General features: G+C 33.7%; 1 protein-coding gene across 2 annotated transcripts; it reads right to left on the reverse strand.

The window, feature by feature from the left end:
- Nucleotides 1-3,184: 3,184 nt before the first annotated feature.
- LOC140447598 (C-type lectin mosGCTL-7-like) lies at nt 3,185-57,383 on the reverse strand. Of its 2 annotated transcripts, XM_072540347.1 has the most exons (4): nt 31,797-32,080; nt 29,273-29,291; nt 26,190-26,298; nt 3,185-3,530 (listed from the first exon to the last, which is right to left on the reverse strand). In XM_072540347.1, the coding sequence occupies exons 1-4, from the start codon at nt 31,937-31,939 to the stop codon at nt 3,262-3,264; spliced, it is 540 nt and encodes a 179-aa protein (XP_072396448.1). In that variant the 5' UTR covers nt 31,940-32,080; the 3' UTR covers nt 3,185-3,261. The 2 variants fall into 2 exon arrangements, with proteins under 2 accessions (XP_072396448.1, XP_072396447.1); XM_072540346.1 differs by lacking the exons at nt 29,273-29,291; nt 31,797-32,080 and adding an exon at nt 57,153-57,383.
- Between the last annotated feature and the right edge of the window lie 14,706 nt (nt 57,384-72,089).

Here is a 72,089-nt window from a genome sequence, read left to right on the forward strand (position 1 = left end):
GCTGAAACTTAGACCTTATCTTAAAATGATGAAAGACTTCTTTGTATTTTTGAGAGACAAATTCTTGGAAAGATTTTTGGGGTCGTAAATGAAAATGGGCTATGGCGTCGAATATACAACTTTGAACTATATCAGTTATACACCGATCCAGATATTGTGAAATTAGTTAAAGTGCAGAGACTTAGATGGACTGGACACATTGCTAGGATGTCAGATCACGAATACACGAAAAGATTAACATTTTCAAAACGAGAGGGCACAACAAGCAGAGAACGACCACGAAGGAGATGGATTAATGATGTGAAAGAAGACCTACAGATTCTAAGGGTCTGAAAATGGAGGGAAGTTGCCAGGAATCGACAGAAGTGGCGACTTCTTTGTGAGCAGGCCTAGATCCACTATGGATTGTCGAGCCACTTAGTCGATGAAAGTTAGAAAAATCGTTGTGACATGCTGCCATTTGCACAACTGATTGTGCTCAAAAAACAGAGTAAACTATTTACCCCTCATGAGATTGACAGTTCCGACATTACTGGAACTGTGGAACATGGGTCTTGGAGGCAAGACACTCCACAGATGGCTTCCCTTCAAAGGGCTAAAGGTAATTCAACAGTAGAGGCAAAAAGAATAAGGGAGGACTTCTGTCAATTCTTCAGCAGCTCTGGGCCAGTTCAGTGGTAAAACAAGTGCAAGAGTGAATAAGTGATGAATAAGTAATAAGCTTCGTGAAAACATATGAATAATGTTATAATGAAATAGAAACTTACCTCAGAAGTTTCGGTCACTACGATTTCCATCTAATCTTTTATAAAGTAAAGGTCATGGTAATACCAAAGCGAAGGTTTAGGGATGTAGACATTCCTGACACTTTTTTTTTCTAGATGGCCTTGAACTCTCTGTTGAAGTTTGTTCGGAAAACATTAATTTTTGCTTTTAATAGCTTCACAGTATAATCAGATTTCAGCACTTTCAACGCCTTCATGATTTGCTCTAGCTCCGCACTTTTTTTATTTCTATTAAAATGGTATTTGCTCTTCACTTTCCATAATTGCGGACAATCGTGATATAAATCAATTAATAAAATAATAAACTCCCTCTCCGAGTTTTCGGGAAGTTGGGTTGTAGTGGACTTCATGGTTTCAACCAATTGACTGACGATTGACGCAATGTTTGACGAAAATTGCCCTAGAGGATCAAGCGCTCTCTACAACTGCTTGAGTCATTCGAACTGTCTAACAATCACTGTCAATTAGCGTTATTAGCTGTTATTTATTTAAGCGTCAAACGGGTTTCTAAACGGTCAATCACGCTTTATTCAGTGGATTGACTTAAGGTTTTAATTAAAACGAATGGCCGTTGAGAATCTTCTTTAGACGGACCAACAGTTTAAATAGAAAACTACAATCGGATGTGAGTGCAATCGTCAATCGATAAGACAGCTCTATTTTCGATAAGCGATATCAAAGTACAAGCATCAACGTCTATTTTGCACAAGCAAAGAAACCGAAATGATGTTTGCTGAGTAATCCGCGGAGAAAGCGCGTTAGGAGGAAAACACATTGATGCTGTCTCAAAGGCAGATTCGTTTACACTATATCCGATCCGGGTATTTAGATGTCTCTTCGTAGTGGTAAAATATCCGGCTAAAAACCCTGATCCGTTCTTTTTTTGAATTCGTTTAAATATAACCAGTATTATATAAATTGTACTGCTATTAGCGTATATGTCTCAGTGAGAACAAACCCTTAGATGCCGTGTCTATTTGAGACTGTAAGTGTAAGCTGCGAGGCTCCGTGTAGGACAGACTAGGTAAGGATGGACTATATCTACAAATCTATAACTCAAAATTGTAGCATTTTCATTTCACCCCGTATCTAATAAAATACCGAAAATTATTCTCAGTATTTTTGCGTCGCTAAGATTGATAATATAAGCATTTTTGAGTCTGTTTATAATAATTTTAATTGCTATTTTGTTTGATCTTGATTCCGCCTAGATATTTGCGCGTCAAATAAATATGAATATTTCCACTTAGATTGGTGGAAAAATGTATGCTGACAAGAGAATGATTTTGGGAGAATGATAATACTCTTTGATGAACCGGCCGGGAAAGCAGTCGGTTTCATTGTTGAAGTCATGAAGAATTTTGTAATATTGGGAATTTAAGAGTGGGAAGTATAGTAGTCGGAACAGATCGGGTTCTGAACGAAAAAATATGGTTGTCGCCAGAGAGTTTTAAAAATCGGAAAATTTTCATTTTAATTTTATGAGTTTTGGTTAGAAAAAAAGGTGAAGCGAGATAATCACCGATTTGTTGCTGTATTCCGTGTCACGGGATTTGATGAAAAATGTGTCTGAGGGCTAAGTGAGGCCTACATGGTTTCAAGTGAAAATTAAGCAGTTGAGTTTTGAAGAATACATATTGTTATCATCAGGATAAACTAAAGTTCAAACATTCTTCGTTAATATACTAAGATTTGCTTTCACAACAAATTAAAAAAATTATAAATAAATATACATAAGTTTTATGGATCAGCTAACTGTCATGTTTTAGTTTTCTTTTAAATAAAGTTAACCTTGATAATTAATTAATAATTCATAAAAGTTTGATATTTCATTTCGACATATGACAGTCAGTATTATCCTTTTCTGTCAATTGGTACATAACCAAAATTTTAAATTCTGTTTTGTTAAAATGTTAAACTCAATGTAAGGTTTGTTAATTATGTGAAATAATAAATATGTGATGTTTCTCTTTAAACCAAGAGTTTAAAAATTATTTCTTTTAAAAAGACTTTCACCCTTAAAAGCTTTTTTAAACGGCGTCCATTTTAAAAAGTTTAGAAATCTTCTTGTGTATTGTTGTCCAGGAAATCTCTGTAAGTATTTTTTTGATTTCTTTTTTTGTAGTTAGTTTCTCCAGTCCCAAAAATAAAGAAACCTTTATCCACGACTTAGTTCTCCAATCAATATACGAGTAGCAGTTCGCAAATTTTTCAATTTATTAGCTTACCCCATCTCGAGCCCAATAATTGTTCAGATCCCCCTTTCAACCCCCTATAAGCAATTATATATTGTTAAAACTGGCACCCAACGTGGTAGGCTGATAAAAATTGTTACAAAATATAAAAGGAACAAGTAGAGAGAATACCCCAGTCGCAGACTCACAAATATAAAACAATAGTTTCAAATTGGCTGACTTTATTGTATCTAATTTGTTATAAATTGAACAATTAATTACATAAAATATTGACGATTATATTAACTATGTTGAACTTTATCACATTCTGATACAGATTCACAAATAAAATACTGATCGGAATCGCAACTCATATCGTTCCAAGCGTTGTTTCCTTTATAGTAATCAAAGATCAAACAGTTTTCATCCACCATTTTATCAGGAGTTTTACCGGAAGGTTCACCAGCACCCCAATTTGTGTATGATATACGTTGGCCTGTTGATAACCAAACCCATTGATCCTCTCCAACCAGTTTTGTACCTGACGTCCAGTATAATCCTGTTAAAACACCTAAAATAATAAAAAATATATAGTAAATTTATTAAAAAAAAAATAGAAATTTAATTCCAATTAGTTTTATTAACCTCGTAAATATACTGGGTGTGCCAAAAGAAGCGGAACCATCGAATATTTCGCGAAATTTACATTGGATCGAAAACGTGTGAAAATATTTTCAATATTTTTCAGAATGTATAATATGACACTAAGAGCAACCCCTAGATCCTCCCCCTGGGGGTGAAGCGGGGTGCAACTTTAAAATCTTAAATAGCATCTCTCTTTTTATTGCAGATTCGGATTTCTTATGTAAAGATAAGTAACTTTTATTCGAGACATGTTCTTGAATTGGTGATAGATGGCGCTGTAAACATAAAAACACGACAGGTTTTTAATATTTTTCAAAAATTTCTCGAATAACATCTAACACGACTACACGACCCCAATAGCCCTTAGGGATGGGGCAGGGGCAACTTTGAAATCCTAAATAGAAACCCCAATTGAATAGCAACCCCCTATAGCGTAATTTAAAAAATTCAAATAATACTTGTTTACTTTTTCACATAGAATCTGAAAGCAATTAAATGGAATTTTTTATTTAGGATTTTAAACTTGCTTCTCGCCACACCCCTAGTGGTTGGGGATGGAAGGTCGTATTTGATGTTATTCGATACATTTTTGAAAAATAATAAACACCTGTTTTCTGGTTTGCCATTTAGAAATGCATTTCTCGAGATATTAGACCGTTTCCATAATTTTCCTAGGTATTAGGATAAATCATTTTATTCTAATACCTAGGTACCCCATTTTATCAATTATTATAGGTTCTATACTGCTATCTTTTATATGATCAAGCTCCCATATATTTTTCTTAATATCCATAACGTAATTAATACATTTTTGCCAATGTTTAGTCGTTACTTCGGGTATTGATTTATGAAAAAGAATAGTAACATCTGACAATTTAAAAGTTATACTATTTCGAGCAACGTTACCTTTAACTTCGGCCCATACTAATTCAATCCGATTTAGCTCGAAATGATACAGTGGTAGGCGAAGTATTTCAATTCCTCGTTTCTGGCTATCTCCTCAATGACATATTATTTATAATTTTGTTTATTAATTTTATCAAGCTCTAATAATTCATTGTATTGTCAAAGATTAAATTCTTAGAAGTTAACCACATTGCAATTTAAGCTTTCCTCCATTGAGTAGCTGGTAAACGTTCAACTAATCTAGAGTGGTAACTTGCATTGTCCATCACAATAACTGAATTTTTTGGTATGAATTCAATCATCTGTTCGAAATATTCTTCAAACACGTCTCCGTTCATCTCTTCGTGATAATCATAGGTCTTTTTTGATTCAAACAAAAGTAAACCCTTCTTAAGAAATCCATGCATACTACCTATATTGGTAACAATTAATCGTCGACCTTTACCTGTTGGTTCCTTGAAACCAGTTGAATATCCTTCCAGAAATGCTTGTCGACATGTTTTTATAGTTTTGTCTTTCCAAACTCTCCCTACAGTATGCCCTTTATTAACCCACGTTTCGTCGAAATAATAAATGTTCTTATTTTCTGTCCTTATTTTTTTTTATTTTTCTAAGGTAGTCTCGTCTCCAACACACAATTTCTTCGGAATCGATAAGCATTGACTGTCTGCCAACTTTTTCATACTTAAGGTTTTAACTCATGCAAAACTTTCCAAAGTTTGTCTCTACTTATTGTGGGTAAATCGGGATCATCGGTAATGGCTTGTAGAACTTTATCCAAAGTTGGTATTTGTTTGTTAAAAAAAATGAGTGGACCATTCTACAAATTACATTTTTGAAAAATTCATCTATATTCACTTTCGACTTTTGGTCTTCCTGTCCTCGGTTTGGGTGGGGTTATACCAGCTGATTTTTCCTCTTTTAAAATCTTATATACAGTTGATTTTGATTATCCCATTACTTTAGACGAAATTTCAACTATACTATCAACAGTATTGGAAGGATTGTGTTGCTTAAAATAATTGTAGACATTGAGGATAACACTCTTTTCGTTAAGTAATAAATAACCATTTTATTAATCATTGGTTTTTCAGACAAAATCGAAATTTATACTATTTAAAATAGCGTTCACATTTATCGGAAACCATCTTTCGCTAATCGACTTTTTCTATCTAAACTATGAAAAGACCATTAACTAAATACCTATTTATTTTAAGAGTTTTTTTTTATTTCTTGTTATTAAATGGGTCATTATCATAACGACAAAAATAATCATAAATAAGGTTACTAAAATAAACAGATTTATATAAATATAATATGATTTGAAAATGTTTTAAATATCTAATAAACCGAACAAATAATGTAATTCCCTTAAAGGACGTCTATGACCAGCTGAATAATCCCTAGCCTACTATTCTAACAATAGCAGGTAACTAAATTTTACGATAGTCCATGCGATGTGGAAAAATTTCTTAATAGTCAAACCCAACGTAAAATAAGCTAAAATATTGACGTTGTGCGAAAAGCACACGTACTACAATATACTTAACAATTTAGTTTTTTGATATAAGGTTGAATGCTCGAATAAATGAACTTTGATCAAATAAAAGGCAGATATCGAGCACAGTTTTATTAATTTAATCTTGCCCAAGTACTTCCGCTCCCTAAAGCATCTTCAGGGGCATTTCGTCAATTGCGGCCTATCCAACAAGAATAAAATGTTATAAACATAAAATTAAACATCACACTACACTACACAAGGACAAACACTTTAAAATTTTTTTAAAAATAGGCGAAGCTATATTATGTATGGAAACCAGAGACAGAATGATGTTATTTTGTTTGTCGTGATTCGTGTGTTGATCGAAAATTAGTTCTTTTGCCTCCTATTCACATAAAGTTAGAAATAATGAAGCAGTTTGTCAAAGCTTTAGATAAACAAGGTAACTACTTTAAATATTTACGCGACATATGCGACAAATTTCCTATACTTTCTGAAGCTAAACTTAAAAAAGAAATTTTTGTAGGCACTCAAATTCGAACCTTAAAATCGGACAGATTGTTCCAGAATACAAGGACCCAGGATGAATCTGAAGCATGGAGTTCTTTCGTAGAAGTCATAGATGGTTTTCTTGGAAACAAGAAGTCTTCAAATTATAAAGAAATTGTAGCCAACATGGTTGAAAATTATTAAAAAACTGGGATAAAATATGAGCGTCAAACTTCATTTTCTGGACTACCCACGTTGACTATTTTCCCGAAAATCTTGGAGCTGTCGGGGAGAAGTAGGAAGTGAAGTTTCATCAAGATATAAAGAAGATCGAGAGACGTTACCAAGGTAGATGGGATATTAAAATGATGGCTGATTACTACTGGACCTTGAAGAGAAATTCGATCACAAAAATCCATAAAAAAAAGACCACAAAACGCAGTTTCCATGGAAAAAGAGAACGGTTTTCTTCAAAAAACCAAGTATTGTCTAACGTAGGATATACTGAATTCTTTTTTTAAGAACAACTCAATTTTGCAGTGTAATTTTGTATTAAATAAAATTTCAATAAATATTTTCTCAGTATTTACGGTAATGAAAAATTTTAAACACACTTTTCTTGAACACCTAACGTGCTGGAAAAAAGTACAGATAGTAGTACAGAAGTAGTACAGAAGTACAGAAAGTGCAGAAAGAAATAAGTATAGATTACTGTAGGACACCTATTAAACTTAAAACACGTTTTCATAAAAAAAATGTAGGCCTTGTAATTTAATTTTATCTGACTCATTCATATTGACAATTCAGACATATATTATGCATTTTAAAGTAGATGACTTTAAAAAGATACTGTCAGTATTTTTGAGTTACGTTCCTGGGATGACTTTATTGGAAGATAGTACATTCTAGCGAGCGAATTTATATTCGATCAATTTTGATGAAATATGCGCAACATATGCACAAAAATTAAAAATATGCGCATTTCGAGAAATCATATATTTGCTGGTCTATTGTAGTACTTTTTATAGATACTATCTTTAAAATAAAAACATTATTTTTTATACATACGCAATTTATTCACCTTTTTTACAAAAACTGATATCAATAGTGAAGTATGTACCCATTTAGAATAAAATAACAATATGACTACATATATCTTCGATTATAATTAACTACAATGTGTTTTTCCAAATTATTTATGAGAAAACATTTTCTTTGATCTGACAAAATATTTTTATAACTTGAAAAACTCCTTTCAAAATTAACAAAGGTAATTGGGGCCTAACTTGTAAGCCAAAAATTCTACACCAAAATCAATTTCAAAATTTTTATTAAAAATTTCATAAATGTCCTCCAAAGTTTTAAAGCCGATATATTTTTCTAGAACGAATAATAATTTATTTTTAACTGAATTACCCATTTCACTGGGAACTTTTGAAATGTTTGCTTGAAAGTTTGTAACCATTTCGATGGATTCTGTTAAAGACATATTTCGCCTTTCTAAGTTATATTTGGTTTTTACTATAAAACTATAATACGTCTTAATAAAAGTTAGCTGATTTGCCAATGAAGCTGTTTTAATAATATTTTATGCCTTTATTATAGCAACACTGTCTTGGGTGTTAAATTCTAAAAATAATTCACTAATGGCGACGAAATGTTCAGCATAAAAAATTTCAGCTTCCAACCAAGTGCTCCACCTAGTCAATACTGGTTCGCGAGGTAAAGGTACATTCGCTAATTTGTTTCTGTACAACTGGACCCGTAAAAGACTTATGACAAATACTTTTTTTAAGCTACTTATTAGTACATTTACATCAGGAAATTCACATCTAATATGTTTAGCTGCTCTGTTCCATCCATACACTAAACAAGTTACGTGAACTAAATTTGCATTAATTAATTTAAAATGTTGACCAGCTTTAACTATGTTAGGGGTAGCAAAAAAATTTACAAAACCATCATTAACAAATCTTATAATACTTAGACGGTTGGTTTTGTCTAATGCATGTCTGTCGACAAGCTATTTAAGAAGATTCACTAGGTTCATCTTCACGCATAGATCCTACTAATAAATTTTTAATGTAATGTTCACAAGAACCTGTATTTTCATCTACACTAAAATAAATGTATCGACTTTCCACTATCTTCTTTATTTTTGATGGTATAGTTGTAGATTTGAGGTACGTAATTTTTTCTAACGCTTTTCTTGGAATATGTTTTCAAAAAACTTTTAAAAATGGGATTTTCCAGTTTTACCAAAGGTATGTTTGCACAAATCATCGCCTGGCATAAATCATAATTAAATTTATGTTGTTCATTTTATAAAGTCATCAACGATTGCCTACTGTCAATGAGTAACTAAACAACTTTCGATTCGCTAATCTTGCATTTTGACTTATGTACAGCTCGTCAAGAATACCAATGTCTCTGAGTTTTAACGAGAATATAAATTTGGAGGGGAGGAACCGTCAGTAGCCCGCGTATACTCAGTTCCATTTTGTTAGCAGAAGCAAACAGATCAGACGCATATCACTGGTGTAGGACTTATTAATCCGTTACAAGTTTTGAGTGGTCAATCTCGTGAAATTATAGCAAATGTGATATATTTTATGAAACGAGAAGCGGAGGATAAACATCCGATAATAGAACTAACGAAAATTCAAGAACGTGTTTCGCGCGCAACTGGTGTTAGTGTTGGTTCTGTAAAGCACATTTAAAAGGAAACGAGATCAGTTGAAGATGGTGAAAGTGATTCGTTCCATACATCTAATATTAAAAGACAAAAAAGTGCGACCAAAACTAAGTTGGATAATATGGATAAGGAAATTCTTCGGTGATTTGTAATAAATTTTCACGTCTACGAAAAAAAAGTTCCTACGTTGAGAGGCATACACAGGAAATTTGTCAATGAAATTAATTACAAAGAATCGTATGAAAGTTTATACGAAAAATGTATTACATAAAATTGGTTTCCGTTGGCAAAAAACCCAAACAAAGAAAAAATTGCTAATGGAAAAACCTGACATCCAATAAAAAAGGATAGTTTTTTGCGAAGTATTAAGAGGTACAGAAACGAAAATCGTCCTATAGTATACATGGACGAAACATACATCCACTCTTATCACACATTCAATAAAAGTTGGAATGATAATTCTCACGATGGTTTGCGTAAGCCTATCTCTAAAGGCCAGAGGTTAATAATAATTCATGCAAAAGGAGAAGTGGGGTTCATAAAAAATTCCTACTTAAAATTTAAATCAAATTTAAAAACTGGTGATTACCATAGTCAAATGAACTTTCAAAATTATAAAAAGTGGCTAGTGGAAATGTTGATTCCGAACTTACCGCCACAAAGTGTATTAGTGATTGATAATGCCCCATGCCACAATGTTCAAAGTGAAAAAAAAAATAACGACTCCATCAAAAAAAGATGAAATAAAAGAGTGGCTGAGAAAGAGAAATATACCATTTACAGATGTAATGTTAAGAGCCGAGCTATACAATTCAGCAAAATTTTATTAACCTCGTCATAAATCATATGAAATAGATAAACTTCTAGAGGAAAATAGACATTCAGTATTAAGACTACCACCTTACCATCTCGAGTTAAACCCCATTGAGTTAGTTTGGGCATCCATGAAAAACTATGTTGCACAACGGAATGTAAGTTTTAACTTAAAAGATGTGGAGGTTTTATGTGATCAATTTTTTGATACATTTTCAGAGGATGAATGGATATCACGATGTGAAAATGCCAAACAGGCAGAACAGTTTTTTATAAAAATCGCACCGGCAGCGGACTTAGTTACGGAGAAAGTGATATTTAACTTGGATGATGATGATGACGACGACGATGGCGCTGATAGTGATAGCGAAGATGATCTAGAAGATACAGATTCGAGTTCCGATCCAGATATTTGAGGCATTGAACTATTGTAACGTTATTTTGTAAGTATACTGTCAGAATACGGACGGTATAGAGGAAAAAGTAAATAATTAAACAATTTATTTTATTTTTATATTTCAATATGATGTATACAATGCTAAAATGATCATATAAAGAAAAGATGATGGTCTACGGAGAAGTAGTGATTTTAGAGGCGGAGCTAAATAAGCTCAAAAAGAATGAAATAATTGATCTATTTTTATCATTCAAACTTTCGACAAGTTTCACTAATATTCATCTACGAAATTATGTAAAAAAAAGTGGCTGTAAATGTAGCACAGTGCAGTAAAAGTGAAAAATTACATGGTTCCAACAACATAATCTGTAATCAATATGTTAACCATTAATTTTGATGGCTACGTAGCTGCATCATCCTTTTCTAGAACTCACTCAAAAAATTCACGGCGATGTAGCAATATTTACCAATAAATATGTAAATTTTCATTCAATGGCTTTAGAAGCTTTCAATTTGAAGCAAACGAGTGAATTTTGCGTGATCGAGATTTCTAGGCTACAACTTATTATTATAACAGTTTATAGGTCGGCTAAAAGTAATATAAAAATATTTCTTAAAATTTTTGAAAAGAACAGGAAAAAATATAAGCAATTTCTAAAACTTTTTTTAAAGATACTGTTCTGAAGCTATTTCTTTGTGGCCTCTTATGCAGTTTACTATTCTACTTGGGAAATTAGCCACAATAATTTAAGTTGGAAATAAAATTTATTTGACGTTTCGATTTCCACTTCGGAAATCGTTACCAAATTATGATTTTTGTTAACGATTTGCAATGATTTCCCATGTAAAATAGTAAATTTGTTTAAAGAGATGTTCAATATTTCTTTATTTTACAGAAAGAATCTTCTGTATTATTTTGTTGGATTAGCAGTAATATTTAAATTGCACTTTAGCTATCGTTATTCTTTTCTTTGTCCTTTTTCGATTTGTTATCCAACTTGGTAGTTTCAAAAGTAATCACTAGACCTCGGTTTTTTCAGCACGCTTATTCTAAAATATACCTGTTCTCTTTGTATTATACTGAAATAGTAATTAATATATTTATTAATCAAGGATAACGTAAACATTATTACGACTGTTTGCCATTTTTCGAGTGACACACGTGCATGGTTAATCCGACGTCTTCGTGTCTCATTGAGAAACTGATGTAAATCAAAATTTCATGTTAAGTACCTACCCATTTTGATATTTTCTTATCTACAGCTAATTATAAAATCTCATCTATAATCGTCAAAAAATCTCGTCAAAAAATAATTTGTTGTGTATTGGAAGCTAAACTGGTTTTTAAATTCAAAAATGAACTAGTTATGTTATTAATAAAATTCTGGTTTTGGAAGATTAACTTGATTATAAAATTAAATGACCATAAAAAAGTTCCTGGAACTTCCAAATTTTTATATTACGTAACTACTTTTTCTTGTTTTGTCAAGGCCATACCTGGAATCCCCAATAAGATTCCCATCTTTAATAATTTATACTCTATACAGTTTGGTAAAAGTTAATTTCTAATTTCGTATCAGTTACCTTAAAACCGTAATTATAAAGTCACTATTAATGACTCCTTAACGACACGTTAAGAACATACAAAGAACTGATAAGAATTATTTGCGAGAATTCCTAGTCACTGAATTTCAAACGAGTTCGTAATTTAGTCTCATTATATTGCTGAGCCTCAACAAGAAAGGTGCTCCCATGCGTATTAGAACCAATTTGTAGAAAGGAGATGGTTAAGTGTAGTACGAGTAAATAGATCAGATTGACACCAGAATCCAAAGGAATCATTTACAATGTATTTAAATATATGCAAATACTATTTCCTGAAGAAAATCGAACTAGTATTAAACAACGTGTGAGTGAAGCTACTGGGGTATCTTTACGTACAGTAGAAAGGATCATTCAACAAGCGAGTATGTTAACAAACGCAGAGTCAAACAATACACTAAAATTTCCAGCTACAACACTTCCTAAAAGGAAAGCAACCGTGACAGACTTAAGGAAGTATGATAAACAGTTCATTAGAAATACCATTCACCGTTTTTATGAGACTGAACGTTGTCGTGTATCATTAAAGCTTTTGCAGAAAAGGCTTGAAGAGGTGTACGAGTGGATTGGAAGTGTGAGTTCCCTCTACAGAATTGTGAAAGATTTGGGATTTAAATGGAAGGAAACAAAAGATAATCGACGTTTATTAATTGAACGGAATGATATTCGTGCTCTACGCATTAAATATTTGGACAAAATTAAATATTACAGAAGCGAAGGTAAGTCAATTGTATACGTTGATGAAACCTATGTACATGCAGGACACACTGCGCCAAATAGCTGGACAGATGACGGTGGCAAAGGATTGTTCAAAACATTTCAAAAGGAAGCAGGTTGGTTATCGTATATTGTGTGTGGAGATGGGTTTCATACAGAATGCCCTTTTGATTTTTAAGTCAGGAGCTAAGGCAGGAGATTATCATGATGATATGAATTCAGAAAATTATGAAAAAATGGATGAAAGAACAGTTAACAGAATGGATCTGTTGTTGTTACTGATAATGCGTCATATCATAATGTACAAATTAATAAAGCACCCACCAGTAATTCTAAAAAAAAATGGATATGATATCTTGGTTGACAAAAAAAATTTACCTTTTGTAATGTCAATGTTAAAACCGCAATTGTATGAAATCATCAAACGACACAAACAAGATCATATTCAATACAAATTTGACAAAGTGCTGCAAGAATGTGGACATGTTTCTTTACAACTGCCGCCATATCATCCAGACTTGAACCCTATAGAAATGGTTTGAGCGCAAATAAAAAATGAAGTTGCAAAACAAAACGTTTATTTTAATTTAGAAGACGTAAAAGTGTTGGTGGAAGAGGAATTTGCTAGAGTAACTGTAGATAACTGGAAGAAATTGTGTGAACATATTGTCAATATTGAAGATAAGTATTTGCAAAGTGAACGTCGCATAGATATAATTACTGAAGAATTAAGGATTTATTTAAATAATTCTAGTGACGACGACAGTGCATCTGATTATGAAAGTGAATAATATAATTTAACATTACGATGTACCTATGTAGCCTATGTGAATATAAATTTTCCAAATTGTCCTGTATGTATGTATTATTTTTCTACTTTATTACAATCATTTCGTATATTCTTCTATTTAACTTTGTGACGTTTAAGTGAGTAATAATATAAATAATAAATGTTTTAAAGTTAAAACAATATTTGTAATTAATATTTATTAATACTGTAATCTGTAATACGTATCTATGGTTTCACATACAGACAATATATGTACGTGATATAATAATATGTATTAAAATGTAGTACAATATTGCCAAAAATATAATCTAATACCATTGTTTAATAAATTGTGTGTACCTATCTTTAACAATTTGATTTAAATCATAAGTATTTTTTGGAAAGCCACTACTTTGTTTGGTGCGCCTTTACTGTTCCTAGAAATTTCCGCCACTACAGTTGAAACATACTCTATCTTCTTTCTATTGATTTCCTCATTTAATTTGGGTAACCAGATCCTACTGCATGCTACTGAGTTTGGTTTCGTTTAACTTAATTAGAGACATTTCTTTAATTTTTTCTTTTTACTATCTGTTTCGTTCATTAAAAATAGAAAAAGCAATTAGAGATATGAGAAGAAATGGGGGTCCGGGAGACGATGAAATTCTAATTGAAATGTTAAAAGAAGGAAGGGAAAAAAAAGACTACCTAAAGATACTTTTCAATAAATGTTTGTTTGAAGGACAAATACCGCACGAGTGGAACAAGGCAAATACAAAGAAAGGAAATAGATCAAAATTAGCTAACTATAGACCAATATCTCTCTTGTCACAAATCTATAAAACTTTCACTAAGGTGATCACAACTAGACTAAACAACAAATTTGATGCATACCAACCAGTTGAACCCCGATTTAGAAAAGGGGAAAAGCACAACCGACCACCTTCACACCCTTAAAATATTGATAGAAAAGACCAATGAATACAACCTTCTAATATACCTAGCGTTTGTTGACTATGAAAAAGCGTTTGACAGCATAGAACTATGGGCAGTAAAAGAAGCGCTAGTTAATTGCCGAATAGATTCACGGTACAGAATGTTAATCCACAATATATACCAAAACGCCACTATAAGAATTCTCCATTAATTAGAATTTGTAGAGGTGTCAGACAAGGGGATACAATCTCACCCAAACTATTTACTCTGGAAGACTTGAAAGATATTTTTAAATCTATAGACTGGGACAATAAAGGGATTTGTATAAACGGGAAATATTTAAATCATCTAAGATTCGCCGATGATGTACTCCTGATAGCAACAACTATGGAAAAACTACGAATAATGATTTCAGACCTAGAAAAAACATCTCTTGAGAAAGGACTAAAAATGAGTCTAAAGAAAACTAAAATAATGACTAATACAGAAGACAGATCAGTAATTACCATAGGTGGAACAAACATAGAACACGTCCAAGAATATATTTACTTAGGACAAGTTATCAGAGCAGACAAAAGTAACCAGACTAAAGAAATAACCAGAAGAATAAGAATGGGGTGGGGCTGCATTCGGAAAACTCTCATATACTATCAAAAACCAAAAAATACCTTTAAAATTAAGAACGAAGGTATTTAATGCATGCGTCCTACCTCTTCTGACATATGGTGCCCAGACGTGGACGTGTACCAAGAGCAACTTAGATAGTATAAAAAAAACTCAAAAAGCTATGGAAAGACAAATGTTGGGAATATCGTTGAGAGATCAAAAAAGGGGAACGAGTGGATAAAATGCAAAACCGAAACAACAGACGCTGTCGAACATCATTGAAATTAAAATGGAAATGGGCTGGGCATAACGAAAGATGTCAGGATGGAAGATGGAATAAAGAAATTGGCCGCTGGAGATCATATACTGCAAAAAGGTCAAAAGGTCGACCGCAAATGAGATGGAAAGATGACATTGAGCAAAGCGCAGGTCCAATGTGGAAAAGACAAACAGAAGACAGAGACAAATGGAGACAAATGGGAGAGGCCTATATTCAACACATGAATAGATTTTGGGCTATAGATAGATAGATTCGTTCAGGACTATACTTGAATCTTTCCCTTGAACCTTATGTTCATTTTTCCATGCGTGTTTACATACTTGAGATCTATCAAATTCTCCATTTTTGATATAAGATTGATGTTTACTTATTCTAACATTTAATGGTCCTGATTTTTCATCTAAATAAAAATGTTCGTATTTACAAGGTATTTTATAAATATATTCTTTGTTCTTTCTTGATCATTGTTAGGTTTAGTTTTAGATAAAATATATCTCAATGTGTTTGATGTTTTGAGTTAAAACTGTTGAATTCATGTAATATCGTTTTGTTTTTTCAATAATCCTTTTATGTATGGTATTGTTATTTTCATCGTATTATTTCTTGTGAATACTGTAGGATCCCGTTTTGTTTCATTCCATTAACATTCCTTATCTATAAACGACAAAGGATTATCATTTTTTAATAAAACAGATTTTAACAAATATTTTTCCTCTAAGAAAGAATTTTCGTAAGAACAAGTAATTTTGGCTCTATCGTATAAGGAGTTAATGATTTTCTTTTGATATTAATGTTGTGATTTGATTTGTAACTTAGATATCTGTTGGTGTGTGTTTGTTTTCTATACATCTGAGTCTCATATCCAGTATCCATCTTTGAGATTAAAACATTCAGGAAAGCTACTGTAATATTATATTTTCTTTTTCATGGCAAATGTTATTGTTATAAATAGCTTTAGAACAATATTAAGTGCTGCAAGAATGGCAATAACTCCTTTAGAATATTGAAGTTACATTATGGATGACGAAATAATGGGTATAATTTTACAACAGTTCAACCAATATACTGAAAGTATTAAATCACTCTTCAAATACGATAGAGATACAAACCCACTGATATTATTGAGTTGAAAACATTTATAGGTATCTTATATTTAACTGGTGTTTACAGAGGTAACAGACAAAGTTTGGAAGACATGTGGGGAACCGACGAGGATGGCAAAATTTCGACTGGTCATGAACATCAAAAGATTTTTATTCATTATGCGTTCTATGCAACTTGACAATCGGATCAAAGAGTGAAAGAAGAAAAATAGATAAAATTACAGCAATTCGAGACATTTTAAAAATATCGGTAAACAGTTCACAGAGTTCCTACAATTTGGTATAAAATGTAACGATTGATGAGAAACCCGAAGAATTCGGTTTTGTAAAATACATACCGAATGAACCTAATAAATATGGAATTGAAATCTATGCACTTGTTGATTCTTAATTATACTATGAATTGATTTAGAAATATATGCTGGATTATAACCTAAAGGCCCATTCGGATTGAGTAATTCATCGTTGGACGTAGTTCTGCGACATTGCCAATCTATTTATTTCGATCGGCTGAAATGTCAAATAAGCTGGCCGAAACCGTGGTGCAAACATCGAAAAATATGTTAAGAAAAGATTTGAACATTGCAGTTTTCGAATACGGAAACAGGCCAGTATCAAGAAAAGGTTAATTACCGTCTCAGCTGTTGCAAAGTGAAGGATAAAAAACAAAGATTCCAATCAAGAAAAACTGTTGTCACCAGAAAGCATTGATTATGATAATGAACGAAATAAGTTTGAAGAAAAAAGAAAATTGTATAAGCAGTATAATGACCGAACAACATCGAGCAGAAATGAATTTTTAAATAATGATAATAAGGAACCAATAAGAAAGGAACCATCCTGGTGACAATATTGACTAGTCACCAGAACAACACAAAAAAAGTAAAAGCAGAGGAAGAACTAACTGACCCAATTGAAGCTAGCAAGGGATAAGACAGGAGGATTCCTTGAGCCCTCTTTAAGCTGCACCAATTTCATATAAACGCCAGAATATTTAACAATATGCATGGTTATATCAGTAAATTTACTAAGATGTAAATTGTAGCGGAAGGATCAACTAATAGAACAATTCATGTAGTTTTAATATCTAGACATCCCACTATTTAGATACGGAAAGCTCGAAACGGAAGTGAAAAATCAAGTGAATAGAGCAAACAGAGCCACATGATGCCTGAATCAAACAATATAGATACATAAAAATATCGGGTAAGAAATGAAAGGTAGAATTTACAAAACAGTCATCAGACTAATAATCACATACTCAGCAGAAATACGACCCGACACAGACAGAACAAAAGAATGCCAGAAACACTAGAGATAAAAAATCGACGGTAAGTTACTATGGTACAGAGCTAGAAGTACAGATATACGACGGGGATGCAAAGTGAAGAACGTCAACGACTGGGTAAGAAGAAGAAGATTAGAATGGAACGATCATATTAGCCAAATGACAACAAATATAGGAGTAAAGGCGGCGAGAAACATTTGTTAATAGAAAGATAGATGGAACGACAACTTGGTTATAGTAGATCGGGACAGCCCCCATTTGTGCGTTCTTTCAGACACTTAGTAGACCTCCTACGACGGGTCCATTGTATCACCCCTTTCATATGGACTAGGCCATAAAGGACATAGTCTTCAACGTTTCTGCGACCCACGGTACTCCGGGCTCCCATATCTGCTATAATCAGCAGGTGCTCCGAATCTGATCGCTTCCTGTCGTTCCGAGCGTCTAATTTTTTAGTCTGTTTAAGTATAACTCCCTAATTTGGCTAGCTTGCTCAAAGGCCGAACTCAAGATGTGCCACTTCTGTCAGGGCAGTAGCCAGGAACTTTCAAAGGACATATGAGGAGGTTTACTTTTCCTCATTCTAAATACGGCACCGTGGTCCATCCACCAATCCAAGCAGATGAAGGTGCGGCCTGAGTCTACAGTGGCCGATAAGCATACTGACTACCAGAGAACATATTCTACGGTCTAACAGAAGAACGACAACTTAATGGAGGTACATTTAAAAACAGACAGTGTCTAATCTACACAAAAAGAATTATAAGAAGAAGAAGAAAGATTATGGATTTTACATACTATAATGACCTTTCTCTGAAGCATATTCTTGTTGATTGCACATTATTACATGCATTTTGGTACGAATGACAGTTTTGGTGGTTTTGTGAATTTGTTTATCAATTAAGAGCGTAGGCGCAAAATTTCGGGCCAATGCTTTTTAAATGCATTCTTTTTTTTCGAATCCTGAGAAAACTAATAAATATTTTTGAAAAATTTAAACGCAGAATGAAAGAATACATTATTACCGAGAGCCGAAAGTCCCTGAAAACTTCTATAATGTTTATTTTAACAAGTTACAGGGTTGAAAAAAAAAAAGAGAAAATTTAGTGTGATTTTTAATTTCAAATATCTCATTCAAAAAAAAATTTTTGTCTATTCTTAGGGACTTTCGGCCCTCGGTAATAATGTAAACTTTCATTCTGCGTTTAAATTTTTCAAAAATATTTGTTAGGTTTCTCAGGATTCGAAAAAAATGAATGCATTTAAATATACTTAACTTCTTAAACGACTGTTAATTGTATTACAAACTTAAATATAATTGTGTATTAGTATTTACGAAAACAGTATGTTATCAGAGATAAATTTCTATTTTAATAATTGTATATACCAATGTCACTTATTTTTAAAGTGTTATTGATTCGAGTTATTGGTCTGCATTTATAAGAAATTATTTATACATAACAATATCATATTATATTAGATAATGTACTTGAGAGCGGCCGAGCTTGATAGTTTTTCGATATGAAAATTACTTGCCATAAAACTATTGATTTTAAATAATATCTTCTTTTGTACGCCATGCTTGATTTCAGGCTTTGGTGATCCTTATGTTAACAAGCCGTTGAATGTTTCTCGGTCGGCAGCTACATGAAATCTTTCTTCGACCGTTCGACCTGTCCATTGTCTAATTTTATGCAGCCAGTGTCTAATGTTTTCCTTCTATTTTGCCCTGAAGGTAGCCAGAGTAAGCGATATTTAGGTCTTCTCATTATATGACCGAAATATTGGGCCTTTGTCATTTTGATAGTGTTGATCTATTCTCGCTCTTTGCACATGGTTTCTTGAACATATTCATTTGATATGTGTGCTGTCCTCGGGATTTTAAGGATTCGACAGTATCACCACAACTTCAACGCTTCTAATCATTTAAGATTTTTGACTTCTATTCCTCAGGTTTTACATCCATAAAGCAAAGTGGGCCAAATACTTTAGCACTCTTAGACGCAAGTTCAACGAGAGACTTTTGTCGTTGTCCCGACGTGTTGTGTGATGGAAAATTTTCGCTAAGATGTTATCTATGACAATAACACGTACTTTTAAAAACTGTTTAAACTTTAAAGGAAGAAAGTAATGTTAAAACTCACCATTTTACTACATACTTTGCAGAATAATTTTCCATTGGTGTAAAGAAGCTGGAGATAGGTTATGATCCAGGAATAAACCAGGCTAGAGTTTTTCGGCATGGACAGATTCGAATGTAGTTATGAGGATCGAATCCTTTGTAATGCCCCTTTGTCCGCTTCTTCTCGATCGACAATGGTAAATACAATAAAACGTTGAAGTTGAGGAGTAAAAATTATGGTTTTATTGACAGCTACTAATAATTATACTAAAGATGATGGTTAGGTCACTTTCTACAATAGACTGCGCTCGAATGAGCTCAAATCCCAATTTATAATCTCACAAATAATGTATACCTCAGCACAGAGGTTATTGCTTCTATCATACTAATAAACTTTGAACTATGAGCTTACAATGCAATTTAATCTAGGCCGTAATTGCAACACTTAGGAAGTTCGATTGGAAAATATATTATTCGGCAATTACTTTGTAGGTAAATGAACTAATTATTAAAATATTACACGATATGTTTTCACAATGTTTCAATTATACACGGTGAAACTATAAAATATTAAGAAGTTAAGAATAATGTGAGATTACAAATTAAGGGATTAATTTGTGATTGAACATATTTTTCACTATATAAAAGAAGCAGACGACCAATAGAAAATATCTAAATACATATCACTAATTCACTCGGTTTTTGAATTATTATCTCACCCGAGCAGTGCTACCTATACCTTGAATATTTAGAATTTATAATTCAGCTAGACTATCTAATTCAAATCTAAGCTCATTAAGTGAAGCTGATCTAGGAGGGGCTTTATTTAAAGTTTTACTTAAATTTTGTTGTGATACCGTGTTTTCTGGCTCTCTTGGAGTTTCGAATATATCTGATTACCTTCCATATAATGACAATCAACATAACAATGGATATAGTAACTAGTCCCGTGGTTAAATGAGGAATCCACTGATGGTCAGCAATGGTTTTCCACGTTTGTTCGGATATATCTTGGTCAAACTGCTCTGCTTCAAGTACAATATTTGGCAACTCATCTCCCCAAATATCTATATTATTTCTGGGAATGTTGTTCTGCTTTGTGATTGGCCTCTGCATAAGCTCTTTAATGGGACTGACGGAAGTCTTTAAATAACTTCCAATTGCTGTTTCCAATCCATTACTGGATGTGAGTAATGTTATGTTTCGAGTCTGAGCAACGCATTTTGGTGACAGTTTTATAAAACTTGTTTGATTGATTATATGTTCAGATCGAGAAACATCGGACTTCTTCATGTGCCTTGTCCATTCCGAACGTTGGCAATCAACATGGCCACTCTGACTTTGTTTACGGCAGATCTGAATATCATCACATCGCACATTATAGCTAAATTTATAGCGTATGGTGGAATGACTAGCCAGAGGTTCGGTGTGCTCATTTTTAACCAACTGACTTTCTTTATTGTGTATTCTATTATATTGCAAGTGGCGTTGGTAGTTCTATCATATAATTCATTTAAGAGTTTGGCTGAGTATCCATAATAATGATTCCCATTGGTGAACATGCTAACTCTCCTTTGTTTAATTCTATACACCTTCCTTTATCTTCATATGTCACTTCAAAATAATGTAAGTTATTGTAATCTACTGAAAGTAGATTCCTTGGGAGCAACAACGAACGCACAACACTACCTCTCACCGACAACGGAAGAGCTGTGACTCTCAGTAGGTTGTATCTAGTGTATCTAGGGTTTTATCAATTATTAGGAAATAACCAATAATGACGATGTCTCCTTCTTCATTTTGTACGACCATATCTATTATTGGCTGCCTTCTTATATCTACTCCTTGTGGAAGGAACCTTGTAGCATTTGAAATGATTGACTCTATTTGTCCGGGTTTTATATTATCTATGAAGTGTCCATGATTGTAATCAAGATTTAATATTTTTTCGTATGTGTTCGAATATTCTTTTGCATATTTCATGGCACGGTTATAAGTCGTTTCCACTTTAAGTCATATGTACTCTTTCTCTAACGTGTCAGCTCTATATGAGACATCACTTAGGCCCTTAGACATTTCCTTAGTTCCCTTTATCAGTGCTTCTCGGAACCTATTTAAATGTTCGTTTATTCTTTCTTCTGTAGAGTTAATCGAGGCTATTGTTTGTAACATCAGCTTCGTCTAATGTTTTGAATTTTTTATTGGATCCTTCTGATTTTCATCCAAGGAATCTATGTCCCTGTATACTTCATCATTTACCCCAAATATTGATGTGAGGACTGTTCCTAGAAGACTCCTCTTCGGCCTTCTTTTAACTTCCAGATCTAATGCTCGACTTATCATTTTTGCTCGTTCTTGTTCCTCTTTTAGCTGGCTCGACAGTGAATCACAATTTATTATATTGCTTGTCTTACACATATCTTCCAGCGTTTTTACCATTGAATCTATCGTTCGTTTACCATCTAAATTTTTTTTCTTTTCTAGATGGGTTTTTATTCTAAATATCCCTAGATCTATATATACATCGCTTAGATGCTCTGAATATAATCCGGGGGATAGGGTATAAATTTTGTAAAAATCTGCATTTGATGGCTTCAAAAATACTAAAAATAGGATGCAAAACATAAATTTTCTTCACATACTACGTGCTCTATTTGTCTTTCGTGAGGTGGGCTCTTGTATTATTGGTATGAACTTGTGTATAGGATGAGTAGTTACTTTTCCGTTCGCTTTTTGAACTGTTGCGACTCTTGTCAAACCTTCAGCTCCGGGATGTGTTTCATTTGTGGGAAATGTGTGTTTCCGGGATGTGGTCATTTCCCCGGCGGGGTGTCATCCTCCTTTATTATCACCACTTCTTCTTTTTCTAAGTTTGTAACGGGTTTTTGCCACTTATATCGCTGTTGTAGATTTGACAAGTAGTCATGTCTCCAACTGTTCCAAAAATCTCTTTTTACTTTTTCTAACTGCCTCCACCTTTGTGGCATATTCGTGTATGTACTCAAATCTTCCTTCCTATTTAGTGAAATTAGTTCTCTCCCAATTAGGAAGTATCCTGGGGATATTATTATTCTGTTCTCAGTATCTTCCGTATCAGCGCATAAAGGCCGGGAATTCATGCATGCCTCTATTTGAGCTAGCACTGTGCTTAGCTCTTCATATGTTAACGAACTATCCCCAATTACTCTCTTCAAGTGATATTTCATAATTTTAACAGCACCTTCCCATAAACCTCCAAAATGTGGCCCATACACTGGTGTGAAGTGCCAATGTGTTCCTAATGTTGTTAAAGTGTCTGTTAATGATGACTTCACTTTCTCACTATTTTGGAATAACAGGTTTGCTCCTCCTACAAAGTTTGTTCCATTGTCACTGTATATATGACTGCACTGTCCCCTTCTTGAAGTAAATCTCTTAAATGCAGCTACAAATGCATCCGTTGTCATATCGCTTACTACTTCGAGATGTACAGCTTTTGTGGCTAGGCATACAAATACTGCTATATATCCTTTATAGCTCTTGTACTCTCTTCCTTTGGTTGCTCTTATTTTGATTGGTCCGGTGTAGTCTACACCAGTATTTGCAAATGGATGAGCTTGGTTTACTACCTAGTTTTTCTAATTTGACTAATTTTACTGGTTTTCTTTCCCCTTAGCTAAATCAACGGGTGTTAAGTCCGTTCATACATCGTCCGTTTATCGACTTAAAAGGAATTTGCAGTAGTAATTAGCCATACGCTCAGCTGGTAGTCAATACTAATTATTTGAGGAACAAAACAGGATCTGATTTAAATCATATTTAAATTTCCGTTAGAGAATCTTAAAACGATGGTTAGAGGTGTAAATGTTCTCTTACCAGTAGGGTGTTAAAAAAATCACCCAAATTATACCTACTAAATGGAATAAAATTAAATAAAATCGGAATTTCCCAGTAAACCAACCTTACAATCATTTTATGACGGCGTACTATGCGCACTTTGTGGGTAAAGATCGGGTGTTTTCTAAGAAAAACTTAAAGGCTTTTGCCTGAATAGCCCTGAAAGGCTTTTCCTTCTATTTTACCCTAAATGATCGACCCGAGTAAGCAATATTTAGGACCCCTCCTTATACGACCGAAGTATTGGACTTTTGTCATTTTGATAGTGTTGATCAATTCTCGCTCTTTGTGGATGGTTTCTAGCACACGTTCATGGGTATGTGTGCTGTCTACGGGATTTAAGCATGCGATAGTATCATCAGAATTTTCAAAGTTTTTAATCAATTTAGATTTTTTTCTCTCGTTATAATCAAATTTGCCTCGCTATAGAGGGTTATAGTTCAATAGAAATTTCACGGGACATCTAATGTATCTCGTTATAAGCGAAACCTCGTAATAACCGTGTTCGTTATAGAGGTTCGTAATATATATATATATATATATATATATATATATATATATATATATATATAATATACATATTCACTTTATAATATGGATAATACTGTCATAATAATTGTTTATTTTAACTTATTCACTAGAAATTGTACAATGGGAATTCACTCTATAAAATATTGCGGTTACCATAACTCCTAAATAAAAATCAAACAAAAATGTCATTTATCTAGATATGTTCATAGATAAATAATATAGTGATATGTTCATAGATAAATATTATAGTATATAGAAATATATATATGTTAAAAAAATATGTTATAAATATATAGATATGTTAAAAAAATTTAAATTTTTACTCTTATAGTTGTATTGTATTTCAAGTATTGAAATATTCACTTTGTTTATATATTGAGACATAGAACAAATAGAGTTTTATTTCCTACAGACTGATATTGCAAGAGCATTTGCCAAACTCAAAGAGGGTTGGTCACTAAGGCAAGTTGTTGTAGATTTGAACGTGATATGATTTTGCATATGGAAAATCAAACAAGGATTGAATCATTTTCACTCTGTAATACGGTTGGGTGGTTCAAGAGGGCAGAAGATCTCCTCAGATCGCAATAAGAGGAGGTATTAGTAGATTATCTGAGAGAGGCTCCTTTTGCCACAGCTCGTAAAGCTAGCGAAAAGACAGCATTTTCGGACATCATTCGCATTGCACGTAGAAGGACTAACGCAAGGGAATTGATCAATTGTGCAGTTGCAAGGAAACCTTTTTTGTTTAACGATCACAAGAAGGAACAAGTTGCATTTTGTAATAAATTTATAAACCGTGTAAATAAAGTTTGGTCTAACGTTGCATTTCCCGATGAAAAAGTATTTCAATCATATAGCAATGGTTGAATAAGAGTTTATATGCCACAAAATCATAGATTTGATGAACTGTATACTCAACATTTTAGAAATAGTGGAGGATTCTCGGTCATCGGTATGGGGATGGATAAGTACTGAGGGCCCAGGTGTTTTTTATCATATAGAAGAAAATTTAACAGGATTATGTTACAAACATATTCTTGACAACATAATATTCTCATCAATGATCCAAAGATTCTCCAATAACAACTTCATCTTCCAACATGACTATTGTCCTGTGCATACGAGTAGAATTGTTTCAGAATGATTGAAGGAAACTTATAAAAATATTTTCCGTGGCCTTCTCGGAGTACAGACCTTAGGCCACGGAATAGAATTAAACTATGGGAAACAATTCAATAGGCATGGGAGGTGCTTGTGCAATATAACATGAGGAGATTAGTGCTATCTATAAACAGAAGATTGCAAAGTTGTATTAACAAAAATGAGGATTTCACCAAATATTACTTGTCTTACTGTTTATCATAATAATATAACCTAGATTTAAAATAAAATGGATATCTTTAACCCATACTTACTTATTTTCGTTATTAAGAAAACAATCCATTTTATTCAAAATAACTTCTTTCTATAAGTTCCATTTTGTTTCATTTTGTAAAATAGATTTATTTAATTTTGATTTTTTAATTCGAATCAACCTACTCTCGGTCCACCACTGGTAATTAACGTCATTTTGACGTAAAATCTGCGTTTAAACGAAGTAAAAATTAAAAAAAAAATTGGCTGCTAGATATGACAAATGGCAGCAGCTGGACTAACTCCGAATCAGAGAATTAAATTGTAACACACAGAGTAAAAATTTAATGTTAAAAATTTACTCTTAAGTAAAATTATAATGTTAAACTTTTATTCTAGAGTAAAAATTTAATGTTATAATAATTGTATCCTACCTAAATGATATAATATTCCTTTGGTTTTATAATTCGACATGTTTATTGAGAAGTATTATAGATCACACATGAGAGTTAAAATTATAAAATCTAAAACATCTACTCGTATTTTATTATTTCTTAAGCTTTTAATAAACTAGACCTAATTAAAAAAAATGCCTTACCTGTATCAAGTATAAATTGTCCAATTCGTTGGTTTTCTATATGGCTATTAATACTTAACAATTGCATGCCTTGTTGTCGACAAAATTGTGTAGCTTTAAAATAGTTTCCCTGAAATATAAGAATTAAAAGTGTTTTTATTGTTATACTAATTATTGTTGCATATGAGCATTGCGCTTACTGATGGTTTGAAATTTACTGGCGAAATATCTGATTTACTATACCTAAATTACACATTATTATGTCAGCTCACGAGCTTCGCTACTGATCCCCATTCTAACGGTGATGTATTGACGTCACCAAACGTTCGAAGACAGTACCTGTCTAGTCTAGATAATTCCACACTGTTTCAATCAAGCTATGCGAACGATACAGCTGGTGTTTTAGATTACCAAGTAACGGTGCTCTGACGTCTCGATGGGGCTTAGAAACGTGTTGAACGGGTCGATGGTCCGTTGAGAGACTTCGACAGAATTCCAGAACGTTCGAAGAAATTACCTGTCTAGTCTAGATAATTCCACACTGTTCCAATCAAGCTATGCGAACGATACGGTTGGTGTTTGAGATTACCAAGTAACGGCGCTCTGACGTCTCGATGGGACTTAGAAACGTGTCGAACGGATCGATGGTCCGTTGAGAGACTTTGATAGAATTCCAGAATAAGAGGACAAACATATTTATATGAGAGAAATTAAATTGTAAAGAGTTAGTCTAATAAATATATATTTGAAGTAAATAAATTAATTGTGTTTTTAGTGTTAGTATAAAAGACTGTAAATAAATTAAAATATTTGTTAGAAGACTATAAATAAAATAACATCACAATATAGTCTGTTAAGCTATTTTTATAATTATCTGCTTGTATTATTTTATAGAAGATAAAGTCTCTAACGACAAAATCTTTGACTAAAAGACGAAAATACATTTCATGAGTGAAAACATGTCAGGAATAATGAACGATATATCAAGGGAAGGCGATCTGCAAGCGAAGCACAATAAGGGAGCTACGGTTGAACTTAAGAAAGATTGATGCAGCTTTGATACAAAAACCCGGGATATACCTAGTCTAATAAAAGGTCTATCGGGTAATGGTCGAGAGTTTATATTCGTATAGCTAATCTACAAAAGTCCCAAGGACGGGATGTATCCTTACAATAGTCAGAGGGTTGTTAGACGGTAATTTTTGGTCATTTAACGACTGTAAATAAAGATCCCAGTTGCAGGAACGATGAATTCTTTGGAATTAGCACAGTCTCCATATACAATTATCCCTCTCAACCACCACCAATGGAGAGTTAAGAACTAATGGAAGATTGTAGGATAAATGGACTGCAACTGATCATCGGCTATGATGTGAATGCGCACTATGACCTGAGGCAGTACAAACACCAATGAAAGAGGTGTCATTACTACTAGATACTACAGTTTGTTATGGAATATGATTTAGACATACTGCATCTAGAAGAAGGTAATTGATATAACAATGACCACGATTAGCGTGGCGAAAACTGTTAAAAAATGACATGTGTCAGATGAGATGTCTTGTTTAGCCCATCGATACAACTGTTTTAAAATAATAAGTAATTGGCATATCAAGGAAACTTGTCGTCATTATCATCATCACGCAGCCGGTAGTATCGACTGCTGGACATAAGAACTCTCAGTCATTTTTACTACTGCCGATACTGTGCTGTATTATACTAGTTTGTTGTGACTCTCTTAATGTTATCTCTACATCGTTTTGAAGGTCTACATCTACTTCTATTTGCATCAAACCTGTATTGCTTAATTCCACTTCATTTATGCTATCTTTTCTACAATATATTTGATGGAGAACTTGTAATCTTGGTAAAGTAGACTATAAAGTATGTCGAAAAGACCTGGAATGTTGTTCAGGCAGGGTTAAACGGACGATGAGGCGTACATTGGATATATACATGGCTGCTGAATAATTTAACAAGGCTGGTATGTGTGCGTTTGAAGAGAATTGTCCGAAGATAGTGAAAAATTTCAGTAGGAAACCAATCAGTAGATAACCAAATGGAATAATTACCTTGTAAATTAAATAACAGCAGTCGGACGAAAATTTCTCTTCGCCAAAAAGATCAGGCGAGTGGTGTAATTATCGCAAAGCTCTGACTTAATGTAATAAGGAACTGAGAAAAGCCAAGAGATAATCGTGAAGAAGGTCTTTTGAGGAGAGTTAATCAAAACTGCATGACTTAATTCCGAGACTACTTGGTTTAATGATTGTGGAGATAGAAGAGACTGCAGAAATGTCAAGACTTTATAAGGGTCTCTCTAACGAGTTTCAGATAAGTATAATCTCACTCCAAAACGAGTTAAAAATGGTGAAGTGAAGAGACCCTGACAGAATTTTTCACTGGTGCACTGTCCTGAGTCAAAAAAACTAGTACCCCTAGTTATATTGCAGTACACTGAACTGGAGACCATAACTTATGAGCAATATATTTATTTGCACTATGCAAGAGAAATTAACATAAGAGCTTCAGAACTGAAGCCGACCCATATATAGACCACACACAGATAGTCAATCCCTCATGTCGCTCTTAGTGTTAGCTAAACATCACAGTGTTACACTGGTATGGTTTCTAGGTCAGTGACCTAGTCAGGAACCAGCTAACATGTGACAGAGCTAATAAACTTGCCAGAAGAAGATCGGTACAAAGTATTTAGGTACAGAGCTTAGTAACAGTAATCAGTAACACTAACTTAAAGTTGATTAACTTAAACAAAATGAACTAAATTTATGGACTTTGTAATCCATGAACAATTTACTCATTAGTTGTCCTTAATTAATTAAATGTTCTAAATTTAACTTCGTCGAATTCGTCAACTTCCATACAATTGTAGTCTTTTCATTGTACCTATTCATAAAAAATGGATGCATGAATACTCCCTCGAACCTACCTCATTGACTAATGATATGAGGTCCATCTACTGGTATAAAAAAAAACTTGAGATTAAGCAAGGAAAAAAATAAAGAAGTTTTATTCAGTTAATAAGCGTACTGAATATTAAAAATTCAGGATCCAAAACAAACTGAAAGTATTTTTCTGCTCACCTTGAAAACTATTTGTTTGTATACTCCGTCTACCCAACAGACGGAGTTATCACGTGAATACCATGTGAACTCATGAAATATTATAATCATTCCTACAAACAGTCAAACTAGTCAGAATTCGTGGCAAACAGTTGATCAGTGAGAGAACAAGAATACTGTCATTAGTGCTATCCTCCCTACTCGCGCTGGTCGACTATTCGTTCATAGTTTAGGACGGTTTGGCCGCTCGTTCGTAGAAACCTATTGATACTGCCATGTTCGCATTAAACCAGTGACGTACCAGAAAAATAAAATAAAAAGTTATTATACAGACAAAAATTCAAATGAACGATTATTTTATAAAAACATGTTATGTACATCGTAATAAAAAAAACGTAAATTTCAATAGGATTAATTGGGAGCGTTATAAAAGCTTAAGATACCGCTAAAATGTAAGTAACGCAAGCTTGACTGTACGGGAAATATATATAGCGTTAATTTTAAATAATTTTTAACATTTGGCGTAGAAGTGGACAATTCAATTTTAAAATATAACTTTAAAATATAACTCAATCTGACACTATAACTTAAAAATTTTTAATGCAATACAAAAATAAAAGAAGTTCCTTAAAAAGTAAACAATAAAACCTGGAAGTGTCTTTAACAAATGGGGAGAAATGGGAATCAAAATACTATAGGCTAACTTTAGGCAATGTGGACATTATACACATGTAAATGTAAATGTGTAGGTGATGGTAGCTTACCCCATTTGTACAACATATACGCAACTACGCAACATCGACCATGTTGAGTTCTGATGCTTTTAAGTGTCTTAAGTGCCAGGTCTTACGTGGTAGGTCAAATCCAGGAGGTGTCTCTGTGATGCAAGGTATAACTGTATTTGGTTGAGGTTCCGACCATTCATGGATCCATGTGGTGATCATGTTGAACTCGGTAGTTGCAGCTAATTCTGAGGTTTGTATTGGAGATTTTCTGGAGCGCAGTCGACCTTGGTTTGCATCTTTTATATAGTTATAAATCGGCAGCGCCATGTTGCTAAGGATCTTCGTATATTCTTTGGTCAGCAGATTGGTAGCCAATGGGTTGGTTTAGGTTTGATTACTCCAGCTATCATTCTCATGATGTTATTGAGCTGGATATCAATCTTTTGAACGTAAGTACTGTTGATCCATATTGGTATGCAATATTTATCTATAGAATAAACAAGAGCTAAGCCTGAAGACGTGAGTCTGGATAACGATGCCTCCATTTTGTGCCGCAGAGCTTCTGAATTATGTTATTTTTGGTTTTTAGTTTTTTAGCAACTGTACTTAAATGTTTTCTAAAGCTTACCGTTCTGCCCAAAACCACGCCTAGGTATTTTGGATGTTTATTGTGGTTGAGTCATGTGTTATCAAAAGAACGTTAAGTAGTATTCTGGACTCCAGATTGCGGTTTAGGTGAAAGTAGGTTACTTCAGTTTTAGAGGCATTGGGGCAAAGTCTCCATTTTTGAAAGTAACGTTCCATAATTGCTAGGTCTTGCGTCAGAATTTCTTCAGCTTCTTTTGTGATTTTCTTGTTGTTAATAAAGCCCAGTCATCAGCATAGCCAAACTTTGTTGATGTTGTCGGAATGCCTGCGATATATTTTTGAGTTTTTTGGGGTGCTTATTTCGTATCCCATAGTTACTTGAAATACTTTGTCGGTGAGCATATTTTCTATTAGTCTAGCGGTGAATTTACAAGGCAGAGTACGTAAGAGTCTATAAATCATTCCTTCTGGTCAGACTGTGTTGAAAGCTGCAGATCATTGGGCTGATTCTTTTAAACATTACTGTTTTAAGTAGTTTATACTATAAGAATTATATTATAAGAAATTGGTCGATAGCTTTTTGGGTGATCAGCTGGTTTATCTGGTTTTAGTATTGCTATGAATTTTGAATGTTTAAATTCCCGTGGGATTCTGAATACAATTGAGTATGTATTCGTGGTGGATTCCGTCGAAATCTGGGTCTTTTCCCGGTGAAACGTGGGATTTTAGTGGAATTTTAGTGTTTAATGTAGTATTTTTTAAGTGTACTGTGTACTGATTGTTCCTTAAAAAAATCTAGGTAGATGTAGAAAAAATTTCATAGTTTTCCACGTTGAAATGTGAAGGAGTGATTGATTATAATAGTTCTACCCTGGTAATTTTACTGGAAGTTACTTGGCGCGTCCCTGTTTCTTATAAAATAATTTATACATATTTATACTGCGTGATTACATCCACAATACTTTTTTGACCAATATCTGTATTGGTATATGTACTTACCTAATTTCTTTACAAAACACAAAAATGTACAATACACAATATAAATCTTAACATATAAAATAAATACAATTAACACAATACAAAGCACAATATTTCTTCAAAATACCTTAACGTACGCCCTTGTGTACAATACCGATAACTGACCCATACAACTTCTGAGAAGAAAGTAATTTGACAACGATCACGTGCATATCATGCATTTTTATTACTCCGTCTTTTCGGTAGACAGATTATAGTAGGTCTTTCCCGCATACGATAACCAGTTCGGAGTTCCTCGGGAAGGTTGTAACACTGATGAAACAAATTCCCTGCCACCTTGTAAACTCAATTTAAAAACGTTACAGATGAGTAGTAGTAGTATTAGTTTAAAATACATTTTATATGATTTCCAATTTTAATGACAAGTAGACGAGTAGTTGATTAGAAATTTTTACTGATATTTATATTTTTAAAAGACGTTCCTTTAGTCTGTTATCGGAAATAGTGTTTATAAAATTAAATTTAAACATGAGATTACGGTTGTTGACGTTATTCTTTGGAATAACCAGTTTAAATAATTTAAATAATACTGTTAAAAGTTCTGTCGATCCGCAAAAAAATATATCAAAAATCCCAAGTAATTTGCTACCGACAAAAACCAATAAAAATATATTATTAATGCAAATTAGTATCAAATTTAAGCAGCTATAAATTATAATTAGCTACATATATACAGGGTGTACATGCACAAATTAGAAGGACACTATCTTTTTTTCATCGGAACAAATTTAATGTTATTTAAATTTCGAAATCTATTAAAAATAGTTAAATATAGTAGCCTCAGAATTAAATCAACCAGTTTTTACTAACTCTAGTGGAAAAATTCAGTCATCCTAGGTAACACGAGTATCCATTAAGAGGGACTTAATATACTTTAATATACTGAAATAATTTTAGGTCCCTTGTAATTAATTTCAGCTAAGGTGGAATTCCAACTTCTTGTCGGTATGGTTGTTTCATCTACGTAGAGACGTGAGGTGTACCTCTGCTGTTGTTAAAGTGTCTCAGGGTATATGGTATAAATCAAGGGTAATAAGATCACTCTTTCTGGTACTCCTTTATCTGATATACTGATTTTAGACAAAGATTGTCTTTATCCAAACCAAAATTTTTGGTTAGCTAGGTACGAAGGGAGTAGACCTTTCAGTACACTACACTAGACCCTTATGTTTTTATATTGTAGATGAGGCCTTGGTGATAGTTTCTGTCAAAGGCTTTGTTGACATCCAGGAATATTAAGCTGGTGTACTGGTTGTTGTTGAAGCCCTGGATGATGTATTCGGTTAGCTACAGCACCTGAAGTTTTTAGAAGTGGGAGGTTATAAAACTAAACTGGTATCTAGTAGTATTCCTAGCCTTTCAGTCTTTAGAGTACGACAATTTGGTTGATGGTTGAGAACAAGCTGATTAATCCATAGTTTTGTGGAAATATTTTAATTTTCCCCCGTTTGCAGAGCATGTTAAAATTTGCTTCTTTTCAATACGTAGGGGAAAACCGAATCACCTATTTTTTTAATAGATAGCACGGATAGAGCTGTTAAAGGATCTTCGGTCATTGCATTTCTGAGAAATGTTTTAATTCGATTTAGAGTTAAAAAATGTCGTTCGGTCCCTGATTGATGTTATCATGGGTTATTACCACAATTTCTAATAACTTTTAATTTCCTTTAACGTATCTTCTGGATTATTGGTTAGTAAAATTTTTAGAAGGGGTAGTGCGTCATTTAGTATCCTGCAATCATTTCTTAAATAAATAACAGAGAGTTCAGTTTGAATTTGTTCTTTATACACTATACAATAAAAGAAACTGATGGAAGAAGAGAGTTTTATCCTATTGAAATTTACCGTAATATTCTTGAAAGTGTTAAGAAAAGAAAAGTAACACAAATACTAGATGTTCTTTAAAATAAAATACTATATGACAGAAATTTGGTGATCAAATTTGATGACGTTTGATAATGGTGATAAATGTCGTTTATTTTCTGGTAAAGGTCTAACTAATGATGTTATTAATATTATTTCGAACTTATATGATACTATGTTAAAAATTATCGATGGAGTCTCTTACTAGAGTGGGTTCGAGTTTTTAACGAGTGGGTTCGAGTTAGTGTTTGATTAAACAGGATATATACGAGATACATCTCATAATGGAAAGAAGTCAGCTAAAAATTATTGGAAGATCATTTTATTTAATCTACGCCAAATAGAGGCGTCTTCACTACAGACTCTGTTGTTGAAAAACTGATTTTCTATTTGATGGTTAAACTTTATTTACGTACACAATATTATTATTGTGTGTATCAAAATTCCATCGAGTTCTTCAAAGGGGACCCTTCTGCTTCAGTCTTGTTTAACACTTCTTAACACTTGTTGGGGTGAATTATTTTAAAAGCCAGGAATAAAGTTTCAAAAAATATGCGTAGTTGCTAATTAGCAGAAGAACTTTTAGAAGAAGAAAGTACGATAGTTTTAACATGCATAAAAAGATCAAGGAAATAACAGGTAAAAAAGTGAAACAAGCATCCATAGTAAAGGACAAAAAAGGTAAAATAATTACAGATTTAAATGAAAAACTGGCAAGATGGACAGAATACATTGAAGAACTTTTTGCAGACGAAAGACCAGAAATAGCAGTGGCAGAATCTACAGAAGACACAACAGGGCCTGAAATCCTAAAAAGCGAGGTGGTAGAATATGCTATAAGGAACACAAAAGGGGGTAAAGCTGCAGGACCAGATGAAATTCCTGTAGAATTGTTGAAACTAATAGACGACGACGCACTTGAAATAATAGTGAACCTCTTTAACACAATTTATAGAACAGGCATCATACCAAAGAAATGGCTCTCCTCTACTTTTGTCACAATCCCGAAGACGAATAACGCCAGAGAGTGTTCAGACCACAGAACTATAGCATTGATGAGCCACACACTAAAAGTATTTTTAAAAATAATTCACAAAAGAATATTTAATAAATTAAAAGAGGACATAAGCGCCACACAGTATGGATTCAGAGGTGGACTGGGAACACGGGAAGCTTTGTTTGGTCTGAGTGTGTTAATGCAAAGATGTTTGGATGTAAACCAAGACCTCGACGTAGGTTTCATAGATTTTGAGAAGGCCTTCGATAAAGTCAGACACCAAAAGCTGTATGAAATCCTAAGAAGCAAAAATATCGACAGTCGCGACATTAACATCATATCCAGGTTGTACTGGGGACAAACAGCAAAAATCAAAGTTGATAATGAGTTAACCGAAGAAATTGAGATTCGTCGAGGTGTGTGTCAGGGTTGTGTGCTTTCTCCACTATTATTCAATATATATAGCGAAACAATATGCCAGGAAGCGCTCCTAGAGCAAAACATTGGTATGAACATTAACGGAGAGTTAATTAACAATATAAGATACGCTGATGACACGCTAATAGTAACAGATAACCTAGCAAATTTACAGTTTTTGATGGAAAACATAAACACACATACCAATAAGTATGGTCCAAAACTGAACATCAAAAAGACTAAATTCATGATTGTAACAAAGAAGTTATACACCAATGTGAATTTAACTATAAATAATCAGCCAGTTGAAAGAGTTACGCCCTACAAATATTTAGGGGTTTGCTTCACTGATACTAATGACCAGACAAGAGAAATCAAGAGGAGAATAGAGATAGCGAGACAATCGTTTGTCAAAATGAAAAAGTTCCTATGCAGCCGGGACATAAATATAAACTTAAGAACGAGAATGTTAAGGTGCTATGTTTTCTTCGTTCTGCTGTACGGCATGGAAGCCTGGACACTGAAAAAGATAAACATAAAAAACATTGAGGCATTCGAGATGTGGTGTTACAGGAGAATGTGGAAAATACCATGGACAGAAAGAGTAACAAATCAAGATGTTCTGCTGAAGATGGGGAAGGAATGCGAAGTCATAAAAACCATACAAACGAAAAAACTGGAATATCTGGGACACATAATAAGAGGAGAGAAGTACTCTCTGCTTAAATTCATAATCCATGGAAAAATCTCGGGAAAGAGAAATGTGGGACGTAGGAGGATTTCCTGGTTGCGAAATTTAAGGGAGTGGTATGGGTGAAGTTCAATACAGTTGTTCAGAGCTGCAGCCAACAAAGTAAAGATTGCTGTGATGGTAGCCAACCTCTGATAGGAGACGGTACTGCAAGAAGAAGAAGAACTTTTAGACATAACTGAGTAAATTTAACTGATGAGCGTAGCAGCGGACATAGTGAGCAAAAGAATACTTTTTTTTTAATTCTTGCCTGAACACCTGCAGTTTGGACGCTTATCACCGCTGCTTCATCATAACTTTGTGAAATTAGTTTGTTAAGTAAATTTTAAATTAAAGAATCTATAATAGGTAAAAATTGTTTCATCTGCAGTGATCCAAATATGCCATATTGTGAAAATATGGGAGTGGAAAATATGGTTGACATGAAGGAAAACATGGTAGCTATGAGGAATCAAATGGGATATTCCTTCTAAGTAAAGCCTTCTCAACATCATGTCTGCGATTAAGAAAGGGTGGAGAAAGCTTGGGGATTCAGGAAGGTAGCGTATCCCTTTGATCTTCGGACATGAGAACACCTTACTCCGGGAATCTTTTGTCCCCTGGAGCTAAGATTTACTTTGTTTGTTTTATTATTATAAGGTAGTGTGTTGCTGTAGTTTACCCCCTTTGCCGATAAAGGGTCTTGCTTTCAGCTAGCTCAGATACTGTGCCGAATGTGCTGGCAACTTTCAAGAAGCTCAGACGATATACTAATGCGTCCCGTGATTCCTGGATTCCAGGGGTGTCAGTCCAAATGTATATTCCGTATGTTAATACTGACGTCATTATCACCAAAAGTAACGTCCTCCTGCTTGGTTTTGAAACACATATATTTGGCATTAGACATGATATCCTTACTAACGCTTTAGCACTGACATGCTCCACCTGCTGCTTGAAACTGAATCCAAGTATCGAAGGAATCGTTGTGATGTAATTTTATGTTCTCCAATGCTCAGTCTTATGGTTTCCACTGGTTTCCAACAAGCACTGCTTCAGTTTTGATCTTCGTTAGTTTTAGATTGACTGCGTTCATCCATTGGTAGATTCTATAAAAAAACGAACATATGAAATTTATTTCCTCAAGATACTTCCACAGAGGACGATCGCCACAGCCACGTTATCGAAATATGCCATGAGCCTAGCATCTCTTGGTAATTCTAGCTTCAATAAACCATCATAGAAAATATTTCAAATGAGAGAACCTAGCACAAAGCCCAGTGGTACTCCTTTAGTGGTACTCCTTTAGTAATTTATATTACTTAGGACCAGACTTTAAAAGTCTAGTTAGTGTCTTACTTTAAAAGTCGTTCAGTGAAATAGTTAGTCACTATCCTTCTATTATTACTATTAGTTTTTTACACGTCTTTTGAGCAAAGATGGCGTCCGATAGTCACGTCCGATGAATTTTGAAAATGTCATAACATCCTTGCTTAGTAAAGCAGACAAACTTATCATACTTGGTGATTTTAATATAAATTTTAAACTTGAATCTGAACCTTTTTTTGATATTAAAAATCTATTAACATCTTTTGGTCTAAAAACAACTATAAACGATTATACTAGAATCACATCCTAGTCCAACAGTTGCATCGACAACATTATGACAAATTTTTCTGAAACTATCTACAGAGTGGGCGTATTTGAACCTTGTTTTTCTGACCATCAAGCTCAGTTTTTATTTATTGACTCTGAGCATAAAATTGTTGACACTTATCAAACATTTCAACAGTTTATTACTTCTTCTGGTTTACAGAAGCTTAAACGTGCGCTAGCTAGTACAAATATGGACTTTTTCTACGATATTAATAATGATCCTGATTTTTTAACAGTCTTTCTTACCGAAACTTATAACAATTTAATATTAAAGCATGTTCCACTAAAACAAGTACGGAAAATGGCTGAAAAAAACACCTGTGCAGTGGTTTAATAATGAATTAAGGTCTTACAGATCCAATCTTTCTCTTGTTAAACACATTGCAGATGCCACTAAGGATCCCGATTTGTTCAAAGTATATAAACAACAAAAAGTTGAATATAATCAGCAATTAAAAATTGCTAAAAAGTCAGCTTACTGTAATATTATTACTAATTCCAATAATAAACCTAAAGACTGCTGGAAAATGGTAAATTTTGAAGAAACTACACAAGTACTACCAATCTACAAAAAAGGTGATTCCTCAAAAACTGACAATTACAGACCCATAAGTATTGTTTCTACTTTTGGGAAAGGCATTGAAAAGGTTATCAAACAACAATTGTATTCCTATTTTGAGTCAAATAATTACTTTAGCAACTCACAATATGGATTCAGAAGTGCTCGTTCTACTACGAACGCGGTATTTAATGTTGTGAGCGAGGTGATTGATGGGCTTGAACGCGGCAATCGCATAGCAATTTCTCTTTGCGACTTGTCGAAGGCTTTTGATTGCGTTTCACACGACATTTTGCTTCACAAATTAAATTACTATGGAATCAGAGGTATCCCTCTTAAGCTTATAACTTCTTATCTATGTGGCAGACACCAGGCGGTAGTGTCTAAAGGTCATCTCTCCGATTTTCTATCCGTAAAACATGGAGTCCCACAAGGTTCGGTCTTAGGACCTCTTTTGTTTATTATTTATGTCAACGATCTGCCTTAATTCATATTTTCGTACAAAACCATACAATTCGCAGATGATACGACATACGTTATATCAGGAAAAAATAATGATGATTTAAAAATGTCTCAAGAGGAAGTTTCTACTAAATCTAGCTCATGGTTTGCTGCAAACAAACTAAAACTTAACTCTGATAAAACGCAAAATTTGGTTATATCTGCAAGTAATTTACACAATGATCTAGTTAACAAAGAGACTGTTAAACTATTGGGAATAACCATAGATAATCGACTCAACAGGTCGGCTCATATCTCACAACTTAAGAAAAAGCTATTAAGTTTATTATTTGTTATTCGCCAACTAGCAAGGGTTGTCAACTTTGAAACATTAAAAATGACATATTTTCCTTATTTCACTCTCATCTAAACTATGGTGTAATCATATGGGGCAATTCAACAAATGCACTTCAAATTTTTAGAATGCAAAAGAAAGCTGTCAGGATTTTAGCAGGGGTTAGTTATCTAGAACACTGCCGACCTTTCTTTATCAAATTCAAAATTATGCCGCTACCTACTCTGTTGATATTTCAAGTTCTTACTGAAATTCACAGAAAACGTGCCCATTTAATAAAGCAGTCTGATGTCCATATTCACAATACGCGAAACTGTCACTACCTACGAACAAACCGCTGTAGATTAAGTCTTTCAGAAAAAATAGTCTTAATTATAACTATTACAATATTTTACCAAAAAGTATAAAACAGTTAGGCTGTAATAGTTTCGACAAAGTCATAAAAAAATATCTTCTAAAACATTGTTTTTACTGCTCAGAAGAATATATGACTCATTGCAGAACACCCACTGAACTGCTTACCGTAACTTTGACATACATTTTTTTCTGTTTAATATATGTTCTTGTTTGTATATATTATTTAAGTTACGTTTTATATTTCTTTTTTAATACTATGTATGTTCTTTTTGACTTGCTACAAACAATATTTGTATATGTTATGTAGTTAAATAAATACTCTACTCTACTCTTCTTAAATATTCCGATACTTTCATGCCAGTGAAAGTTCGTATAAAGTAATTAAATGCACCATTTTAAAGGGTTTGTCCTTTCAAAGGGGTAAATGCGCTAGGCTGAATTTTATGCACTTTTCCACATATGTGTCCAAGTTGTTCAAAATTAAATTTTCTATCGAAATGTCTCCTTTTAAAGTTGAAAATATTTTTTTGAGAAAAAAATGTTAAAAAAAAGCAAAAAAGAAACAGAAATACACGCGATTTTTCTTTTTTTGGCTCATAACTTTTTTTCACGGGCATACAGCTATAAGCATTGCTCAACAGAAAAAAAACATTTAACCTTTCTCTTTAAAATAACGTTTAGTAGAAGTCTTTTTGATTTACAATATTTGATAATAATATACGATTTTTCAAAGTTCGCCACTCACACCATTTTTTTGATATTCTTTCTATTTTTTTCAAAACATTGTTCTATAACTTGTTTCTACTCAGTTTCAGGTAAACACAATGATACATTTAATAGACATAAAAATCCATTAATTTTATAATGGTCTCTTGTAGGGCTTAGGACTAATTTTGAGCCAGATAGAGTTCTTTAAAGTAGTCTACTTTTACTGATTACTTTGACTTAATTTCTGATTATAACTTTTTTTCTAGTAGATTTAAGTATATGTATTACCAAATAAAAAATAAATCTTATTTTCTCTACTACTAAATAGTCTATTATAAAATATTCTACGACTCACGTTAACCAAGATACAAACATCACAATTTGACTCACGGTCAAATTGTCAAAATGTTTGTAACGATTTGTATTATACCTAAATGTACAAGAATAGAATGCTCCAGTCGTCAGAGATGAAAATGCTACCGAACCTCTAAAAATCATAAAAATAAGCTATATTTTGCCGAGAATGTAAATTTTAAGTTCCCCAGAAAATGCAAAAAAGTTTGCCATACCTACTTCCTGACTTCCCCTTAAAACCCCCCTCGTAGGTGGGGGGAAACGGAAAACATCGATTTATCAAGAATTTGTATGCCGTAGAAAAAAATGTTTCAGAAAAAAAAATGTAGTTGAGATAATTTTAAACAAAAATGTCACGAGTGTCCTATCAACAAAAACTAAAATCGGTCTTAAAGGTAAAGAATGCAGCTTTCGTAAGCAAGTTTTGCATTTTGCTGTAAATAGCAAAAATCGTTAAAAGTAGAACATTTTGAAGAACCGTATCTTGCTTAAAAATAGTCATACAGCCGTCTAATGTAGATCATTTTAAATGTAAATTTTTTTTCTTTCGTAGTAATGTATCATTGCATGTACCTAAAACTGCACAGAAAAGTTTTAGAACAACGTTAGCAAAAAGATAGGAAAAATGACCCAAAAATGGTGTAAGTGACAAACTTTAAAAAATCATATCTCGGATACTGTAAATTCCAAAACACTCCTATCAAACGTCATTTTAAAGAAGAAGGATAGAAAACTTTTTTGACGCATCTCTGTAGATGTATGTGTACGAAAAGTGGCTTTTACCTATATAGGGGTCTACTGACCAAAAAACAAACAATAAAATCTCTTTAAAGTTGTAGTTACTTTCTAAAGTTCATAATCAATAGCCTATTAGATAGTTAATTTTAATGGAAAATGTAAACTTTTCAGCCATAATCGTTCAAGGCCTGTTAAGCTGATAAATAAATATACTTAAAAACATAATATTGTAAAATTTGTTACTAATAATTTAATTATATATACTAAAACAATTTTCAATTGAAGGTGATTACTTGGCAACATCGCATTTAACGATAACTTTTCAACGAAATCATATTCCACTTATCAATTTTGCTGAGGCGTACCAAAAAAAAATTTAATTATTTATTTAAACACATAAGTAATTACGTAAAAATTAAATCTGAGACCGATATAATTATTAAATTATTATTTGTCTTTTGACAGGTATCTTATAGTTGTGTAACAAATTAAAGTAAAACTTTATTCTTATTAGAGAGTACCTAATACAGAACTTCAAAAAACAGAAAACTTTGGAAAATATTTATTTTTTCATTAGGCTAACAATATGAAATTTTAACATACGATCTCAACATTACACATCATTCTCTATTTATAGAATTGTTGTGTGCTGTAAACGTTATATTTTTTTTTTAACTTAATTTGAAAGTTTCCTTGTGTTTATTTGTTTATATAAATATAAAAATATATTATGAAGTTCATATAAATTAAAATGAAGTAAGCTAAAATATTATCATGTGAATGCGTGTATATAGTAGTGCATTTGTTTATTTCAGTATCAAATTCTCGAAATATGAAATGAAGATAACACTTACTACTAAATAATTAATAGCTTTGTTAGAAGAAGACTCAGATTGTGAAAATGCTGACTCACTTAATGTGGTTTATTTGCCGCCTAGATTAGATTAGAAAGTTTCTGATATAGAAGACAATGATGATAATATTATTTGTGAAGAATCTGACGATTCTGATTATGATATTCCTCTGAACCACAGATAAAACGTCCAAAGAAAAAACCAGGCAAAAATAGTAAATCCAAATTTTTCTCAAGTTGTAACAACAGATACTCCTTCGTGCTCAGTAGTAATTTCAACACAAGTCTGATTGATATTTAGACAATATAAAAGCCAATCATGGAAGCAAGTCATATATTGAAGTTTTTTCACTCTTTTTTGATAAAAAAAGTAATTGCGAGCATTCTATATTTTACAAATATTTATGCATCGCAGAATAACCGTCACGATTTTGAAATGAATAACATAGATTTAAAAAATATTATTAGCATATGTATATTATCTGGCTCACACTCTGCTTCAAGTTGATATTGCATTGGTCAAAGGATGAGGATAAAGAAGTGCACATTATAAGAGAAAGCATGAGCCGACATAGATTTACATTTATAATTTATAACAGTGAAGAAACCGTTACATCAGTGTCAAACTTAGTACATGGACGTCAATCTAAATTTGCTTTACCAGATGAAACTAGATTCGACAATATTGGCCACATTACAAAAAGAGACGATAGTGCAAGAATGTATGATGCGCAAAAGTAATAATATTTATTTATGTAAAAGGTGTAGAATGCATCTACACCCCGAATGTTTAGAAAATGTTCACCTTAAAATTTAATTTACATTTAAGATACAATATGTTCCTTTATTAAAAATTGTACTGTTTTCCTTGAAAATGAGAAAAAAAATCTTTTTGGTTGTAAATTAGTCTTAATTTATGTGTTTTTCTTCCAATCTAATAAATTAATTGTCAAATTTCTCTTTGTATATTGAGCGGCCGTTAATGGGTTAATACTATATAAAGAATAAACTTGCCTCAAATTTACTTTACTTTAGTATATTTAATAAATATATTCACAAGAAATAGAACATACTACGCCTATGCACACATAAAATGTGGAACGAATAAACTAAAATATCATATTTCTCTCATTCCCTTTCTTTCTAAGAACGTAAATATATATATATATATATATATATATATATATATATATATATATATATATATATATATATATATATATAAGAAGTACTGGATATTATTGACTGTCGATATAAACAAACAACACAGTTTATTATTTCTAATAAACTGTGTTGTTTGTATATATATATATATATATATATATATATATATATATATATATATATTGAATTTGAAATTTCCGCGGGAGCTATATGTGGTTTCAGTTGTTTTCCGGGTTTGACTCCGCGTTAAATATTTTTGGTTTTTAGAAAAACCATTGTTTTGGCGACGTTTCGGCAAGGTCACACTTGCCATTGTCAAGTCAAATTAGTTCTGCTTCGTCTTGATGTTCCAGGTGAACATATATATATATATATATATATATATATATATATATATATATATGTATATATATATATATATATATGTATATATATATGTAAATACTTTTTTCTTTTTGGGTGTGGTAGTCAATAAAAAATAGAGCTTTGCTAAGGCGTACTATTTATTCTGAATCCAAGCTTTCGGTGGTTTTTTGCCACCTTTATCAAGGTCTACAAAGAAAATTACTATGTTAACAAACTGAATGGTGCCAAAAAGGCTGTAAAAAACTATAAAAAACTTACCCGAATGTAAGATTCGTGGCATAAACAACAACGTTAAATAACATGATAAAACTGAGGTTGCAACTAAACTTAAAAATGTTACTGTTAAAAAACACTTTAAAAATTACTAAAAACGTTAAAAGTTAAAAACAAAATGAAGGACGACATGTTAAAACAGTCGTCGTTGTAGGCTTGATTTCAGACACATTTCACGAGCAGAAAGAGAAAGTGAGTGGATAATTATTGTTTAAATAGTTTGGAGAAAATACAAAAAACAACTTTGAAAATAACGTCTAACAGAATACTGTTAGTGAATTTTTAGTACTGCCAACTGTATTACCAACTTGAAATTAAGCGGGAAATTAAAAATGTAAATTATAACATAAGCAATCGAAAGAAAATAGTATTTAGTAAATAGGTTTAGAAAAAACAACTCAAAACAAAACAAAACTGAATTAGTAATTGCAGTTTGATCGCAAATATTCAATTAATAATGAAATTTCAAAAAAAGGAAAGAAACAAAGAAAATTCTGAGATGCAAAATAGCTCAGTCAAAAGTCAATATAAAATTGTAAATTTTGCTAAGATTCTGGATCTCAGATCTCTTATTAAGATTGTTATTATCACTCTTGCTGATATGTACCATCTCTAAGAAAGTTTTCTTGAATTTATTTTTCTCTCTGGCTAATATTTTTACATTGTTGAAATCTATCTTATGGTCTAGATCGATAGTATGCTCTGCCAAAGCACAAGTAGGTTTGTTTAATCTACAATCACTCTTATGAGAAATAATACGGCTAGACAGATTCCTTCCAGTTTCACCAATGTACGTGGATGGACATTCAGTACAATGAATGCAATAAACAACATCTGTAGTCTCTAGAGTGGTTAGGGGTTGTTTTATTTTGCTATACAGCTGACGTATGGTTTTGATGTTCTTGTTAGCTATTTTGATATTCTTAAAGTCTTTAAAAATCTTAGTGAGTTCAACGGTTAGTTTCGGAATATATGGAAGGGCATAAAAATACACACTTGTTGGAGCAGAAATATTTTGTGCTGAGGGCACTGATTGTGACATAGTAAGTATGTTGTTTCTATTAACAAAGGGGACATTAAAAATTAATTTATTTATCAGTCTTAGAGGATATGAATTTTCAACAAAAATATTGCGTAAGAGGTTGAGATCATGTTGGAGATAATCCGGATGAGACAACCTTTTGACACGTTCTTTCATCGCTAGGACTAAATTAGTTTTCATCCTCGGGGGATGGTAGGAGTGGTAGCTTATGAATCTATTGCTACATATGGGTTTTCTATACCATTGTGTTTTCACAACATTATCCTCACATCTATGCAAACTCATGTCAAGGAAAGGCAAAGATCCCTCCCGCTCCTCCTCGCATGTGAATTGCAAGTGTGGGTTTTGTTGGTTGAACACATTTAACGTAGAATGTATGGAGTCTGCAGGTAGTGCCAAGATTAAGTCATCCACATATCTCTTTATGAACGGTATTTCAAAATTGATTTGTTGCAAACTATCTTCAATCAAATCATCTAAGACATAATTGCACAGTATTGGTGAAATACTGGAACCCATTGGAGTACCAAAGACTTGTTTGTAGTAACAGTCATTAAAAATAAAAACATTAGAGTCAAAAACAAAAGAAATGAGTTTTTTGATATTAGCTAAGTTAAGGGTTGTGTGTATTGATATGTCATCCCAGTGTTTCTCAACGCTAACCAATATTGTGTGTAATGGTAAATTAGTGAACAGAGACACTACATCAAAACTAACGAGCTTATAGTTCGTAGGTAATTTAAAGTTATTAATAAAAGAACTGAAACTGAAAGAGTCCTGAATGCAAAACTCGCTGTTATTACTGTACGTTTCTGTGAGAATATTAGTTAAAAAACTTGCTATGGGGCCATTAGGTGTACCTATTGAGGACACTATTGGTCTCATAGACAGAGTAGGTTTATGAATTTTTGGGAGAGCATAAAATCTAGGAGCAATTGCATTGTAAATTTTCAAACTTTTACCAACTGATTGATCTATTTGATTCTCCTTTACCAAATCAGAAACTAGTTTATTAGCCTTTTGTTGCAAAGTACACACGGGATTATTGTTCAACTTTTTATAATATTTAGTGTCAGTGAGTAAGTCTTCACATTTTTGTATATAGTCCCTAGTGTACATTGCTACAGTGACATTGCCTTTGTCGCTCTGGACAATCTTGATCTCAGGGTGATGTTTCAAAAAAGTTTTGCATTTGATATAATATTTATTTAAGAAATGGTCTTTTTCATCTTTGTTGAGAAAGTTAGTAATTATATTAGTGCATTTGGACCTCAGAATGTCCTTATCGACATTCTCAATTGGTCTTAAAATGTTTTCGATGTCTGCCAACAAAGAGGAAACTTTAAAATCTTTTTTGTTAGGAAGTAAAGCGAACTTAGGGCCTAAAGCCAACAACTTTTTAACTTCTACAGGAAATTTTAAGTCTGTGAGGTTTTTAAACCAACTCTCTCTGAAATCAATACTGTCAAAACTATCTAATCTGAACTTATTAAATTTATTGATATTGGTTCTCTTAATTTTATGAAAAAGATTGTTATAAATTACTTGTTGTCTACGTTTGAACTCAACATATGTGTAATAATTAAGTATAGATTTTGATTTGGCCTGGAGATCTTTTAGCTTATTTTCTAAATGATTAATATCAGCAAAAGTAATCTTAATTTCTAGATTGAGAATATTTTTTCCAAACCTTTTACTAAGTCCTTGAGCACGAAAATCTATCTCTCCTCTCCTATGATGAAGTAAATTATTCACATTTGTCAAGCTGTTCGTGATATGGTTCGGAAAACAATCTGCATTTCGACACTTAATTAAAAAAGTCTTTCTGTTCCTTAACGCTGCCAGTTTGGTGTTCACATTAGCCCATTCCTTTAGATACGACACAAGTAATGGTCCGTATTGGAGTCTGATGTCCTCATAAAAACCCATACTACAAAGTAAGAAAAAGTAGTCCAAAGTTTTTTGACTAGTTTGGAAAAAATATATGTAAATACTTTTTTCTTTTTGGGTGTGGTAGTCAATAAAAAATAGAGCTTTGCTTTATTGACTACCACACCCAAAAAGAAAAAAGTATTTACATATATTTTTTCCAAACTAGTCAAAAAACTTTGGACTACTTTTTCTTATATGTATATATATATATATATATATATATATATATATATATATATATATATATATATATATATATGTATATATATATATATGTTCGGATAAGTTTCCGCGGTCAGATAAATGAAAATTACTGAGTTCTCAGGAAGAACCGCGTTGAGAATTTAAAACTCGACGTTTCGGTACCCATTTTGGAGCCATTATTAAGAGTGATACGGTTCGGTTCGAGTTCGGGGTCTCAATCTGCCTACTCCCCTCACTCGAGACGTACCAGTATCGTGTTCTATATTGCAAGAACTGTCTCTCGGCACTGAGGTCTCAATCTGCCCACTCCCCAGTGTCGAGTGACAACCGGTCTTACCCTGTGTGGCTGCTTTTATACTCGCTGTATGCGCGGGAACGGTATGCGCTGACGTGGTCTAAACTGACGTGGCCAGAGCGGTGTGGGCGGGAGGTCGCTGAAGCAGGGGTCGCCATATTGCCGGCAATCGTTTCGCGTTATCGCGCGTGTTCAAGCTGTTAGGCCGTTTTTCGATTTCGATAGCTTCACGAATGATTCTCGCTTTTAATGAGCGGATGGGAGCGATGGTTTTTGCTTTTTCGAAATCTATTTTGTGGCCTGTCTGAATATGATGTTTAGCTAGGGCTGAAGTGGTATCGGAATGTTTGACTGATAGAGAATGTTCGTAAATACGGTTATGGATTCGTCGGTTTGTCTGTCCTACGTATGTACGTGGGCAACTGGAACAAGGTATCTCGTAGACACCATGGTCTTCATTGGAGATTTGGTCTTTTACGGATCTGACGAGATTGGACAATTTGGAGTGAGTGGTGAAGATGGTTTTGATATTAAGAGGGATAAGAGTTCTACTGTGATCTTGTCAGTGATCTTGTCAGTGACACCTTTAATGAAAGGTAGAAAGATTTTGGGTTGATCCGCCGGCAAGGTTTCTTTTTTTTTTTTTTTGATGGAATGTGGTTTAGAAGTTTTTGAATGCTTCTATTGATTTGGGTTTTGTGGTAGCCGTTTTGTAGGAGTGTTTGTCTTATTGAATTGATTTCGGATGACCTGTGATTGTTGTCGCTAAGTCTTATGGAACGGGAAATAAGAGTGTTGATGACTGAATTAAGTTGGGCGGGGTGATGATGTGACTGGGCATTGAGATAGCGGTTTGTATGAGTGGGTTTCCGGTACACGGAATAGGAAAAACTGTGAGGTGGATTTTTCTGAAAAAGAACATCAAGGAATGGCAAAGACGCTTCAGACTCAACTTTCATCGTGAATTGAATGCTGGGATGTATTCCATTCAGGTGGGAGAGGAAGAGATCTAATGTGTCTTTACCATGGGGCCAAATGACAAAGGTGTCATCAACGTACCGTAACCAGCAGGTGGGTTTGAGATTTGACGAGGACAAGGCTACTGTTTCGAAATGTTCCATGTATATGTCTGCTATTACGGGAGAGAGGGGCGATCCCATTGGGGCACCTTTGATTTGACGATAGAAATGATTTTGGAACGTGAAATATGTATTAGACATGCAGTGTTTTATAAGAGATAATGTGTCTTGGGGAATTTGATGTTTAGAGTCCAAGATGGAAATGGTTTTATCCAGTAATTCCGGCCGCAGTATCCAGTAATTCATTTTTTTGTAATCTTTCTAGAAGAAAGAAAATATTCTTTTCAATTAGCTCTTCCTTGATTTGCCTTTTGTTCCACATTTTTTTCGGGAAATCAAATTTGCGGTAGTATTATGACGCGTTATCCAAAACGACAACGTTTTTTTTGTCTTTTGGCAAGTCTGAAATTAACATCTTCTCAAACCATTCTTCGTATAGATCTCCGTCCATTTCGTCGTGGTAATCAGCGGTTTCCTTTTTGGCCAAGAAAGTTAATTCGGCCCACGCTACAAAACCAGTTTCGCTTCCAGTATGAAAAAGAACAAACCAAGGAACTCTTTGGGTTGGAGCTTTCAGCCCAGTAGAGAGCTCTTTTATGAAGGCATCTCGTGAATACAAGGTTTACATTATCCTTTTTTCCTCAATGTTTTTGTTTGTCTCATATACTTGAGTCTCCAGGATATAATATCTTTTTATCGAATCTCGACCTCTTTTACCATATTCAAAACTTATCTCATTTAGTAGCCTACGAAATGTGTTTTTGAAAAAGCTGGTAGGTCCTTACCATCCTTCACTTTGTTCATTATGCTATCGACGGTTGGTGGTAGGTTTTCCAAAAACAAAAAAAATCATGGACAATTTTCCTTATTCGAGATTTCACTCCCTCATCGTAAGTATTCTCACGTGAATTGGACTGGAAACTGTGTTTCTTTCTATTTTGTACCGAAGTCTTTTATACAACCGTAGGCAATTGTTGTGCGCGCGTATATTCCAGTGCTATGATTTTTATATCCGGTCCTGATGCGCCGCTCGGGGCAAACCGGCAACGTGGTCCTCCGTTCTTTCGTAAAAAGTATATTGGCTATCTTACCTGCACTCTGTCTATTCTAACTCTGGCTTCTACTATAGCAGGTATGCATACACTCAGAATATATACTAACACTTCTTCTTCTTCTTCACTGGCTTTACAACTCGGGGCGAGTCTTCGCCACATCCACTCTCGCCTTCCATCCTCTACGATCTTGCGCTTCTATTTCCCATTGTTGTACTCCAATTCTAGATAAATCGGCTTCAACATCATCCTTCCATCTTTTTCTGGGTCGGCCTACTGATGTTCTACCATCTGGTCTTTCAAAAAACTCTGTCTTTAACACCCTGTCATCCTCTGATCGTACCACGTTACCTGCCCATCTTATTCGGTTTACCTTGATATGTCTAACTATGTTTTGAGTTCCATACAGAGTCACCAATTTAGCATTGCGGCGTCTTCTCCAATCCCCTTTGAATTCATCTCTTTGAAGGCCAAATATTATTATAAGAACCTTTCTTTCAAATAATAGAAGCTTATTGATTTCCCGCTGGTTGAGAGTCCATGTTTCACTGCCATATGTAATAATTGGGCAAATAATCGACTTGTACAGTGTTAATTTAGATTTTCTCTTTAGCAGCTTCGATCTTAAAAACGTTGAAAGGGAGTATAATGCTCTATTTCCCGCAGCTATCCTTGCTGAGACCTCTTTTTCTAAGAGGTTGTCCACTGTGATTATCGCCTCCAGGTATTTAAACTTCTTCACTACTTCGAAGTTGTGATCTTTAATACTGATGTTCTGCCTAACTCTTGGTCTTGGATTTTTGGTTACTACCATGTATTTCGTCTTTTCTTCATTTATTCGGAGACCCAGACTACCTGTTTCCTCCTCGAGCTGTGAAAACACCTCTCTCACGTCTCTTCTAGAATGCGTGACTGCATCTATATCATCAGAAAAGGCCAGAAACAATTTTGATCCTTGATCAGCTAATCCTCCTGTCAGCTCAAACGATATTTGACTTATTGCATATTCTAAAGCAAAATTGAACAGCAACGGTGACAAGGGGTCCCCCTGCCTAAGTCCTGAACTTATACCAAATGGCATCGATGTTCTGCTTACTATCTTTATTTGTGCATATAAGTCTGTCATGCAAATTTGAACAATTCAACTAATTTTCTTGGTGCTCCAATTTCTAACATTGCTATCCACAATTTGCTTCTTTTTATGGAATTATATGCTTGCTGGAAATCTATGAAAATTTGGTGCACATCGCGGTTGAATGATTTTTTTTCTCTAATATTTGTCGGATGGTAAATATCTGATCTATAGTTGACCTTCCAGCACGAAAGCCGCATTGGTAGTCACCTAGAATATCTTCCGAATATGGTGTGAGTCTCTTTAGCAAGATAATTGATAACACTTTATATGATGTGCTAATAAGCGATATGCCTCTATAGTTTCGGAATTGTTCTTTGTTTCCTTCCTTATATATGGGAATTATAACGCTTCCGTTCCATTCTTTAGGCATTTTCTGTTGTTGCCATACTCTCAGAATGATGTCATATAATCTTTAGTGTACAAGGTTTTCTCCTTTTTTTAACAACTCTCCATTTATGCCATCCCTCTCTGGTGCTTTATGGTCTTTTAGAGATGCGATCGCATTCTTTACTTCCTCAAGTGTTGGTGCTGGTATTTCGATATCTGCAGAATGAAACGTAATATCTGCTTCCTCCGTCTCACTTTCAATATTTAGTAAATTCCAAAAGTAGTCCTTCCATCGCTCGACGATTTCCGTTTCTATCATTATAAGTTCACCTGCTTCAGTTCTCATAGGCTGTGTTACTCCAACACTTGCACCTTTTCTGACTGACTTGATTTCACTAAAGAATTTCCTTATTTGATTCCTCTCGCCACTTCTGTCTATTTCCTGGATTTGCTGTTCTAGGAGCTCCTCTTTTTAGTTCTGAAAAATCGACTTGTTTGTGCTCTTGTTCTGTTAAAATGTGATTTGTTCTCATCTGTGGGGTCTTGTAGCATTTTTAATCTTTTTTATTTTTATTTCCAGAATTTCTTCGCATGCTTCGTCAAACCATTTTCGTTTTGGAAGAGTCCTCTTTTTTTCCAATGGTTTCCTTAGCTGCTTGTTCTTTAACTGATGCCACTTGCTGCCATGCTTGTTCTAACTCTACATTATGCTCTTCCTCTCCCAGCAATTGGAATATGTTGCTTATTGCCACTTGATAATCTAGTTCTTTATTTGGTGTTTGTAGGGCTTCTATGTTCCACATTTCTCTTTTTTCTTGTTGTTCCAGTTTCTGGAACAACAAGAAAAAAGAAAAAAAAGAGCTGACGCGATTCGCTGTCAGCTTCTCTCATACTTCGCGAATTAATAATGCTACTAGAGTGTCTTGCGTCAACGAGGACATGATATATTTGATTTCGTGTTCTTCACTAATTTGAAGCCCATGTAACCTTGTAAATGTCCTTTTTCTCGAATTGGGTGGATCATGTTATTAAGTATTGCGAATTATGTTAGCCAATGTCCATTATCATTTGTTGTGTCATGCAAGCTATGCTTTCCAATTACTTGTCTTAAATAATCTTCCTTATCTAGTCTAGCGTTGCAATCTCCCATCACTATTTTGACGTCGTGTTTTGGAGCAGCTTTATACTAACACTACATTATTCTATACATTTAATTTGTGAAAAAAAAAGTAACGTCTGGATGAACTGGGATCTAGGACGAATACACAACATAGAAGTTTAGTATCATAGACGAATTTAAGAATAAGCAAGGATAAAAAGGTATATTTTCTTAATAACAATTATTTGAAATTTATACAAAATTATTATCAAAACGTTTTCTGTCCAGTCGGACCATCATCAGTGAAAGTATATTTACACGTTAAAATGGAAAAAATATAAGGTAAAATTTTTACTGTTAAATTACAAAACTTGTGAAAAATACTTAAATTTAAAGTAGTTGAAATTAGCTACTTAATTAGTTGTGGAAACCTTTGTATTACATGAAAATTATGGGTAATTTTAATATTATAATGACACTAAATCGATGTTATATGATTTAACATAAAGAGAACCTACATCTTCCCTGCTCAAAATGGGGATGACTTTGTTCCACTATTAGGACCCGCCAACTGACTAGCTCAGGGAGGAAATAAATTTTTTTATTAAGATTGACAAGTCCTCAAGACATGTCTACAAGACAGCGGAAAGTGGATTTTGGCGACCACTCAAACAGATTATGGTCATACAAACATAATTATTACCAATATGTAATAGTTTAACTCTGCCTGTGGTAGGGTGAGGAACGGGTGGATTGAGTAGCTCGGAAATAACCTTACTGCAGCCGGTCCCAAGCCCGGATAAAAGAGAAGGGTTGAGCGGAGGGCTAACTACCCACCCTCGAAAAAAAAAACTAGTTATAAAAACTGCAACTTTCCCTCGGAACCGGATAGATAAACACAAAAAACGACAAATGCAATGTAAAAGGACTATGAATATCGGAACTTGGAAAGTCCAGAGTTGGTACAGACCTGGCTCTGCTATAAATGCTGTGGAGCAACTGGAAAACATAGGAATGGATATAACAGCAGTCCAAGAAATAAGATGGCCAGACGATGGAAATATAAAAATAAGTAAATTCACCATCTTCTTCAGCGGTAACAAAAACGAAAGATATGAATTTGGAACGGGCTTTGTGATTAGAGATAGCCTAGTACAGAATATAGTAAATTTCAAACCTATAAACGAAAGGATATGCTACATACGAATGAAGGGAGAACGATACAACATTTCGATTATTTCAGCGCATGCACCAACGGAAGAGACGGATGAAGATATCAAAGATGACTTCTACGATGCCCTAAAAAGAGAGATAGGTACGATGCCCAAACAAGATATGCGCATACTCTGCGGGGACTTTAATGCTAAAATAGGCAAAGAGCCTAGCCTATACCCCACAATAGGTAAACACAGCCTAAAAAATATATCCAACGACAATGGCTTAAGACTCACAGAAACTGCAGCAGCTGATAATATGCTAATAAAGTCAACCATGTTTCTGCAAAAAGACATCCATCCATAAGCAAACCTGGGTCTCAAACGACCATATTACGCGCAACCAAATTGACCACATCATTGTAGATGCCCATCATGGGAACAATATTATAGACGTAAGAAGAAGTTAGACCAAAGTCAAATCCAGAATATCTAGCCACAGATACAATAAAACAACAATAAACCCACAATGGAACATGGACGAAATGCACAATACAAAGAAACAACAAAACTATAGATAACAACTTGAACAAACCTTGAACTCTGAAAGAGAATACAATGACATAGAACAGCTATGGGAAACGACTGCCGAAATAATAACCAAGACAGCTAACAAGATCTTTGGAAGGAGTAGGCAGAAGAGGGCAAACACATGGTATGACGAGGAATGTCGGAAACAGCTGGAAAAAAGACAAACATTAAGGAAGACTTGGATACAACTGCAAACAGATTAAAGTAAAAAGAAATATGACGACTGCTGAAAAGAAACAAGAAAAATAATACGCACAAAGAAAAGAAACTATGAACAACAAAAATATAAAGCTATGGAGAGAGATCGGCCTAAACCAGACTTCTGAGAATTCTATAAAGCAATTTCCTCTGAGAAACGAGGACATAGAACCAATTCCATCCATACACTGAGAGACAATCAAGGCCGTTTGATAATCGACGGTAAAGAAGTAACTGAAGAATGGAAAGAGTATTTTAGGGACCTTCTAAACATCATCCAGGAAGAACAGCACAAAGAAGAGATCTATATCACAGCGGACATGCCCATCAAAAATCCCTCCTTTGAAGAAACCCAAAAGGCCTTAAATAATCTGAAAAATCACAAAGCGCCGGGACGCTATGGACGAGATACCAGCAAAACTTCTGAAATATGGGGGAGACGCACTACATCGTCAAATCCACCAGCTAATAACGCACATATGGTTAGAAGAAAGGATACCAGCACGATGGAAGGATAACATAATAGTGCCTATCCACAAAAAAAAGGGGACAAAACAAAATGCGCAAATTATAGAGGAATTTCACTCCTAAACACGGCATATAAAACCCTCTCAAACATCATTCTTAGTAAACTAATCCCTTATGCTGAAAATGTCCTAGGCGAATATCAAGCCACATACACAATCTTTTCATAGATTTTCGACAAGCATATGATAGCGTAGAAAGAAGCCAAGTATGGAATGCCGTGGCGGAGTTCTCAATAGCAAAGAAACTCATTCGGATGACCAAAGTCTGTATGGAGGGTGGAATATCTAAAGTACGTGTAAATAATAAACTGTCTGGCAGCTTTGAAATCAACAGTGGACTCAAACAGGGTGATGCGTTATCCCCACTACTTTTTAACCTTGTATTAGAGAAAGCCATGAGGTCGGCCGAAATAAAAACAGAATTGCTATCGGTTCAAGGTCCCAAGCTATTACTCGCATATACAGATAACATAGATCTCGTTGAAGACTCCATCCTATCCACGAAAGGCATCTTCAACAAGGTAGAAGGAGCAACAAGTGAAGTAGGGCTGAAGATTAATGAAGAAAAGACGAAATATATGTGTATAAATAGAACGACACGAAGAGACAGAATAGGACAAAATGTGACAGTCAACACCTTCAGTTTCGAAAGAGTTTAACGTTTTAAGTATCTGGGGGCCGTAATCACAGCTGACAACGATGTTACTGAAGAAATAAAAGACAGAATCCAATTTTCAAACCGCTGTCTATTCGCACTGGATAAGCTCATAAAATCAAAAAATCGGTTGCCTGTAAAGTCGGTTTTACGGGCGAAGATTTTACGTGACAACATCTTTTTCTCGGTAGAATATTTATTGATATGAATATTATTAAATTGCACAATAGTTGTTAGCAGTTGAAACGCGCTGTTTCTTCTCAATCGACTGAATTACGATTGATTGCAGAGTGATTTAAACTAATAATTTATTTAACACTATCAACATTTGTCAATAGTATGACATAACCTATAAACTCAGTTTCTCAACTTTCGTTTCAATCTAACAATTAATCAATCAATCATAGTTTACGATAATGAAATATTAGTGTACAATTATTTACCTTTATTGTTGTAGTTATTGTAAATGACGAATCTAAGCACTCCACATTTTCACTACAGACACAGCTGACGATACTTTAACCACACGTGTGAACTTGTATTATGACGCTTTCTCGGTTTTCCAACGCCAAGAACGCTCGAGAAAGACAGAGACAAAAGCACGCACCGATTCAACGCGCCTAATTCTCTAGTGCTGCGCGCGCAGCGGACCGATCATGTTTGAGTGGGAGAGAGACGCAAGGCATTCGCCGGTCCGGCGGGCCTCTCTCTCGTTCGGTGACTCATCGTAACAGACGTGAGCGGGCGTTACACTTTTTCATGAGTGACTCCGAGCCACAACCTAATTTAAGACGTTGTCACGTCAAAAATCTGACAAGAAGTTCAAAGATAAAAATCTATAAATCCATTGTCAGACCTGTAATATCATGCGGATGCGAAACGTGGACCATGACCAAAGCAAACGAAGAAAAGCTCAGACGCTTTGAACGAAAAATATTTGGAAAAATATTCGGACCTCACCATGATATCACCACAAACCAGATCAGAACCAATATCGAATTAAAAGCACTTTACAATGACGCCGATATTGTCCAAGAAATTAAATCACAGCGACTAAGATGGGCAGGCCACGTGCACAGACTGCATAACGAGAGACTTGTAAAACTGGTATGGGAGGAGATTCCCACAGGCAAAAGACCACTCGGACGTCCCAGAATGCGATGGAGAGATAACATCCAAGCAGATCTCCGGAAAATGAACATTCCATTTGACCCTAGGTTGATGGAAGACCGAACAAATTGAAAAAAAGTTGTACAGTCAGCCAAAACCCACCCAGGGTTGAAGCGCTACGTGATGATGATGATGAATATGTAATAGTTTACCTCACTATCATTTTATCACATAACACCCAATCATTATTCCTTCATTTATTTATTCATTATCACTTACCCAAGTTGGTAACGTCATTGTTTCATAATTAACTATACGTGAAATCAAATCTTAACTGTCTTCTCTTTTTATTCCGATTTACTCTTTGTGAGTACGAGAAACCAATTCGCTAATGATTTTTGCTTAGTTGAGGAGATATGTTGTGGAATGCAATTTTAGATTCCCCATGTCTCTAATAACATCTTTATCAACGTCTGTTTTGCCTTGCAATTCTTAGAAGGCACCGTTTAAAGCAGAAATCTGAATTTGGTCTCGAAAATTAGTTTACGGATTTATTTATCAGATGTCGCTATTGCGTCCAGATCTAAGCCATTGTATAGTTGCTTCTAATATGACGGGAAAGATTATTTTCACGGTTAGAGTGGTTGTGAATAGCCGCTCCGAAGATCCCTTTTAGGGTGAAATACGTATAAGCGGATACACAAACACACTATACGTGAAATCAAATCTTAACTGTCTTTTCTTTTCATTCACCTATTAACGTAATTTTTATTCACGGTAATTCCAATTATTACAGTAATATAATTCTTTAAAACAATGTTTACACATAATATCATCATTGGGCTATTGTTTAAGTGGTCACCAAAAATCGACTTTACGCTGTCTTGAGAACCTGTTAATCTAAACCAAAAATGTTTACTTTCTCCCTGATTTAGTCAGTTGGGTGGTTCAAATAGTGGGACAAATTCGTCCTCCTTTCGAGGAGAGGAGATATAGGTACCCTTCATGTTATATCATATACCGTCGCCTTAGTGTCATTATAGTAAAAATTACCCATGATTTTCACGTAACAATTTTTTCACACCTAATTACGTAGATAGTTTCAATTACTTCAAATGTATTTTCTACATGTTTTCTCATTCAACGGTCAACATTTTACTTTATGTTTTTGTCATTTTAAAATGGAAATATACTTTTAGGTTTTTCACTGATGATGGTTCACTTTTACTTTGAAAAAGGAAAAGGTTTTTATTCAGCTAATTAGCACAATGTGTACTATAAATTTAAAGGATCCAAACCAAACTAAATGTTTTTGTGCTCACCTTAAAAACGATTCCTTTGTAATATGTCTTTCCTGCATATGACAACCAGTTCGAATCTCTTCGGGTATGTTGTAACGCTGATGAAACAAACTCTTTGCCACTTTGTAAACTCACTTTAAAAACGTTACATATAAGTATTAGTAATATTAATTTGGAATACATTTTAAACAATTTCCAGTATTAATTGCTAGGTATATATGACAGTAGTTGGTTACAAGTTTTAACTAATATTTATATTCTTACGACTCGTTTTTTTAGTTCAATATACTTTAATTTATTAATGCTAATAATCATAAATTTTAGCAAGTATAATTTAAAATTAGCTAGATATATACAGGGTTTATATGCGCAAACTAGAGAAACATTATTAAAGAATATGTTTTTTTACATCCAAACATATCTTATGTTATTTATATTTTAAAATCTACTAAAAATAAGTTAACAAAGTAAAAATTATGTTTATAATGGGATTAAGCCACAATTAATTGTAATTAAAATTACGTTTTTAACTAATTAAAATTTGACGTTTTGATTTCTACGACGGAAACCGTTAACCCAAGAACGGTTAACTAGAATAATAGATTCTGTCCTATGCTCTAATGTAAGAAATGCGCCGTGTTGAGTGTGACATTTCTTATTGTTTTCTATAGAATAGTTATGCGTAAATTGGTAAACTGTTTGTTCGGGCTGTTAGGCCGTTGTCTTCTGAGATAAGTTCTCGATGTTTCGCCAACACTAGGGGTTGGCATCTTCTGGAGAAGTTACTGCTTCGCTTGTAAGCTGAAACTGATGCCGCGTTGTAAGCAAGCAAGCAATTTAATTAGACCCAGCCTGTGAGACATGTTCACCCCTAAGAATTACGTTCACCTAAGGTGGATTAACTCGAGTAAAAATAGGAATTACTCCACCGCGCTACAATGCTCCAGACCATCCCTTTCCCTCCTATAGCACCCTGATGCACGATAGGGGCACAACTATCAACCAAAGGCTTCTCATGTGGGGGTCCCAATATGGTTTCCTAACCGAAATCAAACTTGGGACAGCGCATTGTCGCTATAATCCTGTTATCTTATTGTGGCTTATCTGCGAACTAAAAATTGCTTGCTTGGGCCTCAAGTCTCCGCTCTGAGCTAGGCTCAGTTCGGAGACTTGGTGCTCAAGGGGTTGCACCCTATGTGCCCGGGTTTTGGAGTTTTTGTTAGTTTTTTTTTGTTGGCTTACGCCGGTTTTTGTTAGTATTTTTTATTTTTTTTGTAGGTTGCCTGAAAAAAAGTCATAATTAGTACAATGTCCATACTATAATACTGATAAATATATGCAAATATAAGACAATATGGCGGTTGTCCACGATTTTTTTGGGCTACGAACTATCTTCTTGATGTATTGTTATTGTTGTTCTATGTAGTGTTTTCTCTCTGGTGCTTTGTTTTCTCATAGCATGTTTATTGATTTTATTCTAATATTTGTTGTTTGGGTCTTTTGTGCTTTTATCTGTGGAAAGCGTCATACCTTATGATCTCTCGCAATATGTGACTTGGACGGTTCTCTATCTTCGCAAACTTTGTCCTTGCTTTTTCCTTCATTATATTAGTCACTCTAATTGTAATTCTCTTAAAAGGAATATTTCTGCAACGTATCTCGGTACGTTGACTGCTTCTTTTAGACGCTGTTATGTGCCGCTTGTATTTTTTTTTGGTTGTGTTACATATGTGCCCTCATGCGAGAGATGCGTATGTTAGTATAGGAATAATTATACTATTTATTAATCTTATTTTAGTTTTATTCTAAGTTTGCTTTTTCTGATGCCTCTTATTGATGCTTTTGTTGCTGTTGCATATTCTTGGCTTTGTATCCTCTGGCGTGGACGAATATTTTATGTCTATTGATTTTTCGTGGGGTGACTGCTGTGGGATCTTTTTTAAATCTTTTATATACCGCAGGCTCTAGAAGATTTTGTATTTTCGTTTTGTAGTCGGTTGTCTTCATTACGACGGTGGCGTTTCCCTTATCTGCTGGTAAAATTACAACATCTTTGTCTGTGTTTAACGATTTTATGGCATGGATTTCTTGGTGACTCAGGTTATTTTTTGGTGTCTAAGTTTTATGCAAAATTCTCGCTGATTCTGCCCTTATTTCTTCAGCTTTTTTGATTGGTAAGTTGCGAATCCCTGACTCGATATTAGCAATGATATCTTCCTTGGGTATAACTTTGGATGCAATCGCAAAATTTCCCCTTTTGGATAGCAATATGCTGATCATTCCAATTTGAAGAAAGACAGTCAAATAAAAATAAGTCAGTTGAGGTATTATAAACCAAAAAATATGAATGTTCAGAAAAAATTAAAAATATCTGGCATAGCTGAAAATTTGTTAAATAAAGTGTTAACCAAAAACCAAATTGCACTTTTCTCTAAAAAGAAGAAGAGAGCTTGTTGGACTACAGAAGGAATATCTAGAGATTTTTGAGGTACCGTTCGCATCATAAAAAACTTGTACAACTCTTATAACAGAAAATCGTGTTTTTCAGGTTGTGTAAGTTGATCTTGTCACATATCGACCATGCTGAAGAAGAGTGTTACAACTCAAAATTCTCTGTTTTCGATATTTACGCAGTAATCAACCGAAAAAGTGCGGTTTTGACTAGTGAGAAATATCATATTTCGTTTTAAAACATTTTAAGTGACTGTGCTCTTTCTGGAATAGTGTATTAAGTTGTTATAAAACTATTTAATATCGGGGTAAGTTGACTATTCAGTAGTATTGATTGTGAGAAAAGTTTTATATTTAAATGTGAGTTTTAGCTGTCATAGATTTTGTTAAGAATAAGGTGAACACTGTGACAGTCTTCTCGAGAAATTTGAATTAAATTATGTTTAATAATTGAAACATTATTGTTTTAGATTTCACCGATGAGGACTTACAAAATGATCCATATGGATCCGATGATAGCGTGCGCGATCCCATATATCAGGAACCACGTAAATCTTCCGATTCTGAAGCAGAAATAGAAGTAGATCAAGATGAGAATCCATCAAAAAAAAAATTGTCGGCTGAAACGCAAACTGAGAAAAATGGAAAAAAAAGGAAGAAAAGACCCGAGTTATGACAAAAGAATCAATCAAAAATTTTAAGAAACAAGGTAGAATCTTATATTTCTGCTCAAATACAGAAAACAGAAAATGGTACAATATCAAGAGTAAAAAAAGAAAGTCCACGAAGATTCATTCTACCACCATGTGGTCAAAAATGCAGACTTGAATGCTCTGACAAAATTTCTGCTGAACAACGTGAACACATTTTTTTAAAATTTTGTAGGTTTGGAGATCTTGGAAAGCAAAGAGAATATATAGCATTAAATATGACACAAATCAATCCAAAATATAAATATAGTAATATTGCGAATCCAAGAAAACCGAATAATGCATTTACCTTTATAATTTTTGGGCAAAACATAAGGGTTTGTCCAGAAAAATTATTGATGTTGATAGAAGAGGAAAACACGGAAATCATAAAAAGATAGGTACCAAAATACAAGACAGAATAAGGTTAAACATAGATTCAATTCCGAGAGTCGAGGCTCACTATTGTAGACTTATACTATTGTAGACTTATAGACTAATACTTCACGCGAATTTATAGAAGGTGAAAAAACTTGCCAGATTTACATAGAGATTATGTAAAACTATGTCAAGAGTAGTAATTGAAATACGAAAGTTACCAATTTTACAGCAAAATCTTTAAGGAGTATAACCTGTCTTTTCATGTACCGAAGAAGGATCAGTGCGAGTTATGTTTGGAGTATCGCAATTGTTCAGAAGCCTAGAAAGTTAAATTGGAAGACAAACACATTTAAAGGAAAAGGTACTCAGCCGAGAAAAAAAACAAAACGACCTTCAAAAATTTGGACATGCAAATTCATTCTATTAAGTCTCAAACTTCTTCTTCTCATGGCGCCGTCTCCTTTCGAAGGTTGGCGATCCAAATGGCAATTGTAGTTTTGGAAACTGCTGCGCAAAAGATTTCTGCGGATGAGCGGTCGAACCATCTCCTCAGGTCTTTCAGCCACGAGTTGGGGCGTCTTCCTACTGATATTTTACCCTGTACTTTTCCTGTATAACTTGAAGTAATTCGTATCTTTCGCCTCTCAACACGTGATCCAAGTATTGCATTTTCCTCTCTTTGATTATTCTTAGTAATTCTTTTTGTTTACAAATGCGACGAAGTACCTCAACATTAGTAACTCTTTGTACCCATGGTACACTGACACCTAATTCTCAGCATTCGTCTGCATATATACATCTCAAAGGCATCTATTCTTTTTTCTATTTCAGAGTCCATTGTCCAACTTTCACAGCCATACAGTAAGACAGAAAAACGTAACATCTGATCATTCGGATTACAAGCTGCAGACTAACAGTCTCAAACTTAAATGTTTTTAATTTTAGTATATTTAACATCAAAACCACAGAAGAAATCTGCTATTTGAGGCATGAGGGAGAAGGTTTGCGAGGTGCGAACGAAATACGAACATGCATATTTAAATATTTTGAAGATCTTTCTAATAAAAGTAATGGAGTAGATTTGAACATAATTTTTTACTCTGACAATTGTTGTGGGCAAAACAAAAACAAGTATATACTTGCCCTTTATGTATACATGATCAACAAACTAAGAATCACATATATCACCCACAAATGTTTCGTTAAGGGACATAGCCAAAACGAAGGTGACAGCTTACATGCCAAAATCGAGAATGAGATTACAAAATATAAAAAGTCCACTCCCATCTTTGTTCCTGATCAACATACTGTAATAATCAGACAACGAACTGTGTTTCACAGATATAATTGATTGAAGAAATTGTCAAATATGTACCGGGTTTCTCATTATATTTTGACCCCCACTTATTTTCCTTAATTTCGGGAATACAAAAAAAAGTTTCAAATAAAAGTTGTATTATCTTATCTGTACCGACCAACAATGTAGCAACAGACCAAATTTTATATACAGGGAGTGCCCAAATCTTCAATATTTCAAATGGGACACCCTGTATTTTTTACAGTTTTGAGTTTCGGCACCCATTTTGGAGCCATTTTCAAGACGGATACGGTTCCGTTCGAGTTCGAGGTCTCAATCTGCCCACTTCCCTCACTCGTGATGTAGATTTACTGACAAATCAGAATTTGGTGTTTATTGAAATATGTCAACACGCATGGGATAATGAGCATAGGTTCATTCAAATATTCATTCTAAAAGAAACGGATGGTAAATAGAGAAAAATCAAATAAGCGGCTCTAATTATGCTAAATAAGACCAATTGTGTCGCAAATTCCTCAGCAGAATTTAGTAGGATCTGTTACCCATATTAAAAGAGGAAGTTATTAAAAGGAAAATACCAGTATTAGTAAGTCAGTAACATATAGAGGTTATATAATTTATGTTTTTTTTTAAATAACAAACATATAAAATCAGAATTTGGTATTTATTAAAAGTAAATTGAATGCACGACCAAATACTTACCATGTCGGGATAGTATTATGAAGTTTTTTCCTGGTTTTTTCCTCCTAATTTACTATGGAATCACTAACAGGAGATTTTAACTGTCATCATGGCATATGTTTGTCTTTTTAAAGACGAATTACATGCTATGATTTTTTCTGACTAATATTCTCAAGTTAAAGTTGATTTCATGTAATCAAATGAACTATCTTACAAGTAAAGTCGTCCCAGGAACGCAACTCAACAATATTGCCAATATCATTTTAAAGTCGTCTATTTTAAAATGTATAGACATACATTCTGAATTGTCAATACTGTACTCAAGTGGGGCACCTTCAGACGTTTTTAAAAAAGTGGTTTTGATTTCTTTTTACTTTTGTGCTGGTTTTTGAAGTATAGGGTTTAATATTAAAAACATTTATACAGTGAAAGTTGGGTGAACAATGTATTTTATGAATATTTTCTTTCTTTATTTGATGAGGTATTTAGAGCGATATGACAGTTCAAATTTTTATGTCTGAAGGAGCTCCACTCTCCCATAAACTAACATGGAATACATATGTAGTTGTCTTGTATTCATTACTTTGGCTTCAATAAATAATAGAAGATGACTTAAGTAAGTACGTTGTTTATATAATATTATTTTTAGTCTTGTCTTTTGTAAAATGTCAACTTTTTTATGTATGTTTTTAGCACACCACCCCAACCAAGTTTCCCGTATCTAATTCTGGACTCAACAAGAGAGTGGTATAATATTTTTAAATATTTTACTTCAATTATTGATTTTATATATTTGAATTTTGGAACTACAGCTCTTAAGCATTTTGCTAGTTCATTAGATGTGAGTCTATAGTTATGTCCAGATATTTTACATTAGAGGTTGTTTTTATCTGTATGTTACTTTCCACGCAGTTAATGTTTATATGATTAAATGTAGGTTAGTCGATTAAATTATACCTGAAATGTTATGATAAAAATAGGTGGTGCGTATATCAATATTAATACTTTAATTACGGTTTGAATGTCTTTTGTCTATCATAAACAAATTTGAAATAAGTGAAATGTTACGCGACAAGGGCAAGACTATGCTAGTTATTTTTTATAACTAATATTATACTAAATACTTATATATGACTAAAATTATAAGTAAAAATATAACTTCCATAAAATACTTGCTAATAATATTAAAAGTTGGCATTGTGTAGAAAGAAGTTGCAAAGGCTTTTTTAAAACTCGATATATTTTAACAGTGTAGTTGAATGTAGTGATAACCACAATCATCAAAAATTTATTAAAAACATTGTTAAACCGGCAAAAATTAAGTAATGGTGTTAAGCGGAAAAAAATGGACTTGTGTGAAAAACCATTAAAGTTGATACACAGTGAAATTAATTGAACTGGTATTTTGTATCCAGAAATTTAGTGTCTCATTATAAAAGTTATTTTAATAACAGCTGTAAAACTGAATAATCTCTTGTAAATACTCTATTGTTGTATAATTATTACAGCTATCCAAGCTGACAGGACCAGCATATAGCCAAGTCAACTGTAGGTTAGTACATATAATCAAATCAAACATTATCATTCAAGCGTAATGTCAAAAAACTCTTTTTATAAACATACAAATTTCCAATAATTATTGTATTCTTTTATTAATCATTATTTTAAGTCTCAACGAAATAAAAGCGCCCAAAATTATGAAGTCATCAATCTCAATTTAGTCAAATTGACTGGACCGGCCGTGGAAATTAATAAGTTTTGGGAAAACGGGTAATATCCCAAACAGCACATTAGAACTGACAAACCCGTATATACAGTTATATTGAGTAAACGTTTAACTTAATTGACCTATTAACAAATTACTTGGAATTTATATAACTTTCTACCTGTTATTTATCTTTAATTGTTTTTTTAATTTGAAGAGAGTTGTACGATGACAACCTAACACTTAAAAGTCTGCTTTCGATGGGATTGGATGTAAAGTTGTTTGAGTGTTCAGTTTGTGCAAAAAATTAGTTGAGTATTGTTATAAAAGTGTTTATTTTTTTAGAGTGTGTACACTTGCCGGCGAATCCACGTAGTCAAATTTACCTTTATTGTATGAAACAATGTGGCGTCCATGGAGTCCAGAGGATAATAGGGCAATTTCGCCAGTTAATGAACTGGAAGCAAATCGACAAGGAGTTGATCTCATTCAAGTATTAGAACCTGAACACCGCCAACGAATACATTTATCTACTGATGCAAAACAAATTATTGCTAATGTTTTTCAAACTCTTGTCGAAAAAAACATGGACAGTAACGAAGCCTTATATGTAACGGCAACTTTGACTAAAAAACCATTATCCACAGTCAGAAAAATTGTAAGTAATCCTATTATACCAAGATTAATAAGACGGGATAACAGTATTTCTCGGAAGCTCGATCGTGCAGATGAAGATCTTATTCGTCGCAAAGTGTATGCCTTGTATGAAGAACAAACTGTACCCACACTAGATATATTAGTTGACAGGCTTCACGTCGACAACACTGAAATTAAGTGCGGTAGAACAACTGTTTGGAAGTGTTTGCAACGTATAGGGTTTAAATATAAAAAAGTAGATAAAAGACAGGTACTTATGGAATCCAATCGTTTACGGATATGGCGAATGGAATATTTAAACAAAATTAAACAGTATCGTCGAGAGAATCGACCTATTATTTATTTAGATGAAACGTGGTTTGCTACTCAAGATACGCCATCTAAAGGTTGGGTAGATAATAGTCAATATTGTTCAACAAAAGCGCCTTCTAATAGAGGAAAAAGAATAACAATATTCCATGCTGGATCAGTCGATAAATGGGTTCCAAATGCCTTATCTCTATTAGCTAAAACCATCAGTGATTCATGTCTCGATTACTATGATAACACAACTTCAGATATATTTGAAGACTGGTTCAAAAATAAGTTAATACCCAACATCTCCCCTAATAGTGTTGTAGTTATGGACAATGCAACATATCATAGCAGGCAATTAAATAAAATTCCCAGTTCAAGCGATACGAAAATGACAATACAGAATTACTTGTATGACAAAGATATTTATTTTTACATAGATAATACTAATAAGGATTTATTGGACATTTTAAAAAGTTTCGCATTGAAAAAAGAATACTTTTGTGATAATTATGCCGAAAATATGGGTCATACGATTTTAAGACTTCCACCATATTACTGTGTATTTAACCCAATCGAACATATGTGGCATCAACTTAAGTCAAGAGTTCGAAGAAATAATACTTCGCCACATTTAAATGCATCTGTCCTGCATTTAATTGAAAAGGAAGTACTCAAAATTGATGCGAATAGTTGGAAAAATGCAGTCTCACATATCATGAAAGCTGAGAATTCATATTTTCCTACATATAATATACAAAATATTATCATCAATTTAAAAGACGACAGTGATAGTGAAACAGATTTAATATAATATCTATGTGATGTAGTATTTATACTCGTTTTGTGTGTGTGTTTTGAGTTTTATTGGCACTGGTTTTCACAACCAACTGGCCAGTCAATTTCATTTTTTTAGACTATAACTTATCACTAACTCAGTGTAGTAATGTGTACTGTCTGTGTTAAGTAAATGTTTTGTTACTTTAGTAAAGTCGACGTCAATGTCTTTACAAAGAGACGCTAATTGTATCTGAACGTCTGCGGTCCCTTAGGTGAGTACCTATTTACTCGTTTTAAAAGGTATATATTTATTCATGTTGACTTGTTATGTTTAACTTTTCCGTTTCATGTCTGAAAAAGTTGGCAAAAAATAATAAATTTCTTTATTAATAATTTCACGAAAAAAAAAATTATTCTTCACTAAAGGATGTACATCACATAAAATTATTAATCAGTTATCTTATAAAATATTAAGTGGTAGATAGGGAAAATCATAATTATTAATTAATACTGAAAAAGAAATGATTTTAAATTTAGATATACAAGAAAATGTTATTTTAAAATATTTGTAGGTATTAAAAATTATGTCCAAGTTTAGATTCATGGCCTTCTAATAACTAAATAATACATTTAAAGTAAAAAGTAAATAAAAAAATACTTTTGCATTTGTTGATTTTGTATATTGAATAAGTTATCAGTTTATGTACTTTTTCCCTTAATTATTTAGATATTTATTTAAATTAAATATGTAATGTAAATGCCAAATAAAATATAAAATTAGTTAAGCCGGCCCTTTTTACTATTTACCTGAACAGGCAAATCTCTTAATGGCGTCGACTTTATCAGCGGGATACTTTTAAATTCTGCGTAAGTCAGTTCTTATAATTGCGAATGAAGTTTACTTAAACTCTTACTGCAGAAGATGTATATTTGACTAGAAAAAAAATATTTATAATGGCAGAAAACAAGTTATTCCCAAAATTTCAAAGTTTTTACAAGAAGTGCATGACTAATTGAACTTCATGGAAGTGAAAATCAATCATAAAGAACAATTTTTATTTATTTATAAAAAACGATCCGGTACAAACATTTGTTGCTTTTTCTTGTGTATACAACTTAAAATTTTTAAGTAAACTAAAAGCAATTTATGTTGATGAACTTTTAAATACTGCAAAAAAATTTTTGCTCAACTATTTACAGTTCGCGGACTCAAAAATGGACACTATATCTCGTTGGCATTCTTTTTGCTTTCAAATAGATTGTTCAAAGCCGGAGTGTCCAAATTGAACCTAAATTTTAGTCCAAAGATTGTGTATGCCGATTTCGAAAAAGCGATCCATGCAACTGTGAGTGAAGTGTTTTCATCTGTAAAAATAAAAGAATTTATATTTCATCTCGGACAATCACGGTGGAGAAAAATTGAAAAAGTTGGGCTGGCTACTGAGTATTCACATGACAGTAACGTCGGCAATACCTTAGATATAAGCTTGGTCTACCTTTCCTGGATCCATTAGATGTGGGTAAGTGTTTTGCTTTAGACTGGTGAGATATTACCAGCACAACACCAAACTGTACAACAATTTGCTGACTACTTGGTGGTCAACTATATTTCTGAAGAGACAGACTTCCCTCCTGAGATGTGGGCCATAAACAGTTCATCACTTGAGCGTTCAACCAATTCCTTCATAATGTTAAATATGTCAATATTTCTATAATTATATAAAAACAAAACATATCACAATAATTTTACCAATCAAAATTTCGAATAAAATTTTTAAATCATTCACTAACATTTTTCAAAATAGGGACAAAAATGAAGTGACTATAATCTAAATACCCTAATTCCACGTCTCGTATATAAATATGTAACAATCAATATTTCATATAATTAAAAAAAAATACAAAAGTCACAGTACCAATTTTGCAGATATTAATTTTTCTAGAACTTAGTAGATAAATACTTAATACGCTTAACCATGGGAGCGAACTATTATACGGTCTTCGGAGCGAACTAGTATATAATTAAAAGAGTTTTTGACCTCGGGAGCGAACTAGTATGCTCCGGTACAAGTACATTTACGAACAAGACTTCTGTCGCTCCCAGTACATTTCTAAAGCCAAATTGTGTGTCGCTAATGTCTTGCTCAAGTTTGTTGTGTATATTTCCGTGTATAATTTTTAAAAATTTTTTGAGCGCACGACTCATTAAACTTGTTATTCGGTGGTCTTGGCGTTCTTTTGCGTTTGGTTTTTTGCCAGTGTTATGAATGTACACATCAGCTAATCTTTGGGAATGATTCCTGTATTGTATATTGTATTATAATATAAATCAAGCAATATTCCAATTTGCTCTTCCTCCAATAGCTTTATTATTCCTACCAAAAATTGATCAGTACCTGTTGCCTTGTTGCCCTTTGTTCTTTTATATCCTTTAATACCTCATCTTTTGTTACCATGTCTGGACCATTGTAGATATTTTCTTTTGTTAGTACTATCTTCGTTGTTGTCTTTGAAATGTTCTTGGATATACTCCTGTTATATTTTAACCATCTAGAATTATTTTGTTCTTTTTATCCATATTAGTCGTACTTGTTATTTATTGGACAAAACGTATTGTCGAGTAGAAACTAAGACAAGAAGGACTACGGAGCAGAGGACGTTCACCAAGTAGATGGACTGACCACCTGAAGCGTGTTAGCAATAACTGGATGCAAGCCGTTCAAGACAGAGACAGATGCAAAGAGCTGAGGAAGACCTATGTCCAGCAGTGGAAGCATACAGGTTGATGATGATGATAATGTTATTTCTTTAATTTTTTTATGAAAGTTTAAGTTGTCAAGTTTTTCTACCAGCTGCTCGATCTTTTCGCATGTCATTATATCATATTTCCTTTGCCTCTCTGATCTTTCTTCTTATTTCTGTGTATATAATCTTATATATGTTTTTGTCTTTGGTACTTTAAAACCCCCTAACTTCCATGAGATCCAGAATCTCATCGGTCATCCATTTATTTTTACTGTTAGTTGGCTTAGGCGTTAGTGTTGTCTCACATGTGCATACAAAAGCATTTTTTAACACGTTCCATTTCCTCTTCGTTTTCTCACTGGGAATAATTTTTATTTTTAAGAAATTAAAAATTAATTTAGAAATTAAGGATATTTTCTCTAGCTTTGAAGAAGCTGCATTAACCCTTTGACTGCCAAGCAAAATTATTACAGGTTACGTTTACGCCAAAATTTTTTATAATGAAAATCCACATTTTTTATAATTAAGAAACGTATGGGAGGTCAGTTTAATTTATTTTTCCAAATTTAGTGTCATTTTAGACAAAAAAAAATTGTGTGATAAAATGACGCACGCGGCGTAGACTAGAACAAAATGGTTTGTACGCCGTGTGCGCTTATGTGACGCACACATTTTGGAGTGGGGAAGCGTACTAAACTTCGCACGGTAAGACAGGTTTATGCAAGTCAGTACGTTTTGAGTTATGGTTACGTTTAGTTGTATTTCGTAGTTTTATTGTTTACGAGGTTATCATAATTTGATTGTATTTTTTTATGCTGTTAGTATATTAGTTATATTAGTTGGTATATTGTTAGTGTATCAGGACAATAAAATGTCTTGGAAAAAATGTGAAAAGCAACAAAAACAGCTAGAAATATGGGCAGCAGATACTCATGAAATTGAGCTGGATATGAGCATTGAGAGCGGCATGAGCGATGAAATTGACGATTCTGACGACTCGTTGGCGGATAAAAATTATTCCCCGGATATAACAGAAACGTCAGAAGATGAAGCTCGTCCGTCGACTTCTAAACAAAAAAGAAAAGGTAACGGCTAGAAATAATAACAATTATAAGTAATTTTATTATAAATATTTTGTTTTAGGAAACAAAATTGACCAAACAAATTTAACGAAAATTCGTAAGAAGTACACCAGTGCTTTTGAATCTGAAGTCGAAAATATAGGTAAATTGGTATATTATCTTGATTATTGAATTGTATTACAAGTAACATTCTTTTAGGTTGCCAGAGCCCAGTAATATTTTACAATTCTGAAGAATCGAGTTCCTCTGATACTTCTACTCCACACTCACAACAGCTATCACAGATAGACGAGGAATTATTTCTAGACGAACACAACATAACATGGAGAAAGTGTTCTGGCAGAAATCTAAAAAATTTTGTCTTTGATAAAACTCATGGAATCCCCCCAGAAGTTATTGTGGATTTAACAACAAAAACTGAACTAGAGATGTTTAAATTATTTGTTAACGATGATCTCATCGACCTCATGGTTCATGAAACAAACCGCTACGCTGAGCAAGTTATTATACAAAAGATTACAGATGAGTCACTAACTAAGCAGTCCCGTCTGAATGACTGGAGAGATACTAACGCTGTTGAAATGCACGTCTTTTTGGGTATACTTTTATGGATGGGTTTAGATAAAAAACCTCTTTATCACATTATTGGAGTCGATCTGAACTGTATAACAGTCCGGCATGTAAAGTAATGACCAGAAACAGATTTGAGGTAATACTTCGAATGTGGCATTTTGCCAATAATAAAGTGTGTCCTCCAGAAGATCGTTTACATAAGATTCAAAGTCTTATTGACAAGCTTGTAACAAAATATCAGCAATATTTTATTCCCTCCAAAACGGTATGCATTGATGAAACGATGATACCTTTCAAAGGAAGACTAAAGTTCCGTCAATACATCAAGGGTAAACGCCATAAGTTCGGAATCAAAATATTCAAACTATGTGTCAATGGTGGTTACACATATAATATGAAAATATATTGTGGAAAAGAAGTAACTAAGCAAGATGGACAATCAATTGCGGACAGAACAGTATTAGAGCTTATGGAAACTCTTCTTAACTCTGGAAGGACTTTATTCACTGATAATTGGTACACAAGTGTGAATTTAGCCAGGAAGTTATCAAATCAGGCTACACATATCGTTGGTACTTTACGAAGCAACCGTAAATGTAACCCTAAAAACGTCATCAAAAAGACTCTCGCGAAAGGTAAAATTTTTGGAATGGAGAGTGATGATGGTATTACAGTATTCAAGTGGAAGGACAAACGAGATGTCCTGATACTTAGTACAGTACACACCGATGATATGGTAGAAGTATGTCAGCGACAGAAACCACTAGCGGTAGTAGATTATAATGCTGCTAAAACCTTTATAGACCTTTCGGACCAGAGAGCTTCCTACTCTTCGGCAGTCCGAAAGGCTCTAAAATGGTACAGAAAAGTAGCTGTTGAGAGTTTATTGGAGACAACGATTGTCAATTCATTGTTTCTGTATAATTTTTTTTTTATAGCCTTTTTTCTATCCGAATTGTCGAATAAAGGCCTCTCCCATTTCTCGCCATTCATCCCTGTTGTGTGCTAGGCGTTTCCACATTGGTCCTGCGACTCTTTTGATATCGTCGCTCCAGCGCATTTGAGGTCTTCCTGTTGGTCTCTTCGCATCGTACGGTCGCCAGTTTCCGACTTCTTTGTTCCATCTACCATCTTCGAGACGTTCGTTGTGTCCAGCCCATTTCCATTTTAATTTAGCTGCTTGTTTCGCGGCGTCCTTTATTTTTGTTTTGTTCCGGATTGCTTCGTTCGTTTGCCGATCTATTAGTGAGATACCAAGCATCTGTCGTTCCATGGCTCGCTGAGTTTTTCGAATCTTGTCCATGTTCTTTTTTGTGAATGTCCAGGTTTGAGCTCCGTAAGTGAGAACGGGAAGGATACAAGAATCGAACACTTTGGTTCGAAGGTTATGGTTTAATAAAACCAAAACCTTCTGTATAATAAGAGCCATCAAAATAAACTATCTGTAGTAAAATTTAGAGAAAGGTTATGCAGTCAGTTACTCCACTATTCTAATGATGGCAACGATCGTAATATTTCAGAGACATTACCGGCCATCGGACATAAGCTAGAAGTGGCGGAGAAAGAGGGCAAAGTCACTAGAAGTCGCTGTAAGAGCTGCTA

Source organism: Diabrotica undecimpunctata, chromosome 8, assembly GCF_040954645.1.
Source record: "Diabrotica undecimpunctata isolate CICGRU chromosome 8, icDiaUnde3, whole genome shotgun sequence".
NCBI lineage: Eukaryota > Metazoa > Arthropoda > Insecta > Coleoptera > Chrysomelidae > Diabrotica > Diabrotica undecimpunctata.

Coding starts and splice junctions, on each gene's coding strand:
- LOC140447598 (XM_072540346.1), bottom strand. CDS start 57,314: ATGTATTCCAAATTAATATTACTAATACTTATATGTAACGTTTTTAAA. Junction 26,299..57,152: donor ACAAAGGAATCGTTTTTAAG/GTGAGCACAAAA, acceptor CTTATATTTCAG/GGAAACTATTTTAAAGCTAC. Junction 3,531..26,189: donor ACAATTTATACTTGATACAG/GTAAGGCATTTT, acceptor TTATTATTTTAG/GTGTTTTAACAGGATTATAC.